Source organism: Vigna umbellata, chromosome 1 (assembly GCF_029865625.1).
Source record: "Vigna umbellata cultivar VRB3 chromosome 1, Vumbellata_1.0, whole genome shotgun sequence".
Taxonomy (NCBI): Eukaryota; Viridiplantae; Streptophyta; class Magnoliopsida; order Fabales; family Fabaceae; genus Vigna; species Vigna umbellata.
Window position 1 is genome coordinate 70,768,145 of NC_142165.1, and position 72,089 is coordinate 70,840,233.

A 72,089-nucleotide genomic window follows, 5' to 3' on the forward strand; every position below is an offset into this window, starting at 1 on the left:
CATGTCAACTCCTTTTTACCCCAAATTAGGGTTTGCCAGATTGGGGAAACTTGACCCTGTACTTGCGCCATGATTTTGCTCTTTTATTTTATGCCTCATGAGCCAAGAATGCGAGAAGGGAAGGGTTGCTCCTTGCAGGTGGCGAATGGAGTTTCTGCTGTGTTTTTGGATTTGCAGGTTTGCTCAAGGTGATGGCGCATCTAGATGACGGTGATGATGTGAGGGAGGATGTCGCGGCTTGCAAGGATTTTGCGTGTTGAAGGTGGCGTTGATGGAGGATGGCGTCGCTGCAGGGGAGCTAGTGAGATGAAGGTGCGACGACGGAGAGGCTTAGCGATTTAGGGTTCGTCGCAACACTCGCGATTTGGGATTTCGTTTGGTTGTGGTTCTCGATTGGTCGGAGCGAACTCAGTGTGCGTCTTCCTACACGGTGCGATTTGCGATTCGGGTTGCTCGTGTTTTCTGGATTTGTCTGAGTTTCAAGTGATTTTGGGAATGTCATGCGTGAGGAAGAAGAAAGGGCTCCACTGTTTGGATTCTTTGCAGTGAAGAATGGAGATGATTGCTTGATCTGTGGCTTGGGTGTTACGCGATTGGGGTGATGGTGCACGAGAAGCGAAACCGTGGTTGCTCTATCGGAGAAGATGAACGAAGTTCTCAAGCACAAGCAACGTGGCAGAAAGTAAAGAGGCAAGTTGGCATGAGACGTAGCCTCGCCATTTGCCACATCAAATAAAAGTTAACACCATTCAATTTTAAGGATTAATAGTAATAGTTTCAAAACTACGATGACTAAAAGGAATCAAAGTTTCGAATAGGGACTAAATCCAAAATCGTGTGATATTTAAGGGACAAAAAAACATATTTAATTCTTAAAAAAAAGAAAATATTATTTCAAAGTAAAAACAAAAAGTATTCTAATCAAATAAAATCTAAAAAAAATTACATAAAGAAACTTTTCTCAATTCCTAACACAGAAAATCAATGCTTATTATAAAAAGTATTAGGTGTAATATTAGATATCATAATATCATATCATTTTTATATAGTTTTATTTTTTTAATTGTATAGAAGTCAAATTTATTTATGAGGAATAAAAAAAAGTTTAACATAATAGTGTACGCAATCATTTTATAATCAAGCATGTTTGAAGTCAATATCGTGAAAATATTCAATAATAAGAATAACTATGGTTTCAATATATAAAGAATTTTGCATTCTAAAAAACAACAAAAATTATCAATATATTTATATGTATTATCTCTAAAATAGTCAGCACAAACATTAGAACTTCCACGTACTATTAATATTGTTCATAACCCATCCAAAATCTGGAAATTGTCAAAGAATTTATATATGAGAAATATTTTTTTCCCAATTGAGTAATATCAAAAGATTTTAAAATTAGAAGATCACGAAATATAATAGAAAAATTACTCTTCAACCTTACCTATCGTCTCATTGAAATTGTAGAATATAATTAATTTTAAATATATAAAGCTAGTCAAGTATAACGTTATGTCCTTCGATTTCTAAAGGATTTACTGAATATCACAATATGGAGGACTTAAGAGAGAAAAGTCTATGTGTAAGCAATAAATAGTTTACAGCCATTTGATCACAGACGGTTATGCATCATAACATAAATTTGTAAAAGGTCGAAACTATTGTCAAGAATATTTCAAAATTAATAAATAGTTTATACCCCTTTGCCAAATAAATTATTGTACTTTATTTAGTAAATGTATTTATTAAATACATGTCAATGCAAACAATTTTAACAAATATATATCTAATAAATTTAAATAATTAATATTATAATATAACACATAGATGTGTTATTATATATAGTACTTCTTCCACTAGGGATCGATTTGGATAGGATATTGGGTCAATAAGAAATTGGCGACGCCAATTAATTATTAATTGAACTGATAAGACATTCTTATAGTAATTAAATTAATGGCTTAACATATGTGGTCTGAAGTAAGACCAATATTTATTTATTTATATATGAAAAGATATATCTCGATACCTCTATACATTAGATATATCTATTATAGAACTAATAAATATTAATTTATATGATTGTAGAGTAAATGTAGGAAAAACTAGTGACATGAATAAATCACCACTCTTATTATATCTAAATCCAACCTTGGTTAAAAATGTAAAGTTTGACTTCATTTTTTACCTGTTATAATCTTTATTTAATAGGTTTTATTTGACCCATTTTAATGTCTGTACTGCTTTAGAAGCTTATTTAAAGGTTTAAATTTAAAAAGTGTATATCTTATTATTTTGTAACTAGCGAGTCCAACTTTTGGATGAAGCCGATATTCATCTTTGACAAAATCATTCAATTGAAATGTTTTAATTTCCTTAAGTTAAAAATAAAATAAAATCAATGGAGCAACTATATAAAATAATAAACTTCGAACTTTTTAAGAACATATGCTTAAAAGAACATATGCTTAATTAACACCCTAAAATAACATTGAAACAAATCAACAACAATAAAATTGAAAAGAATTTACCAAAAACACAACAAAAAAGCACACATAAAACTAAGAATTCAGTACAACCTTCTATTCTTGAAAGCAGTCTAGAAAAAGTGTAAAATAGCTATGTTAATCTCAATGTATTTTGCTCTATATAGTTGTAAAAGCTGTTTCAAAGATATAGATTTAGTCTCTTTTTATAGACTTTTACAAACATGGATTTAAAATAGGTATTAACACATTTATTTGATTAAATCAAGTTGCTAATCCATTATGCTAACTTAATCTTGAAAAATATTTATTATATTTCTCTAAAATAATTTATTATAAAAACATATAATCGATTACTTAGTTCCAAACCTCTCATGACAATTTAGTTAATTATAGAAAAGCTTAATAAATTAAAAAATGTTCAGAAATCTTCTTTATCCATATTTAGCTTTATATAAATCTTTTCTTTCAATTTCTTTTATTTTAGGCTATGTGTTGAACTAATAAATTATTGTGAGTATTTTGTGTAAAGTACATAAACAACAATCAAATAAAGCTAAACTCAATACATCTTCAACAATAACATCATAAAAAAACCAACATCTCTAGATAGTAAAAAAAAATATCCTTTTAACATCTTTTTGGTTAGTGAGATGAACATGAAAAGATTTATCTGAAAGAATATTTTGATTATTTGTTAGAAGAGATAAACATAAGTCTACTTAAATTTAATAACACAGAGTCTTTCAATCGTCAAACTTTGGAAAAAATAATAGCTAAAAGCGAAAGTTAATTTTTGTTGAAATTTTTAAGATATATTTAGGCTAATAGCCTCTGTCTCGAGCTATGGTCGGTTGTGTCAATTTGGTCCTTAGTTTTAAAAAAGTGTCTACTTAGTCCTAGCTTAGTAAATTTTCTGTCAACATTGTCTCTTTCCTTAAAAAATATTAACGGTGTTAATGGATTGATGATATGATAGTATGAATTGGTAACATGTCAATTTTAGGTTGTCTGCATGGTGACGTGGTAAGTAATGAAAGGTTGAGGTGGATTTTACAAATTGAGTTTTAGAATTTGGGGAAAAATTAAGTTAGGGCATATGGCATTTTGATTTCTGTGAGAGAAGAAAGAATCATTATCACATTTCTTCACGTTCATTGCGAACACACACTCCTCTGACGCTAATTGGGATTTGGTTGACTAAAGTTTGTTTGGGGATTTGGACATGCAATTGCAGAGATCGTGTTGGTGGGGTTTTTTGAAAAGCGGCATTTGAAAGTGCGTGTATGTAGCTTTTGTTGTGTTTCGTTGCTTTCCCTGTAGTGCCCCCATAACTTTTGCTTTGTTGTGGGTATGGTTTGTTTATTTATTGTCCCCATTAACTGTGATTTTCGTTTTCTTGTGGTATCCCAATGTCGTTGTGGTCCCCAATTAACTATGATTTTCCTTTGTTTATATTGTTTTTATGGTCTCAGTAGGAAGTTATTTTACTTGATTATGGTATGTTATTGGTGTGTTTATGTTGTCTTTATGGTCCCCATAGTACTATGTTGTCTTTAGGTCAGTTTTGTGGAAGCATAGATTAACTGTCAACAATTTTCATATTAGTTGAGATGGCCAACTCAGACATTGAAGTCGTATTTCACCATGGAGTAGATTTGAGAATAATGGGACATTCAGATACCATTATGGTCAAACCACAACTTTAAAAGTTGACCCAGATCGCTGGAGCTATTTTGAAATTTTGTTCATTCTTAAGGAGATGGGTTATAGAAATGTAAAGGAGTTGTGGTATTTATTGGGTCGTGGTCGTGTGTTAGAAGATTGTTTGGAAGTATTAACTGATGATAAAGGTGCTTGTCATCTGGTGAATATTACTATGTTGAATGGTGAAGCTCACCTTTATGTTATACACATGGTTTGTGAGCCTGAGTATGTTCATATGTTGGAATACTTTACTGAACCCGAAATTGAAAGAGAGTGTGCTGAAAAGCAAGTTGAGATAGAGGTTGGTGAACCACAAATTGAGTTACACCTAGAGGAAGAGGATGTTGTAGTGGTTGATGTAGAGTTTGAGGTAGTGGCTGAGGTAGAAGCTGAGGTAGAGGGTGATGGTTTTTTGGCATAGGGTCAGGCAGAGCCTCAGGCAGAGGTTGAGGCAAATGGGGAGGAAGACATTGATGTTGGTGTGAATGTAGAGCGACAAGTAGAGGCAGAGCTTGAAGCAGAGGTTGAGTCAGTGGATGATGCAGAGGCTGAGGTAGAGGCTGAAGTAGAGGCTAAGGTTGTGGGTGATGGTTTTGAGGCACACTGTCAGGAAGAGGATCAGCCTGAGGTTGAGGAAAATGGGAGGGAGACATGGATGTTGGTGTGAATTTAGAGGGGTAGGCTAATGTAGAGGGGCATATAGAGGTTGAGGTACAGGGTGATGGTGTGGAGGCACAGGGTCAAGCTGATGAGTATGATGTTAGAAGTTGGAATGAGTCCAAAGAGGATGGATTGACTGTCCATGGAGATGAAATGGAATTTGATATATTTGAAGCTTCTAACCAAGTCAAAATTGGTGGACCTAGGGGTTTATCTGAAAGTGATTGGGAATCTAACACTTTGACTAGTGTTGTGGGAAGTGATAACACAGATGATGATAGAGATGGGAATGGGGATTTTGGGATTTTTTTTCAATGCCCAAAAGTATGGAACAATATAAATGGGAAGTGGGCACCTACTTCCCTGAAAAAAAGGATTTTACAAAAGCAATAAGTACTTATGAAGGAGAAAATGGTAGGAAATTAAAAGTGTATAAAAATGACCAAAGAAGAGTTTATGTCAAATGTTCTGGGGCAAAAGGAAAATGTACATGGTATGCATATTGTGCATATAAGGCAGCTGAGAATACATAGCAACTAAGGAAAATTATAGATAAGCACACATGTAATAGAGAATTTAACATCCGTTTAATGACTTCAAAATGGTTGAGTGGGAGGTTAGAGAAAACCATAAAAGAGAATCCCAATATTAATTTGTATAACCTCCAAAACAAAGTTTCTAAGAAGTGGAACATTGGTCTTTCTCGGTCTACAACTTGTAGGGCAAAAGCAATGGCTTTTAAACAAATAGAAGGTGATTTTAAAGAACAATATAAAAGACTGTATGACTATGAAAATGAGTTGCTTCGGTCAAATCCTAGTTCAACTGTCAAACTTATTGTTGAACCTAATAAGGACACTCCAATATTCAAGAGACTATATGTTTGTTTGAAGGCCTGTAAGGACAACTTTGTTACATGTAGTCCTATTATAGGTTTGGATGAGTGTTTCTTAAAAGGAAAATATGGAGGTGAGTTGTTAACTACAGTTGCAAGAGATGGGAATGAGCAACTTAGCCCATTGCTGTTTTTTATCTTTGAAACCTTCATGTGCTTTATATTCATACCGTTTGAGATTAGTATATTCATATCGTTCGATATTTGTATATTCATACTATTCGGCCTTTAACTCCTTCCTCTTTTATTCCTCCTCTCATATACTTTTAACTTCCTAACATGTTCTTACTTTGATAGGCACTTGTACCAGCATTACAAGAACTTCTACCTGGTGTGGAGCAAAGGTTTTGTGTGCGCCACATTTATGCAAATTTTAGGAAGAAATTTCCTGGCCAAATTCTAAAACGTCTATTATGGAAGGCAGCATCATCAACACACCCTCAAGCATGGGAGACAATGATGAGAAAAATTAAAGATGTCAATCCAAATGCGTTTAAATACTTGATAGCCATTCCACCAAGGTATGTCAACCCATAACAGATATTTAAATCCAGTCATCATATTTAATTTTGTTTGCTATCCTAGCTGATATGTTTGACTTGTTATTTCTTTTACTAGATTTTGGTCACGGTCAAGGTTTACAGGTGTAGCTGTTTGTGACACCTTAGTCAATAATATGTCTAGAGCTTTTAACAGTGTCATATTAAATGCAAGGGGTAAGCCCATCATCACAATGATGGAAGATATTCGTATGTATCTCATGAAGAGATGGGCAACAAATAGATAGAAAATAAGTACATGTAAAGGTTGTCTTTGCCCAAAGATTAAAAAACGATTGAAAAAGGAATTACACGTGACTAAATATTGGATACCTAGGTATGTGCACATCACTACATCATAATATCAACTTGTTTATGTTTTAATTTATTTATTAACTTAAGTTGGTTATCATTGTAGTTGGCCAGGACTTAAAATTTTTGAGATCAGACACACTTCAATCATCGGTGAAAAGTTTGTGGTTGACATAGATAAAGTTGAATGCAGTTGCAAAAAATGGACTGTATCAAGAATCCCATGCTGCCATGCACTTGCCCACAAGCTACTCCAACAAACCAAAGTCAATCTCAATCAAGCTAGCTCACTCAATGCCAACTTCAACAAAGTTAGCCAACTACAACAGGAGTTTAGAAGTTATTCAGAACTCACTAAATGTTTAGCTCAACTCTATTACAGCCTAGTATTGGCTATTTTGTAAACTTTTATATGCAATTTGATTATAAGAGCAAGAATGGTTCAATATCTATTTTGTAAACTTTTGTGTCTAATTTGATTCCAGCCTAGTTTAGAAGAACTTCATTTTGAATCCTGGTCTTGAACTTTATATGTAATTTGATTACAGCCCATGAACAAGAATGTTGTACATTCAATGATTTGAATCTAAATTTGAATTTCAGTTTCTATTTTCAATGTGCATTTAAAGTCCACTATAAATGAGTTCTAATGATGATGAGTTCTTTAATGACTTGTAATGATGTATATTGAAGTCCACTTTCTGATTTTGCCTCTCAACCAGAGATCATCCACTTGACACTGATATTTAGCCTTATGGTTGTATTGAAGACCACTTTCTTATTTTATTGTCAACTTCTACCTGATGTATATTCATTGTGTATTTCAAGTTCAATCTAAACTTCAACGTGCTTATCTTCTATATTAATTGCTTATGCTTATGTTGTGATTTCAACCACAATTTTTATTCTCATTTTTACAACCCATAACAGATTTCTCCAGGCTATTAATCTTTCTTCTTTGCCTCGCAATAGTGCCATCAGCATAATCTACATTATCTTCATTACGCCATTTAAAGAAATTACATCCTTGAAGTTCTTCATTTCTTGTCCGCTGTTCAAATTATCCAACCATAAACAATTCATTAATCACCAAAATAATTTAACACAAAAATTTAAACTACAAACCATGTAATTAGGGCAGCCCCAAAAATATTTTCCCTCGTTCTTCATAATTTTTGCCACTCTTAACACAACAACCTCCCCATAATGGCATATTTGGCTTCTAATGAATCCTCTGGATGAAGCAACATGAGAGCTTCCCCATGAGCAAGACAAACAACATTGATTCAAAGACATTGTCAGTTCAACCCCAACCCAAAACGAGTCAATGACGACCACGAACCACCAACAACAACCACGAACCACCACCAACAACCACGAACCACTTTGCCAACCACGAACAATCACGCTGCTGCAACAGACAACACTCAAATCCAAACCCTAAACAAAAAAAAAAAAGAAGAAGACAAATAAGATCAACAACACTCACCATTGTATTGTGCTCGCAATGTAGGTGAAGAACTATGTTCTCTCGCACAAATCAAAATGCCCTCTGCCTCTGCCCTAACTCAAATTTTCCCCAATTTCAAACATCCAATCTTTACTATCCACCTCGAACTATAATTAGTTAACACGTCACCACGCTTTACACGTTACTAATATGTATTGTCACGTCATCAATCAATTAACTTCGTTTCTCTCTTTTTAACGAACGGGACGACGTTGACAAAAAATATACTAAGTCAGGACTAAGTTGTCACTTTTTTAAAATAAAGACCAAATTGACACAATCGAACAAAATTAGAGACAAATAAGACTATTAAATCATATATTTACTTCAAACTATAAGCCTTTTTTAGTCGGTTAAAATATATTTTAGTGACTACAATATAGTCTAATAAAAGTAGAATTTTTAATTTTATTATTAAAAAATATAACATTAACCTCGAGTAATAAAATTATCAGTTAACTTTTATTCCTATATGAATTTTGATATAGGTTATATATAGTCATGTAATATAACTTTTATATTTTTTACTTGTTTTTATATTTAAACTTAAATATGAATTTAACATGTTAATTTTTTTAATTAAGAGAATTATATTAATTTATTCTTAAAGATTAAAACATATAAAATTTGATAGATAAATTCTAATTTTAAACTATAAACATATTTAATTTTAGTTCCTTAATTATTTGCATTTTTGTTTCTTAATCTCTGAGATAATTCTCTATATTATGGTTCACTTTCAAGTTAACATATTTATTAAATATTTGATAAAATGAAATAATAAAAATTACAAGAATTATATAATAATAAATAATCCAATTTATAATATTAAATTGAAAAGAACAAAACGAGATAAGTATAGAGAGAGGAAAAGATGTGGTAGTAAGAACATAGTAATTTTTTGTTTAGCAGGGGGACAAGGTCTGCTAATTCAAGTACTTTTAATCATAAGAACGAAACAAAAATTCTCCTGTTGTGGGCTATGGATTCTGTGCATTCAAAATTAATGTAGTGGCAAGTTCGATCTATATCTAACGGTTTATATTAATCCACATGGGACAGAACGAGGTGCTCGAATGAAACGTGACTCAACCAGAGCCATTGAGGAAGATCTACGATATACATTAGTAGAGAATGTACACGACTCCATCATTGATTTACACACCGAATCGAATTCCTTTTCGTTCTATCTTTGTCACTCTTCCATCGTCACTCCCACCTAACCCTGCATCTAACTACTTTTTTTTTTCTTCTAAAATCTAACCCAATTTTCAAATAATTTCATTTTTGGTTTCTTGCCTCATTCTTTCGATCCAAATGGCTCTATCGCGAGTTGCTTCGCCATCGCCATTGAATCTGCTGAAACCCCTTTCCTCTTATTTGTCGCTACGACGACGTTCGCTGTCCTCGTTGTCCACGGAACCTCTCACCGTGGACACTTCGCTTCCCTTCACCGCCCATCGCTGCGAAGAGCCTTCACGCGCCGTCGAGACCTCGGCGGCGGAGCTCTTCTCGTTCTTCCGTAACATGGCGCTGATGAGGCGAATGGAGATCGCGGCGGATTCCCTCTATAAGGCCAAGCTGATCCGCGGCTTCTGCCATCTCTACGATGGGCAGGAGGCCGTTGCGGTGGGGATGGAGGCCGCGATCACGCGCAAGGACTGCATCATCACTGCTTACCGTGACCACTGCACCTTCCTGAGCCGCGGCGGAACCCTGATCGAGGTCTTCGCCGAGCTCATGGGCCGCCGCGACGGTTGCTCTAAGGGGAAAGGTGGTTCCATGCACTTTTACAGGAAAGAGGGTGGCTTCTACGGTGGGCATGGCATTGTAGGGGCTCAGGTTCCGCTTGGTTGTGGATTGGCTTTTGCTCAGAAGTATTCTAAGGATGAGACTGTTACGTTTTCTTTGTACGGTGATGGTGCTGCCAATCAGGGGCAGTTGTTCGAGGCGCTTAACATTGCTGCGCTTTGGGATCTTCCTTCTATTTTTGTCTGCGAGAATAACCATTGTGAGTTTGACCTTGTTTGATTAGTGACTTGAAACGTGAGGTGGTTTTAGACTTGTTTGGATTCTTTTTTTAATAAGCTTTGCTCATAAGTTAAAATTTGCCGAAATTCTCTGGCAAGTTCTCCAAAAGTTTATTTGAGCTTACACATAAGTTAATTTTAACTTGGGAGAAGCTTAGTAGTGCTTATTAATAAATTATCGGAACGAGGCCTTCTTTTATTTGGGTTGAGGATTAATTTAGTTTGATTTGTGGGACAGATGGAATGGGGACTGCTGAGTGGAGAGCTGCTAAGAGTCCTGCTTATTACAAGCGTGGGGATTATGCTCCTGGATTGAAGGTTAGAGAGATTTATGGCTTTATTTTGTTTAAGGAAATGCGTTGTGAGTATTGAATGGCTCACTGTTCGCACATTGCAGTGAAGCCTGATTAGTGTTGACTTCTCCTGTGTTGTGTTGTTTCTGCACCCTCAATTTTTATATATTGTCCTTTTTGGCTATTTTTTTTCATTTCCAGACTTCCTCTTTGTTCACATAGTTGAATGTCTGTCTGGGCAACGACTCTTGTTATTGATTATTTGATTTCGAGTTAGATTGATGGACATTGGCAGGTTGGGGTAGAGGAGAAACAGAGTCGAAGGTTGAGATAGAGTGATAGATTTAGAGTTTTGTAGTGAATGGACTGGGAAGGAGAAGTGGAATGAAGAGGTTGTGGCTTGGGGGAACAATAGGAATTGTGCAGGAGATAAAATGGGTGTAGAAGAGGTAGGTCGGAAAAGGGAAGAAAAAAAAGGTTCTTGGTAACGAAATTGAGTTTCATTAAAGGCATTGTCTTTAGAGATGAATATTGTACCTTCTGAGAGGCGGCGTAGCCTAAAATTATGCATTAGTGGGAGTGAAAGTTATGTTTTTGGGATCGTTGGGGTGAAGTAAAGGAATACAGGTGCAACCAAAAACTTTTAGGAAGTGATATCAGGTGGTTGTTTGAACAAGGAAGTACAAGGGACAACAAAATCGAGGGATGTTGTAGGCAGGCAATTAATTAAATAAACAACAGTGAGAAAAGCATTGCTTGAAAATTTTAAATGAAGCGAGGCATGACTCAAGAGGGTGAGACCCGCTGAACTGTTGGCTTACGTCTTCTAAGTTAGTTAGGTACTTAGTAAATGCTTTGTATTCCTCATCCCAGTCAGTTTGAAGAGACTTCATAGGGGGAGTCCCAAATACTAATTCTGCCATGGTTTTGAAGTGTTTGAGCACTTAAAGAGCCCCATACTTACTTTTCAAGAGATAAAGCACAAAATGACATAAAAAAGTCATATAATAAAGATAGTTTTGTGTGGAAGGCATGACATAGACCCCACATATCACTGTAAACAAGTTCTAAAGGATATTGATAAATAATGGGGGAAAGGGGAGCATAAATACAGTGACATTTCCCCAAACAACAAGCAAAACATAACACATGACTGACTTTATTTGAAGGTAAATTACAGTGTGGCAGTACAAGTTTCAAAACATTGCTATTGGGTTGTCGTAAATGCTACAGGTGTTTGGAACTAGTATAAAGAAAAATACTAGACTTATTAGAATGAATTTGTGCTTGAGAGGAGCTTGAAACCTTAGGAGGCAGAGAACTGTTAGGCCCATTAAAATGGCTTAAGTTAATGGAGTGGATTCATTGATCAATTTTTTTGTGAAATTCCTGTAACCTTAGCTTGTGCTAATATAAGTGATTCCATTTCTTTAATTGGAAGAGGCTCAAATTTCCTATGGATACAACGAATTTTCGAACTATAATACTGTGGAAGTCCTTTAAGGGTGGCGTCAAAATGTTCTTGATGAGAAACTATATCACACCTACTGAAGCAAGAGAATCAATGAGTGATTTGATTCCGTGCAAGATTTTTGAAACCAAGCATCTTCAAGAACCATCTTGAGGAGTAAAGTTTGCAGTTGTTGTGCTTGGATTCTCAGAGAATTGTGAAAAGAAACATCGGAGTTTATTTTATGAAATTAATTACTACATTGTGCTGTTACGGAAACAGTATTTATACGGGATAACCAGTAAGTAACTCTAGCTAACTAGTGACATCTGTCACATTACAACGGCTGTAATTTACATGTAACTGAGTCCAGCTAAATAGTGACAGTTGCCGAATTACAATAGCTGAGTACACTCACACTGTCAAGCCTAGAGGGACAAAGGTGACTTTGTGATCTGAAATTACTTCAACATATGACATTGAATGCAACCGTGTTTAAATTTGGTTGAAGTGTGTTCAGACTGAAGAATACCTCGACATCTCTTAAAAGAACATGTATAAATAGCGAGAGCGAAAATTAATGTCGCTGGCTACAGAGAAACTGTAATAACTTGTACTCTAGCTACATTTTATTTTTCTTCTTAATGCATTTCTACTATCAGTCATAGTCCTCATTGTTCATCATGGGGTGATAGTATGCTATATTTTATTTTTAAACACAAGGTGTGTAGAGCTTGAAGAGGCTCGTGTTCAAGAACAATTGGATTGAACTTGGGTATATTACTGTAAGAAGGGTTATGAAGATTAGTTTAACCTTGTATCATTGTCATCTTGGTAAAAAATACTTGTTTGAGTATCAAGGACTGGAAACTGCCCAAGGTTATTTGGTGAATGAATATAAAAGATTATGTTAATATTTCTGATCCCTTATCTTTTATGCATATTCTGTAAGCAAAGGTGGAATTTGATTGTGAAAAGATCCTTTACCAAAAAACTAAGGTTTAATTAAAAAAAAATTATAGTCTTAATTCATTAGACAATATCCATTTGTCTATTGCCAACAACTTTTTTTAGCTGCATGAAGCTGTGTTTAAAAGGAAATTCATATAAAAGCTTTTGATCTGCCTAAAAACATAACACAGCGCGATTCAACCTCTTTTTTCATGTTTGTATCTCTATCCTTTTCAATTATAAATGCTTTTATTTAGAGCATGTATGTGTGTATAGTGTAAATAAATTATTTGTGTTTTATATAAAACTATTGTTAAGAAATGGACTTTAAGCCTAACTAAATCCTACAAAACCAGCTTGTAAGGTGAGGTTTGCACCTACTTATATACCCTAAATTGACCTTAGTCGATGTGGGACTTCTAACAACTATGATATAGCAGCCCTTCCATTGTCTGCCCTACTTTTGTGGCAATTTTTGTTGCTGGTTAGTGGTAGCTCAAGATTGGCGGGTTGCAATCCTTGATTGATAACTATATATGCACATAGTTGAATATACACTGTAGTCTTTTCGTGAACACATTTTTTTTTATCATTTTGGAAGTATATTTGTGCAGGTAGATGGCATGGATGTTCTTGCTGTGAAACAAGCTTGTAAATTTGCCAAGGAGTTTGCTTTGAAGAAGGGCCCCATTGTGAGTAAATTTACTTTTAATTTGTACTTATATTTCTTAATTTATGTTTAGCTTGATTCTTTTATTCTCTTATATTATAATAATTGTTTCTCTTCTTAATTATTTTGCCCAGATTCTTGAAATGGACACATACAGATACCATGGCCACTCCATGTCTGATCCTGGTAGCACATACCGCACACGTGATGAAATTTCTGGTGTGAGACAGGTATATATTACTATGACCATGATTATATGTCTTATTATTTTAATTGTATTGAGGATTTTACTCTATCTCTTTTATTTACTCATGTCATTTGATTATAGGAGCGTGATCCAATTGAAAGAGTAAGAAAGCTGCTATTGGTTCATGAGATTTCTACTGAAAAGGAGCTAAAGGTGATTGAGTGAAGTTTGTACTCAAGCTCCACACGTCAATTTTAAAATGTGATGTGTTTGTTTTGTTTTAAATACTCCTGTAGTCTTGCTTTCATCTTAATATTTGTGGTCAATTTTATCTTGGCGTTGTGGTATTTTACTTTTCAAGTCCATGAAACAGTTTTCTTGTGGTGCCGTAGGTCATCTAGGAATGTGTAAATTTTATGTTAATATAATAGATTTCCAATTGTTATTTTTATGAAATTGTGCAATTCTATTTTTTCATAATATTGTAGCTATATTAAAATAGTTGTTCTCTCAGGTTAATTATCATGTACTCGGTAGACTTTAATTATGATATTTACTGTTTACTTGAGCTTTATTCTGCCAGAAAGTTATTTTATGCCATGTGTTGAATGATGATATGACCTGTTTGTCTATAGTGGATTATGTGTCATGATTTTCTTTAAAGTTGGAATAAGTGTCACAAATTTTCTGCCCATTGGGAACGGCTTCTAGTTTATCACGCAAGTGTCTCGTATACTAATGTTAGACAAGCAATAGTATTAGGAATGCAGGGAAAGAGGGAACTTTATGGCCAAGTAGTTTAAAGTCCCAATTCAAACAGCAGGACATAGAGAGAACAGTCATGTTTGACAATTGTCTACTAGAAAGGGTAGGAATATGGTAATGCTCAAAACAAGGAGGATAAGCTGTATCAGGTAGTTAGGTTTGTGAAAGTGATATGTCGCGAGTAAAACTCAAATCACGATACAGCAGAGAGGCTGGTATTCAAATTGATTTTTCTTTTATTCTCTTTCTGCTGGAAAGTTGTTTGATGGAGTAGATCTTTTTGATTTGGGGCAGGTGGGGATACACTCCATACGATATCTTCCATTCTAGTAAATACTACACCTATCATTACCTTTTCAATCCTCTTTCCTTGACATTGAGCGAGGGTTTGGGGCCATAAGACAGGGGAGAAGAAAACCCCTTGAACAACCTGTAACCATTTTCCTTTTTATTGTGTTTTGATTTAGAGGAATCAAAGTTCCTATTATCATATTAATGTTGATGGAACATTAGAATTTCACGCTAAATTATTATCCACATCTTTCAGGACATTGAAAAGGAAGCAAGAAAAGAAGTTGACGAAGTCATTGCCAAAGCAAAGGTGTTGTTTATTCTTCTCTTACTAATTTTGGTATCCCACATATTTCCATCTTTTGCCGTGCTATGTGATTTACAGTCTCTCAGAGTTATATTCTTTTCTGATTTCCAGGAAAGTCAAATGCCCGAGCCATCTGATTTATTTAAGAACGTATATGTTAAAGGTTTAGGTGTTGAGGTAGTGAAAATTTCATCTTTACTCATTCTTTTGTCTAGCTTTCTTTATTCTGTTGTTATCAAATGTTACATGAATTTGGGTATAACCAATCAAAAGATACATGAAAGATGCAATAGTCTTTTTCTTAAAATTGGGGAAACTATTACTCCTTCCGATTCAAAATAATTGTTGTTTAAGGCTTTGTACAAGGATTAAGAAACTCATGTAGTATTCTCAATTTCAAGGATATAATAAGCTCACTTAATTCGCTTCTTCATTCCATTAATAATCTCTTATTCTTCTTAATGGAGATACCAAAAAGTTACGGATATAGTTGAAGAGAAAAAATAGTTAGTACGTAGTTTCGTAGAAGTCTCATAATTTAAAACCAATTAAAACCTGTCAAATGTCATTTTTGAAACGGAGAGAGTACTTTAAATAAGAGTTTTGATATTTGAAATCGTGATGGGAAGATTAATTTAGCATGGATGGGTTGATTTTATTTATAAGCTGCTCAATTCTCGAAGTGAAAACAGATCCAATTTTTTAAATTACGTGAAAATTAGATGCATATGCTGTTTGGTTCTAGTAAATATTTTTAGTTACTTGGTGGATGATGTGTTTTATTCAAGTCTGATTGGTGATCTTCTGAATTTCAGGCTTGGGGCGCTGATAGGAAAGAACTTAAAGCTACCTTGCCCTGATGGAAAACCTTTCCTTTGAATTTATATTCCCTAATTTCAGAGCTGTCAAAATAATGAAGACTAAAAGGTTCAGACGATCATCCTTGCCTGTTTGCTGAGCTTTCCCCAACCCCAAATTGTATATCAAACTGTGGCGGAAATTAATGTTTGCAGTGTAATATTATTGGAGGTTCTAACAATCATAGCGTTATCAATTGATTAATCATGCAAATAGTGTCCTGCAAATTTTGAGGATTTCGTTGTATAAAACTTATATAATTGGTGGCAAAATTGTGCCATTATTTTATAATTAAGTATTCACAAGATTGTGTTCTATTTAAATCATTTTCTGGCTATTAAAAGTTAGTGTTTCTTGGACAGTCAAAAGAGTGATCTGACTGAAGTGTTGACATAGGTTCATAATTTTCTTTTACTGGTATTTAACTTCCTACTTCTATGTCAATCACGCTTGTTTAGAACTTTGCTACTTTTCTGTCCTCTCTAGCTGTTTAGAGTTTGATAGTTCAAAATGCCATTAGTTATCACTTTATCTCCACTGGTTCGGATAAGGATATATTTGTTTGAGAGAGAGTATAATAATATGAAAGATACTCACTTTATGAGATATTGTTGAAGTCTCATAATTATAAATCTATTCACTTAAATAAATCTATTCACTTAATATTTTGAGTTAAAGATGATATTATAGTTTCTTACGAGTTTGCAAGTGATATCTAAATATCTCTCTTTGAAACAAGTTATCAAGTATTGGAATCCCACAAAAGGTGCTTGACCAAGTAAAGTTAGTAACTTAACTCTCCTAACAAGAGAAGGAGAGGAGAAATCACAATTGAAGGAAGTGATTAATGACTTCAAAACTCAATATCGTAATATGCTTGACTGGTAAGTCAAATTTGATAAACTAATAGTCAGTGGAACAAATATGATAACAATGATTTGTTTCATATTACATGTATCAGTATTAAAATTTAGCTATTGAAAAGTTGTTAATTGCACAAACTCAAATGTTTACAAATAGAATGTTTATATTACACGCCTCATTGAAAATTCGAGCATCACCTCCTACATGCTTTCAAACTACCTTTGAAGACCAAGTCGACTTGTGAAATTTTAATAAAGTGATTCCATTTCAAGCAAAACACCTCTCTAATTTGCAAAAGTATTTCCCCATTCATGAAAAACATTTTGTTCAATTTCATTATGATTAATATGCTTGTTTTTGTATTAATGCATTAAAATTCTTTATCTATAAAATCTTCTCTTTAACTGGTTTTAATTTATTTAATTATTGTTTTAATCAATTAGAGAAGTAAATATAATATTTAAAACTTTACATGGTTTTAATCTATTGAAAATTCATTTTAATTGATGAAAATAGAGTAAATTGTAAATCTCTAAGATTTGAAACGATTACAACTTCTTCCTTTCAAACCCAACAAGAAAAAACAAAAACATTTTAACATATTAAAATATTTTTTAATCAATTAAAACACAATTCAAATTCCTCAATAACTTTTATATACTTTCTAACTTAATTAAATTCAAATAACATATTAAAGAGTTATTAACACATCATAAATCCAAAATACATCTTAAAAACAAAAATCAAATACTATCTTCATCTCTTTTGAAACTTCAATCAATTATGTGATTAGAAATATCAAACACTTCATCTTCAAAGTGATCAATAATTATTTAAAATAATAATAATAGTAAAAATAATAATAATAGTAATAATAGGGTTATATATTGTTTTCCTAAGATATAACGCAATTTTGGATTTCGTTACTGTTTCGGTGGGGTTTGTGACACCGAGACATTAATCTTCGACTTGTGTGCTCTGCTTGTACGTTTAGTTTAGATCGATCGGTTGTCACTTTGGGCAGGAGGAGAAGGTACCTACAAAAGACACTCCGACGCTAAGTTAGGAGCGGTTTAATGAACTAATATATATTTTATCATCATAGATCAAGGTGTTTTTACCTAGCCATTAACCCTATATTTATAGGGCTTATAGCAATGAAGCTCATTAATTCATAGTTGATATGACAATAAATCCAATAATACTTGCTAATATACCTGCTATTAATTGGTCATTAATGATATTTATCTTTCTTGATTAGTATTTGTTTGACAGCCGGTCAGTTGCCTATTTTGGTTCCGGATTCTCCTTAACCCATCGATCACTTAATTCTTATAATCTTATTCTTTCTTTGTAAACATATGAAATTTACAATGAATAAATAAGTTTTTTTTATAGTTATAACTAAGATCGAAAATATGCATTAATGATGGTAAGTCACTCATGATCATATGCAAATCACTTTAAAATTATTTTTTATTATAAAACTTATTATTAATATAATATATAATATGTAGTATATATATATATATATATATATATATATATATATATATATATTATTTAAACATGACAACTTGTCAGATCTAACAAATTTTTTTTCTTTAAAGCCCAAAGTTTGTGTTTTTAGCTGACATATTTAATAAGCTCGTAAGACCAGGCTAGGCCCCTTTGAGGAGAAAAGTTGCGGTCCCTAACTTTCGTACTTACAAACTGCCTAAAGACATTGAAATATTACAAAATTTGCTCTCTTTTGATATTTTAAAACGGTGTTTTTTTTTTTATAATTATCTACCAACTTTTTCTTTTAATCTATTGCAAATGTATTCATTGATTTACTTCTTATTTGGGCTATCTACACTTAAATTCATCCGTTACTATCGAGTATAAAATATAGATTAAATTAAATCTATTCATTTAACGATCCATAAATTATTTCTCAATCTCAATCCATTCTTCTATTAATGTAGATCAAATTGATCTAACCAAATTTTTCGTATTTACATTTAAAAAAAATTTAAACTTCTTTTACAAAAAAATTATTTTGAAGTTTTGTTTTAAAAATAGAATTTTAAAGTTTATTTTTAAGGATGGATTAATATTAATAGGTGAAAAATACTATATAAGAGAACTCCCACAAATACACACGTGTGTGTGTGTATATATATAGAATCTAATTATAATTTATAGATGAATGGATTTTATTTTCTATTGTCTTTCTATCCAAAATTGCTTACAACAAAAAAAATTATATAGTTATCGTATCCGGTTATCAATTTATTGTAGTGGAGCTTGTTGGTTCTTTTTTTATCACAAGCATATATGCATACACAACGCATCACCCTTGTACATCATTTCTTTAGTAAGAACACGATTTGAAGCTTGCTTGAAGAGATTGAAAATTAATTGTTTTGGGTCGGATAGAGAAATTCCTATAAAGAAATTGAATGAAAAAATTCACACACCTCGAAAAGGTTTCTCATTTTAGATACCCTTTTAGATTAGATTAGAAGGCAAAGATAGGTAGTTTACGGGTTCTGATCTTAAATACCTGTTGAGGTAACATTGTAGATGGTGAGAATATTAATTAAAGTTGACATGGTTGTGTGAGTGGGGCTATTGATAGAATAGCTTATGTGCATAGGATGCGGGGGAGACAAAGCAAGTGCCATTGGAAAATGTTATCTAATCAACTTCAAGTTAGAGAGTGAGCCACTGAAAACGACTTCTCCCTCAACTCAAGTCCAACGTAGCTTACTCCTTTGCATTGTATGGATTGGCCCCATTTCTGCAACCACACTCTGAGGTGTAAGATTGAGGTAGACTTCATTTTACTGTGCAAAAACTTATCTTACACCTTCTTTTACTGCTTTCTAAATTCTTAGAAACTGATTTTTGACATACAATACAGGAGTTATTGAAAAGATTTTCAAATAGATAAAGTGAAGCAAATGGGTCCACATGTGGGGAAGTGAGGTTGATAATTAATGCAGCTCGTAGAGAAACCTGTCACATGACACATGTATGATGTATGTAACCTTCACACACTTCCTAGCACACTGTGCACCTTTATTCACGTGGGCCTTCTTTCCTTGCCTTCAATTTCATGTAATGGTTATTGGTTCATCCAATCTCATTATCACCACCGCCGTCTTGGCTCTCTCTCCCACGGTTTCTGAACCCTTCTGTGCGACATGTGTAGGCTAGAGTCCATTGGTGTGGTTAGTTAGTTAATAACAGGAAAATGAAACTTTGTTTTATGTTTGGTGGAAGCTTATAAGTCATGCCAGCTAATCTCCTTTACTCCATTAAACTATTCTTTTGCTGAAAAGTCGTTTCTTTTCTTTTTGTGCTTTTCCTTCTAAATTATTTTATCAACTCCAACTCTGTCTGTTCCACTACACTTTGGCCTTCACTGGAAAGTAGTGGTACTTAAATGTCATTAAAAGTTAAGTGATCTTTGCAGGTATGATGCAGGTGGTGTGATCTACAACCCCTGGGATTAGCTCACTCTTGTTTGCTTGCTTGCTTTGTCTTTGATGATTGGGGTTATCATTTAGGACTTTGGAATTTGCACAACAGCACAAGTACAAAAAGCAGATAAATTATGCCTTTACTTTGGAAAGGTGAGGTGGAAACCGAAGTTAAGGAGAGAATCTGAGAATGAGTGCTCTCTCATTCTCACACCACATGCACATGTCCCTTCTATTCCTTTACTCATCATTTGCTGCAAATTTTTCTAAGTCTTCTTTTTGTCCCATTGTGACAATTTTTACTACTCTTGCCATTTCCATTGAGATCCCCCGAATAATTATTTTCCCCACTGCTGCTTCTTTGCAGGAAAGGGCTCTGTACCTTTGGGGGTTATATAGGGTTATGGCCGAGTAGTTGTTGTTGCACCAATTTTTGAAGGCAAGGTAAACCCATTTATCCTTTTGATTGTCTTAGACTAAAGATTGATTCTTTTTTCTTTTTTCTTTCAAATTTATGTAATTTGTTGATTTCTCAGTTTGTATCTGTCAAAATCCTGTGCTTTTGGTGTTATTGTGAAATTGTCCTTATGTTACCTAGTATTTATGAACGCAGTTTTTGTTTTTGGCTTTCGTTTGTCTTTCCTCTCCGTTGTGTAATTAGATGGGGGAGACGGCAGCTTCCAATCCTGCTTTGCAAGTGTCTGTTTCGTTCGGTAGATTTGAGAACGATTCCTTGTCTTGGGAGAAATGGTCTGCTTTCTCACCAAATAAGTACTTGGAAGAAGTTGAGAAGTGTGCCACACCTGGATCAGTTGCTCAGAAGAAAGCTTACTTTGAAGCTCATTACAAGAACGTTGCTGCACGGAAAGCCGAATTGCTTGCTCAAGAGAAGCAGACGGAGAAAGCTTCTGTTAAGACACAATATCAAAACGATGAAGATCTGAGTTGTAACAGTTGTGTGACCGATGCAGAATGTGATATTTCCAATGCTCAAGGTTCTAGTGAAGGGGTTAAGCAAGAAATCAATTCAGTCGGTGAGATTGTTAGGACTGATGTGAGTAATTTGGAGTATGCTGCAGTTTCAAGAGATTATCAAGGTTCATCAGTTGAGGGAGAAAAAGTGAATGATAAACTGGAGAGAAGATCAAGTGGTGGTTCCCTGATAGAGAAAAAACAGGAAGAAGTTGTCTGCGTTGAACAAGGAGGGAGTAAAGAAGAAAGTCCTAACATTGAAGCTGAAGGTTTGAAGGAAGTTTCACACAATGTAAACAATGAGCCAGTAAAGGCTTCAGAAATTGAAGCACAATATAAGACCTTGGATAATCCAAAGGCATCTAAGAAGGTATACATTAATTCATGTACTCAGCAAATTTAGGATCATTGGAAAAGTTGAGTGGTTAAATGATAGTTAGCACCATTTAAAATTTGGCTATTTGGTTGTCATTATTCTATTTTTCAACATCTAGTTTGGACAGGTTACTCCAGTGAGCAGAGAAAGTAATGCAACAAAGGGGAAGAAGAAATCCGTGCAACCTACGTCTAAGCCTAAGGCATCTCGAATTTCCACTCCTAGGAATCCAAAGCCATCATCAACTCCCACCAAAACATTTGCATCTGCATCTTCAACTAAAAAGGAAATTTCTCCATCAATATCTGGGAGGGAAACTGCTTCCACTGCAGAGAACAGAAAAGTTCCTAATAAAACTTTGCACATGTCCCTTAGCTTGGGTCCAAGCCAATCTGAACCTGCTCCGCGTACTACAGTGAGGAAATCTTTGATTATGGAGAGAATGGGGGATAAGGACATAGTCAAACGAGCATTCAAGACGTTTCAGAATAATTTCAATCAGCCCAAAACTTCTGGTGAAAACAAATCTTTGGTAAAAGAAAAGGTGTTTGGAAAAGCATGGATAACTGTTTATTGTTGATAAATGGTTATATGTACCAGTAGAAAATCACTTTCGTTTGAGAACATTTGCTTATATTTTTCTTGAGCAGGTTCCTTCAAAGGTGACAGAGCCAAGGAATCTGACATCTATATCTCTGCGAAAGGAATACGGGCAGTAAGTTTTGAATCTACATTATTAATTTGTTTCTTATTTTCATCTATTTCATTTCCTTCATGTAGTAACTTTGTGTTTAACCTCTTATGGTTGCATGCTGAAAAGCAATAATCTGAATAGAAACCAAAATTTGTTGGTTTTCTGTGGGGGAGTGTTAGTCATGGAAACAACATATAAATGTGAGTAAATGAGGAAAGTATAAGCAATCAATCATCATATGTATTCTATTACTGAAATAGGTCATGATTTTACAATATAAACTTTACTTATAACATGATTTGTCCCGTAAAATCTTGCTTACTTACAAATTAGACATATGGCAGTATTGTGTTATTCAACTGGAACTTCCTTTGACTGCCAGATTTTGTGCAATGCGCTTTTACTTGTTATTGTGTCAATCAATTTTCGGATTCAGACTTCTTTTGTTATCCTATGACTATAATATTGACTTACTAACTTATGCCCCATCATTTTAATACCAATTATAGAAGCATTCTGTTTTTCCAGGTTGTGGTATCCTTTTATCAAAGGCTTTTTTTTCTTACTAAAGCACGGTGCTATAAAATGGCCACTATGTGACCCTATATTAGAGAGTCTTACCATCCATTTGCAGGATGCTGATTCTATGACTCAAATATGTGACTTGGGTCACAAGGCAACTATTCAAGCCTTTAAGCCAGGGTTCCCAATCCCCCATCTTCCATATCATAATTTATAATGTTTGTTTGGGAAACTTCTTCATGAACACTTGTAGGAGATGAATATAAGAAGAAAGGAATGAAATTAAAATTTCCAGAAGCTAAATTTAATTTGAGTGAGTAAAAAAATCTTATTTTGAAGAAGCAAAATGAGGGATAACTTCTACAACTTAGCTTATGTATAAACTAATTTTAACTTTTGAAAAAAATTATTTCATATTCCCTTCTTGTTCTCTTGTAACATTGTTTATGGAGAAGTTCAACCAAATAGGTCTAATGTTGAAGTAAAATATGATATATTATAGTTTTTGGGTTGAAAAGGAGGAACCATCCTGATTGAGGTTCCACAAGGAAGGGGGTGTTGACTGCATTATTTGGTTTGAACCTATGCACTCTGCTTGCTTGTCCCATGACTCACTCAACTTTTGAAGTAAAACTTTGAGTCTTTAATAATATAGTGAAAATTCGGAACAGATTAAACATAGCTGGAGAATTGTTAGTGCGGAAGGGAGAAAGTTTGTTTATGATTGAGGGAACATGAAAATCATTATACATGGTCATTCTGTAAGACTAGATTGTCAGCCCTCATATTTCCTTCCTTCATTACGAGAATGTGCACCATAAAACTTATTTGATGAACGTATAAGGAGTTCAATTGCATGTAAGCTGATGCTTTTGAATGAAATAGGTCACCCAAGGTTGACAGTGCTGGTAAAAGAAGTGGGAATACTGCACGAACTGCTTTCGGCCTAAAAACTGATGTTAAAGCAGAGAAAGGAAAAGAGGTGTGCCCCGACTCTTGATGCATGTCTACACAATCCAGCACTTGTGATCAAGGGTTCTCACGAGATTTTGAAACTACTGTTTTGTTTTTACTGATCAAACTCTTTAATCTTTTGTATTTTATTCAGTTTCCAAGAAAAATAGAAGAAAAATTTTATACAAAAGAGGTAGAAAGAACGCATCATCAATCGAAATCAAAGGTACAATTTCCTTCTCTTGCCATTGCTTGAGTGTGTGTACGTGAATCTAAAGAATGGTGGGGCTATCATAAGTTCGGCTATTCTTAACAATGTTTACTTTTGACACAGGAGGAAAAGATAAAACATAATATCAAGGTCACTTCCTTGCCAGCTTTTCACCAGGGTCAGAAAGCATCCAAAAACCATTCACAGAAGGTTTGCTACTGTGCATTGTAAATTTATCATTACCAGTTCAGCAAATAGGGCGAAGACTTTATATAGCTGATCTTTTTCATGCATGAAAAGTAGTTTGTTAAACCTTATCTCAATTTTTTTTTCTTCATGCTTAATACTTAATATATAATTGAAGCCAGTTAAAACTTGCGTTGTCCAACTTAACAGTCTGGTGGTGATTGTAGGAATAAGAAAACAGCTGTATGATCTAGCCATCTTATTTTGCTCTAAAAAGGACAACCTATTTTCTGCCCAATGAGCATAGTGATTCAGCAGTTAGTGGAGGGTCACATAAGAGATAATGATGAAAGTTCATAAGGTCCACATTCCACATTTTGTCATCATTTAAAGGACTATATCACACTGTTTGCTAATTTCTTTTTCCTTTCCATCAATTCGTCCTACTATATAATGCCATTATGTTTTCTTAAACAGTAGTAGATAGTTTGTCTTTTCCCCGTAAGTGGTGTCAGCTACTTCAAGTAAACTATGCAACTGTTGCTACTGGAAAAAAACTAAAATTTAACTGAAAATCTAAGAGGCATGGAATATAAATTATTTTCAAATCTAAAACTGAATTTATTATGTTCTACATTATATGAGCTGTGAAGCATAGTACTTACTGCCTTTTCAACTTTGGGGATTTTGGCTAGGATTCTTATGGACCCCCCATAATTAAAATCATTATAAAAGATCATCAAAATATCATTACACTGTTATATGCATTAAATTATATATACAAATGTACCTACTACCACCAAAAGTGAGGGTAATAAAACATCATAAATAGTGGAAAGTAGGAAGATTTTCTTTCAAATTGTAGTTGACCAACCATGTCGTGTTAAATCTTTTCATCCAATACGTGGAAAGTCTCTGCTATATTAACTGCTACTTTTGTCTTGTGTGCTTATGCAGGAGGAAATTAAGATGGAGAAATGGAGGTAGCCTAAGAAGCATGACAAAAAGAGGTTGAAAACATTATGATATCTTAGTCTGGTCACACTATGATATCTTAGTTTAGTCTGCAACAGGAGAACAATTATCTAGTTATATAGGACTATAGGAGCTGATGAACAATGTAAGGAGTAGGAAAGAGCAAAGCATCAATTATTGGTAATAAATTTGGTGTGAGAAACAATGTTGTATAACTACAATGTCCAATGTGAGAATGAGAATGCATGAATTTTCTTATGACTGGTTGCATTGTTTCCAACTATTGGGGGATATTTATTTTTGGGTGGGATCAAGGGAAAAGCTCTTGGGACCCAATAAGGAATTGAAAATGGGGATACCTACTACACAAGCAATAACTCTTGAACAGTTGCATTGCACAAATTTTCGCAGTAGTTCCATCGGAGTTAAGCTTCAGGTGTCTTGTTCTTGATTGATTTTGGGTATGGCTAGAAAGGAAAAGTCAACAACGTTTACTAGATGGACATCATTGTTAAGGTTGTGTTCATTTGGAAGGATGAATTTGAGGAAGAAAGCAGATAGATTTAAAGAGATTTGATAGTAAATTGAATGTTGCTTTTTTTAGAAGATTTGAAAGTGAGTGGGGTAGATTTGAAATGAACGAAATCAAACACAAATTCAATTTATATTTCGATTGAACAAATTCATGTATGGAGTGAATTTACTGTGTGAATTCACTCCAACAACCATAACATAAATATTTATGTTAACAAGTATATTATTTTTTATTTTTCGAGTTCTTTTAATAATTTTATATTTTTTTTTGGGGGGGTTTTATTGTAATTCTTGCTCTTATTCTTCACGCGCCTTAACACAAGGAGATAAAGAAGTTAATATAAATTAAATGTAGTTTATAGAAAACTTTATTTTATTTTATTTTATTTGTTCTTTATTTTCTTAGAAATGCTATAGAGAAATTTATCTTAAATCACTTAAAATGCAGGTGTAGTTGTGAAGACTACCTAATCCGAATAAGGTAGAAAAATAGAAGGTTGTTGAAACGGTTGTCCATTGGAATTTATTTTATGAATTTGGGGGACATTGTCAAGCCAAATTTACTGTTTCGTGTAGAGGAGTAGTTAACAGCAAATCTTATTTGGTGATAGGTTGGCAGCAATCTGAGAATCAATCTCTTGCTGAATAAATTAAAACAACATTGTTTATGACATGAATTCCGTTGCCTTATCAGGTCAACTTTTGTTTTTCACCAAACTTGTTCTATGGTGACATGTGATTATGCCAAGTCAACTATGCATAATCATATAGTTGACTATATTAAATTTAGGAAAACTAAAATATTCTTGTGTAAAAGTTTTAAATAATTTTAGAAGAATTAATTAAATTTAGGAAAACTAAAATGTAATTTAACGTATATATATATTTCTTTTAAAAATTTAGAGAAAGAAATTTGGGAGAATCATGACCGCTTTGTCCTTATCAAACATATAATTTTGTTCAAATAAATTTCAGATAATTTTGATACTATTTTAACAATTTAAAAATTAATTTAATTTTACAAACATTGGCTATGCAGCCATATATTATGAGTTCACCTCATATGTAGTTGAGTTAAAATATCTAACACTAATAACTACTATTAACTTAGTCATTGAAATATTTACTAACAACGCTTATAACACTATACCAGTTATTAATTCTATGATCTTTTTGCATATGACAAAACTCTTTATCTGAAAAAATATGAATAAAATCCATATATCCAAAATTACAAATTACAATACTATATACAACAGAAAGAAGTAACCAAGTTCTGGTTGACGCTCAAGGAATCGAACAAATATGCACCAGAATTTAAGTTTGCTCAAGAATTGTTGACGCTTACATTTACACATTTAATGCTGGAAAATGTTAAAACGATGAAGAAGGTTTCGGATTATGAATTGTAAAACCATACCCTGCTTGCACAATATTTTTGAAGATTTTGTGGTTAGGAATTGTCTTTTGAGTTGTAGCCCATGGTAAACTCTAAAAACTTTGAATGATGATCACACAACAAAACTCCAATCTTTCAGAAATCTTATTTAGGGAACTTCAGTCCCCTCATCCAACAGCACAAGTTGAATAATTTTTGGAGCTATATGTTGTGGTATGTTTCAGCAATTTTACGATCACAACTGATTTGTTTAGGTTCCAGTGATGATGACTACCCAAAAATGGCCTTAGGAGGAAATCTTCTCTTCTGCATATCACGTGCAATCTCAATGCATACTTGATCAACCATTCCCAGAAAATCCTTCACTATGACAAACAAATGAAGATTGTCTTCTGCAGTTTCTTTTGAAGCTCCTCCTTGATAGTACTGTGTTGTTTTCTTGATGAGCTGCAATACACTTGTTTGCTTCTCCCTTAATAGTTTCAGCTCTTCCTCAGCATTTCTAAGAAAATGATCCATTTCTTTTACAAAATGTCCTTCTTCGTTATTTCCACACAAGGAAACCAGTTCTTGAACTTTGACTAACCGGGTTGAGAGGGCCGAGATTGAATTAACTAAATTGTTATAATCTATTTGTGCTGCTTTCTTAACATTGGATAACTCAGAACTGATCCCTCCCACAATTGGCAATCCTAGTGTCGTATATTCCCTTTCTATCAGTTCATTTGAAGCAACATTGTTCTCATAGTTTCCATTGCTACTGCTGCTGCTCCTACTGCTGCTACTTCTCAGGCTGCCATTGCGGTTAAGAGCAACCCTTTTTCCCTCAGAACGGACTACCTCTTCAACCACAAAGTGAAGTAATGTGGTTTTTCCATCGCTGCTCTTAACATCAGAGAGTTTTCTCAGAGAAGCCAAATTGAAAGCTTGTGCATTGCCCCTTGCAGTTCCTGCATTCATTCTGTTTCCTGCCTTTAGCACTGCTTCAAGAAGCTTCACAAAGAGTCCTTTGCTTTTAAGCTCCTTACAACCCAGTTCAATGATCTGCAGAGATTCCTTGGTTTCTTGAATCTCCGAGTCATAGTTCAACCTGAATAGCATGGCATTCAAGCGCTTAAAAGCTGAGGGAACAGCTTTGAGGAGATTATAAAGGAAAGATTCAGCTGCTGCAAGTCTTGCCGGGTCTCCTTTGTATTCAAGGATGAGAGATTGCTCTTCTTCTGTTAGGGAAACTCTAGCAAGCTTTTCAAGAGTATCTGGTTTGAGGCCCATACCATCAGTGAGTGCATCAACAATTTCACCTAGTGAGACTGCAAGAGATTTGAGAACAATAGCAATGTTCTGTGATTTTCTCGGGTCAAGAAGGAAAACTTTTGCAGATGAAGCTGAGGCATCGTTGCTTGGAATGGCTGAGTGACTTTTTCCTTTGGGAGATTTCCTGTTGGTGGCGACATAACCGAAGAGAGCTTCCATGAGATCTTGATCAACCCTGAAATGTTATGCTTGATGATCAGTAAAATCAAAGCCGGAATGAGCAAAATATACATTTCATTATTTCATTCAACAAAACATAACACATGACGATTACCTGAAAGAGCCACGATCAACTTTGTCCCAAACCATGGAGTGATCAGCATTATTAGTATTGACCTTATCCCAATGCAGAGGCTTCAGCTTCACTTGGTCATTGCTGGTTTCTGGGATGCCTTTTCCTGAAGAGTTTCCTTGCTTAATAGCTGGAATTTGAATGGGAGCAGGTGGTGCTTTTGATGAGGCTGGAGGAGGAGGTGGTGCTGGACTCCTTCGGGCTGGGACTGGGGGAGGGGGAGGTGCCGGCGCAGGATTATTTGCTTTCGGAACTGCTGAAACAGAAGTAGAGGATGAAGGTGTTGATGGTGAAACGGGAGGGGGTGGAGTTGAGGGTTGAGTTGGAGAGTCTGGTTTCTGAGCACCCTTGATAACAACCCCAGCTGATGAAGGAAGAGTGGAAGGAGTGGGAGCAGAGACAGAAACATAAGAAGCAGGAGGAGAAGGAAGTGGGGAAAATCTGTATGGCTCATCCTCTTCTGGAGATACATTCAAGTGGGAAGTTGAAGATTTCCCTCTAAGGAGAGGAACTTCTTGGATGGACTTGGACTTCTTGGCTTGATTTTCACCATCACCATCTTCTTTTTCTTTGTTTCTGGGACTACTCAAAACCTCCTTATATAGATCCTTGTCAGAGTTCTTCCCTTCAAGCTTTCTCCAATAAATCACATCCAAACCATCCTCATCCACAATCAAGCCCTTCACATTTCCATCAATTCTCTCAAACACATTTCCCTGAGGCACAACACGGTTATCTCCACCAGAAGCAGTGTTAGTTATCACCTCTCTCTTTCTCTTTCGGGCCCTCAAGAACCTCTGCACCAGAAAGAAAATTAAACCAGAAAAAACTAGGGTGCTGGCTGCAGTTGCAGCCACCGCCTTGGCTATCTTACCACTGGAAGAACCACGGCCAGGTGGTGTGTCAGCAGCTGGTGGTTGTTGTGTCTGTGGTGATGTCTCAGGATTTTGTGGTGCCGAAGTTTGATTTGGATAGAAAGTTTCGATGTTCTGAGGGGGAGAAGTGGTGGTTTGGCAATGACATGTTGGTATTGAGAAACTGTGAAGAAGAAATAAAAGAAAAAGAAGGGCGAGGAAGGGCGAGGATTGGAGCATGATATTGAAAGACATGAAGCGAGTGGAGGAAAGGAGGATTGTGAGAAGAAATATGATGTTGTGTTTTTTCTGTTCATTGATAAGTGGAAGTTGTGTTTTTGTCCTTCTTTGTCTTAAGAAAGTTGGTTTTGTTGGCTGACAGTTTCAAAACGGTGGAAGCGGTTAATTGTAGTTGAGGTTCCTGGAAGCGGCAGAAGGATGATTAGGTATTTTCACAGGGAAGAGTGGGTGTTGGTGTGTGTCATAAATGGACATGCAATGCAGCTGGGTGGAAAGGGAAAGGTTTACTTTGTCAAACATCAAGTGAAGACACGTATGAGGTGGTGCCATCTTGATTGAATGCGTTTGTTTTTTGGGATGAATTTGTCGTACAGTCTTAACAACCATTAAAGAAGTAACAAGTGCTATTAAACTATTAAACTATTAAACTATAGATGATTAGGGTTAAAATAAGCAGAAAGGGAACCAATTCCATTATGGAAGTTTTTTGGTGAAGGAATTAGTTGTGAATAAATAGTGTTTGGAGTATTTAATGGTGAGAATTGAGTAGAGTGGCTCATCGAATTGGCTTTTAGTTGGGGGAATGCAATTGCCCTAAGAAAAAGGCCTTTTCACCAATTCTTTTTGCTTTTGATTAAAACTTTACCTTGGATTCTGTTCTTTTCCTTCCTTGGACGGCCATCGTGATTATTATATCGCTCACATCTCTTTCTTAATCTATGCACATATCATTCACTGCTTTCCAAACCCTCTCTCACTTTCTTACTTTGCACTTCTAATTTATCCTTTCTTTTTTTTCCTTCATTCATATTCAGGTTAGAATTAGAAAAAATAATCACTATTTTATCTCATGTCTTATAAATATCTTTATTATTTATTGTTAGAATTTTTTTCAGTCTCAAAAGATAAAAGAAAAAAGAAACATATAAACTGTCTTAAGTTTTTATTTCTAAATAATATAATACTATAAAATATAATAGGAAAAAATATAAATTTAGATAAAAAAAGAAGTTTGGAAGGAGAAAGTATGAAAATTGGTGATATAAGGTTTCTTGAGGAACAAGTATGAAAATTGAAAGAAGATATGTATTGGTGTTGGTGTGGGCGTAGTAAAATGTTTTGTTTACATTAGAGACGGCGTCAAATGTGAATGGAAAAGCTGAGTGAGTGGGTAAAGGAGAAAGCCTCCCTCATTATCCATACATATTCATACCTTTGACTTTGGAAACCCTTTGACTTTGGAAACCCTTTGATCCAGCACTAATTAATTAAGATAATCCCACTACCATGTTTCCACATAAAACGACTTTGTCTAAACCTTTATGCCTTTCTCACTTACACATTTTCTTTATTTCATTCTTTTTTCTGCGCCTACTTTGCTTCGTAATTTAAATGAAGTTCAATTATGAAATTAGATGGGAGACTCTATTGTTACAGGTTGCCTCATTAGTAAACAATTAATATATGTATATATATTAAAAGCTTTTCTTCATTTCTTTTTTATTTTTTTCTTGTTTCTTCTTCTCTTAAGAAACCATAAATTTAGTCCTCATGTGCGAGTATATAAGAAAAATATTTATAGAAGGAGGAATGTATTTTAATAAATTAATATCATAGTGTCAGGTTAAGTATTAAGGTTCAGAAAGAAAATGTTGATTAATCACACCTATATACTTTTTCCATACCCAAAAATGAATTAACTATAGCGTGGTTAGACCGTTTCAGGAGAGTTTCTGCATGGAAGATATGTGTATGAAAATTGAAAAGGACATATATTAGATACACTAATAGGTTTAATTATATTTTTTGTTTTATTATTTATTTATTTATTTTGCTAATTTTTGTCTCACTATTAATATTTTTTTAATTAAGTGTCTCCGTTTTTAAAACCTTTCAATTTAATAATAGTAATAATAATAATAATAATAATAATAATAATAAAGTTTAAATTAATATTATGGATATTATACGGAGTTTTTGTAAAAAAAAAAAATCTAATTGAAATAGTGCAAGACTTGTTGACTTTAGTGTTATTTCCACAACTTTTTGAAATAACCATACATTTAGAGTCAAAATATATACATTTCGGTCATCTAACGAGTCTTGGAAGCTTTTTTCTTCAACTAAAAGACCTTACATCTTGGAAATTTGCATTTTTCATCGCTGTAATAAATCTAATATATTTCTTCTTAAAATTAAAATTAAAATTGTGAATCACATATCTGGGAGCTACTAAATTATGTTCTATTAAGATCACAAATAATCACACATGGGAGTTACACGTTAAAAAGGTTACGGTAGTTTTGGACCGAAAATTGTTTTGAAAATATTATTCTTATTTTGAATCAACCAAAATTTTGAGAATTAATTTAATAACCACAATAAATTTGAAAGAAAATTCGGATAGTTATTTCAAAAGTGCACCGCTAGTTTCAAACCAGAACTAGTGTAAAAGAGACTTTTGACAATAATTGAAAAAAAAAAATTTTCAAACACAGTTTAGTTTAAAAGAATTTTATATACTTCATTCATAAACCTGTAAGAATTTTAATTATATACTTGACTCCTGACTTGTAAGAGTGTATATGATAAGAAAAAAGAACAAATTTAGTAAATAAATAAGTTTGTCAGATAATATTATAAGATAAAACTCTAAATATATAAGTTAATACGATCACAAAACATAAATTCTTAAGACCATAAGATTTAAATAACTAAAAATGAAAAAATATTTTAAAGTTTCTGTCTTCAATTCTCTTATATTATGTCATTAATTAATTATGATCTTTATAACCGTGTAACTGTTCTTGAAATGATAAGTATGCATCATCAAAATTGTCATAAAAAACTGTATTATTAAGTAAAATAAATTTAGAGGTGAATTAGTTGAACTTAGTCTAGTTATGTCTTCTTAAACTAACTGTCTAAATAAGAAGCTGTATGTGTGAGAGAAGAAGCTATATTTGGCAAAGAAGAAGTGAGAGAGAACATGATCTGTACCAAAGAAGAAATGAAACATTGCCAGATAAGATGCGAAGCCATGTCAGAGAAGAATTGGAAATGCACCAAAAATGCGATATGGATTTCAGTTTCTGATTTCGATTTTCAAAACCTCAACGACAGCGTTTTTCGTCACTTTTAGCCCAAATACAAACTCCATTACTTATCTCCAACTCACAAGTGATTAGACGAGTTTACTCTGAGTTCGTTATTAAAAAATTAGTTTAGAAACGAGTCAACTCGTGAACAATAGAAAATGACCACCTTAAGTAACTGCTTACCGATTAATAACTTGCCTATTGAAATTGTACACCTTCAAGTATTTGCAAGAGTAAGTATTAATAACTTGCCTGTTCAAATTCTGCTCCTTCGACCAAGTAACTTCCATATTTACAAAATCATTACTTTTTAAAATAGCAAAACTTAAATGCTAGAAAACTTACATCAGTCTACTTGTATCATATAATTTTATTTTATTTTTAGTTGGTGAGAATTTTTCAACTTATAATATTTTATATATTTATGAATATTGTAAACTTTAAAAAAAACTAATAAAATAATATAATTTTTAACTTTAATATCAAGATATAATGAGTTTAAATATAATTTTAACTGGGTGTAAGATGGAATTTATCCTTCCTTATATATATATATATATATATATATATATATATATATATATTAATTTGCTCGTATTTCTAACATATATTTATAATATTTTTCGCATTTTATTTTGCTAATAATTGTTTTACTTCTTCAATGCTCCAAAGTTTATTTCAGAATACTTTATTTTTGTCTGGTATAATTTGGTAGGATGTTCTTTAGTTTATTTGAAAAAAAGAAAAAAGTCTTCCAACCTTTCAAACTTTATCATTTTGACTAGGTTTAATACCTCTTTTGGTCCCTCGAAAGGGGGCAAATGTTCAATTGGGTCCTACCTTTTTTTAGAAGTTCAATGTGGTCCCAAATTTTGTAAAAAGTGTGCAATCAAGTCCTTTTTGAAAACAGCGTTAATTTTTTAACGGAGCAGCTGACAGGGTGGACTGAAGTTTGCTACGTGGCTGTGTGAGGGTAATACGTGGTTTTCCTAATTCGAAAAATCCTAAATTTGAAAATTAGGAACCTAATTAAAATTAGAATTAAGAGGGAAAACTCCCAATCTGAAAGGATTATGAACCCTAAATTGGAAATCCCAATTTCTTTCTACCCTCTTCTTCTTATGTATGCTTCGTCACGCTCATGTGAGGGAAAGATATAGTTTTCCCTTCTCTTCTTCTCCTTCGGCGCTGCTCTGCAACCATATGGTAGCTTCCTTTCTCTCACGTTGGGACAACTTGCGACAGCTTTGGGGTGGTCCGCGACGGCGGAGCTTGTGAGCGACACAGCGGCAGAGGCGCGACCCTTGGGGTTTCGATGGTGGTTCGCGCGGTGGGTCTCGAGCGACAGGTTTGCGGAGATCAACGAAACTTCGCCGAGGTTGGCCGCTGGATCTCTGGGTTTTGGTTTTTGTTTTTGGTTCTGGTTTTCTGCAGGTGGAGGGCTGGCCTCGCGGTACTTTTCGAACACGATGAACACCCTTCAGAAGAAGTCATTCGTATCTCAAACACCAATTTCTCTCTAACTCAAACCCTAATTTCTTAACCTCAGTAATATTACCCTCTCACAGCCACGTATCACCCTCACACAGCCACGTATTACCCTCACACAGCCACGTAGCTAACTTCAGTCCACCTTGTCAGCTGCTCCTTAAAAAATCAACGCCGTTTCCAAAAAGGACTTGATTGCACACCTTTTACAAAATTTGGGACCACATTGAACTTCTAAAAAAAGGTAGGACCCTATTGAACATTTGCCCCTTTCGAGGGACCAAAAGAGGTATTAAACCTTTTGATACCATTTTAACATTTTCTTAACTCAAACATAATCTTTTAAGTTTTACTTTTTCAATCATAATAATTTCTTAAAATATGATAATTCAACTATATTAATTATTTAGACATCTGAAATGTATATATGTTTAAATATTATAATTAGTTCTCCTGATGGTAAATTAATAATTTTTCAAGTTAAAATAGAAAACGAATGTCTTCTTGAGTATAAAGGTAGGTAGAGAATCTTTTTCTAAAGAAGAAGCTTTTACTCCAAATGAATTCCTTTTGGTTTTTAAAAAGGGGTTGTTCAGTTAGATAATTGTGTATGTGAATGGAAAAAGGAGACATTCGCGTACATATTGATTTATATTCTAAGTTTTAGATTTGACTGTTGCTATCATTTATTAATATAGGTCCTCTCAGTTTTTCTTTTAAGCCCCTCAAGTTTGGAATGGCCAATTAGTGGCATTAAATTGTAGGTTTGGTCTAAGATAAAGACAGTCGACAGAGATAGATTTAGAGAAGAATATGAATGCATGGTTTAACTGAATTAAAGGGATCGAATCATAAATTTGACAATTAGTAAGAAAGCAACCTTTTCCAATTTGGATTTCATTGAACAAAAGTCTTACTAGGTACTTTATTTTGTCCATGTTCTTGATGCCGGAGTCAATGAATGAAGCACCTTGATGTTTCTGTATCTATTATGGTTTATTTTGTCAACTTTATTAGCTCAACCAAGCACATTAGTATTTCTTTGGAAATTTAACAATTTCTGAATTCTTACTATTAAATCAAAGCTACTTGAGTAACAACGTTTGTTCGTTTGATTTAGGTCTCCCGAGCTGGCTGCGCAAAAATCTGTCTAAAAACATGTTCTCTATCATAAGACGTATTATTATATGTTTAAGTTTAACCATTTTTCCCTCAAATGGATTAATCTTTTAGTTCTTTAAATTAAAATTACTTTTAAATGTCTTTTTGTAAAAAACGTTATAAGCTTATTGCGAACAAGTGACCTTCATAAGATTAATTTCTTATGAATAAATAGATCCTCCTAAATCAAGATGTGTTATGTAATTACTTCATTCATTGAAAATTTACATTGATATAATATTATCAAAATAAAAATGTATGATGATGTTGTACATATATTCTTTTGAAACTAGATATATTGTGTCAACACTCCAATTTCAAGAATTGTGGCGGTAAAAAACACTCCAACACTCAAGTTAGCCAAATACATCAAAAGGTAAGGTTTAATCCTTTACTACATCCCTATTTATGTACGAATGTCTCAATTGGGTTCTCGTTTTTTAAAGTGTATCAAAATGGTCCTTAATTTTGAAAATTGATATCAATTGAGTCCTTTCCGTTAAGTTGGCTGGACGACGTTAAAAAAATCGATGAGTGGGATGCTGAGATGACGAACGAACGTTCGTCCACCAGCGAACGAACGCTCGTCCACCAGCGAACGAACGCTCGGCGACCACTGAACGAACGGTCGTCCAGTGTGGAACGAACGGTCGTCCAGCGGTAAGAGGTCGACGAGCGTTCGTTCAGTGGTGGACGAGCGTTCGTTCACTGGTGGACGAGCGTTCGTTCGTCATCTTAGCATCTCACTCATCAATTTTTTTAACGCCGTCCAGTCAACTTAACGGAAAGGACTCAATTGATATGAATTTTCAAAATTAAGGACCATTTTGATACACTTTAAAAAACGAGGACCCAATTGAGACATTCGTACATAAATAGGGATGTAGTAAAGGATTAAACCCAAAAGGTAATAATGTTGTAATAATGGAATGTAACTAATTTACCTTGAGTACTATGCTATTTATACCATGTTTAATGGACTTTTTATCTGGGTGGGCATGACATATATAGCTAATCACCTTGATTAGTCTTTAAGTAACACTACAAAAAAGAAGGGCATTACCGAAGGCCAAAAGCCCTCGGAAAATGCCATAAGTCGTCGGAAAAGGGTATTTACAGACGGCTTATCGACGGCCAATGAGCCCTCGGTATATCCCTTGTCGCTAACAATTACCAAGGGCTTCTGACCTTCGGTAATTACCGAGGGCCAAAAGCCTTCGGTAATTTCCGAAGGACAGAAGCCTTCGGTAATTACCTAACGTGGGTATTTACCGAAGGGCAAAAGCCTTCGGTAAGTTGGAGGGAAATGTAAGTGATAATTGTATTTCTGGCGAAACCAACAACATAAACAGACCTGCATAACAGTTTTCAAGCACAAACAGACCTGCATAACAATTTTCAAGCACATATAGAGCTGCATAATGTGCATCTCAAAGATGCAATCATTGATCAATATCCATAGAACATACATTAATCCATAGAACATCCATTAATCCATAGAACATCCATTAATCCATAGAACATGTATTTATAGTTAAAAATAAAAGAATGTAAGATAATGATGTTCTAACATCCAAAATCACCCAGTTGATCTAACATCGAAATGTTCTAATATCCAAATGTTTCTATAACAAGTAATAAGAAAATGAAACTAATAATGTACATAGTTATCATCAGAATGATCTTCATCATCCTGCTCCTCTATTGATGGCTGGACTGCTGTGGGTTGGACTGATGAGGGTTGGACTGATGTGGGCTGCTGAGGGGCAGCGGGTGACGAGGAGGGTCGTGGCTGGGTCGGAGGGATATGTTGTACGTCCTGTGAAGTTTCAGGCAACACTCTCATTTGCCTATATGCAAGAGATGGTCAACAATGCATCATTTTTGCCACTGTCATTGTCGTAGAATAACATACATCCATTAACACAACAATCAATCTTCTTGACATCCAATCCCAACTTTGAAACACATTTTTTGGCTTGGTAATAATTCTTCGGCATGAAATTGTTTGGTGGTGTCAAATCTAACATCGATTTTGTATAGAAGTCCACTGCTTCAATGGGAACGTTCCAATTAGATTTGCCAGCCATGAGTCTAATGCACACTGACAATTTTGACTCAGATGAACCTTCAAATACAGGTAGATTTGCCTCTGTAAGTAAATTGTAAAACCTCTGCGTCGTTTCATTTGGAGGCTCTTCATCATGACTATCGTCTGCTTCTTCAGAATGGTGACGAAGAGCATTGTCGACCATCTCTTGCATATAGGCAAATTGATCTATCTCAGATGTATGTACAATAGTATTCGAACCTGATGCAAGCCGTTTTTCAACTGCAGTGGAGGTCGAAGGAATTTCTTCACCATGAAATGTCCAAACCGTGTAATTAGGCATGAACCCTTTTTGGTAAAGGTGAACTTTGACGACTTCATCTTTCAAAATCCTTGTACATTCGCACTTGATGCATGGACATCGAATCCCTCCATCAAGGGCATAATATTGATATCATCGGGTCGTCTCCACGAACTCTTCAACTCCGATGACAAAAGATTCCTTCAGACCTCGCCTTCTGATAACAGTTGAAAAACTGTTATTTTCATGATTAAAATTGACACTAAAAGCAACCTTTACACTTAGAAACTAGCTTGAAATCATGCTTTTCTTCATGTTTTTAGAAATAAGAGAGCTGGACAGGTTTATGCTTGATTTAAGTGTTTTTGTGCAGGTTTTAAGGTGAATTTGGTGAAAGAAGTGAAGAAGGAGAGAGATGAAATCAGAAAAGACAACAAAAAGTGCAAAAAGGAGAAGCCGAAGTCACCGCTCAGCGGCAGTTTACCGCTGAGCGGCACTCAGGAGCTTGCGGGAGGTCCGCTGAGGGGCAAAATGGCCGCTGAGGGGAGAAAACAAGTCACGCACTCACCGCTGAGCGGTAGTTTACTTCTGAGCGGCACTCTGGAAGTCACGTGAGGTCCGCTGAGGGGCAAAATGGCCGCTGAGGGGAGAAAACAAGTCACGTACTCACCGCTGAGCGGTATTTTACCGCTGAGCGGCACTTTAATGGGCTTGGACTTGACTTTTTGTAATTTACGAATGATATATAAGCTTTAGGGTTTCCTAGGGTTAGGCATCTTTGGCAGAAACGAAGCAAACACTCTCTCTTCCACCCCTTGGGGTAGATTGGGAGATGGTGACAGCTCTCCTCTTCTCTTTCACGGGTTTTTCTATCTCTTTCATTCTTTCATTATTGTTCATCTAGGTTCACCATGAATATGGTGAACTAAACCTTGTATGTTTGTTGGGGAATCAATGTAATCTTTTGAAGCTCTCATATATGGAATCTGTTTTTACATCTTTTATTTAAGATCTATGCTTTCTTTCATCATTAGTTAGGGTTTTTCCTCTTTGCTTAATGCTTGCATTGTTTAATTCATTCGATGCATGATTATTGGTTTTGTCGATACGGGCACGTACGGGGAAGTCTAGATCCGGGGAATTTCTCCCAATATGATATTGGTTGTCGTTAAGCTCCTGCACTTATGAACTGATCATTAGGAATGCTAGAAATTGTATGAACTCGTGATTAGGGAGAAGCCTTCTAGAAAGGTACTTTAGAGAGTGGCATTAACAATGATGATTTGAATGTTGAATTCCTAAAATATATGAGAGTGGATAAGATGAAATTGACCCCAACAAAATATTCATACATTAATATCATTGAAAGTGTTTATCTTTTGCTTTTTGCCATTGATCAAAACTTCATGCATACATGTTTATTTTCTGTCTTGCATATTAAACTCCAAATATTTTATCTGTAAGTCTTAGCTAATTAAGAAACCACATAACTAAACTAGGCCGTGATTCCTTTGGGAAGAACGATACTTGGTCTTACCAAGTTTATTACTTGAACGATTCGGTCATACTTGCCGATTGAAAAACAAGTTTGTGACATCATATTTTGGTGTTCATAAATTTGTCCATCAAGTTTTTGGCGCCGCTGCCGGGGACTCGTGGTTTAACTGGTTAATTTGTGTGATTATTGATTATCTTTGACTTTAATTTTGAATTTCTGTTTTTATTTATTTTCTGTTTTTATTTTATTTTATTTTATTTTATTTTTCTGTTTTTATTTTCCTGTTTTTATTTCATCTTCTTATCTCTGATTTTATATCTTCTTTTATATCTTTTTGTGCTAACAATTATTTTTAGGGTTTTGTGCCTAATGTCTGCAGAATGCAATTTGGTCAAGAGTTTAACTATAGGGGCACTCAATTCTACCAATGTAATCTCAACCAATGGTGGGAACCTCACTCAAGCATGGATCAAAGCCAATATTGGCAAGCTGCTGGACAATTTGAGAACCAACCACAACAACAATGGCAGCAACAACCCTTTCTATCAAGAAGTTTGGATAGGTTGGAGGACACCCTTCAACGATTTTTGAAAAATTCCGACTCTACTCAGAAAAGCATTGAAGAATCATATAAAAGAATGGAGATACAACTTCGTCACATTAGTCAGAGATTAAATGATGATGTTAATATTGAAGTTAACCTTAAAAAGGAAGGGCAAGTCATTATCACTGAAAGTGACAAGATTCTTGATGAAGAAAAATTAGAGGGAGATGAGGAAAGGGTAGAGAGAAAAGAGAAAGAAGAGTTGAGTGAGAAAGATAAAGATGAAGAAAAAGAAAAAGAAGTGGTTGAGAGAGAAGAGAGAAAGAAAATTTGTGTGAAAATAAAGAAGTTGAGGAGAAAAAGAGAAAGGAAGAAAAAAATAAAAGAAGAGAAAAAGAGAAAATTTAGGGAGAGAAAAAGGAAGAAAAAGAAGATGAGAGGAAAGAAGAAGAAATCACATGAAAAATCACATCCTCATCTAAAGAAGAATCATAGGAAGGAAAAGAAATTCAAGTGCTTTATGGAAATCTTCAAGAAATTGGAGATTAAAGTTCCTATGATTGAGACATTGCAACAGGTTCCTGGTTTGATCAAATTTCTGAAGAAGTTCAGTAGAAAGAAGAAAAAGAAGAAGGAACTTGAGCTTTACTGGGTCAAGCTAATGACATTAAAAGAGCGCTTGCTGGGAGGCAACCCAGTGAATTTAAAAACTTTTGATTTGGTTTTGTAATTTTTAATTTGTGAACATTATTTTTGTATTTATTTTGTTGGATATAGCATCTACTGAAGGATGCTAGGTGGTTAAGTATCTACTGAAGGATACAATGGCTGTAACACCTACTGATGGGTGTTGGTAAGAAAATTTTGCACCTACTGAAGGGTGTTGGTGGATTTTGGGTCAGGCTCGTGACGTTAAACAAGCGCTACCTGGGAGGCAACCCAGTTGATTGAATATTTTTGTTGATTTGTTTTAGTTAGGGTTTGCATAAGCATTTTTGAACATTGAATTGCAAGGAGCCAGTGAGGGGCATGTCTAGGAGGCACGTAGGTTAAGAAAAGAAGGAGAAGAACACATCACGAAAGTGCCGCTGAGCGGTACTTTACCGCTGAGCGGTACTCTCGCAGAATAGGGTTTTAGTTCCCCTTAGCGGGACCCGAGCCCATTAGGGTATTTTTAAACCCTAAGCTGCGTATTCTCTCACATTTTCATATTTTTCTCTGCACAAACACTCCCACATACCTTCTCCAAGGTTTTCCACATCTTTTTACTCTTCCCTCTTAAGAAAATTTCTCTTCCACTCACTTTTTCACTAGTGTGCCATCAAAGTTTGGGGTTGGAAGAGAGCATTCTAGCTTGGAAGCATTCTCATTGCATCTAGTATCTCCACCCAAGTAAGTAAAATGCATTTTGTTCATTCTAGGGTTTTTGATTTTAAATATGATTGTCAAAGCATGAAGATTTAGGGGTTTTGATTTCTTGGCATGATTTGATGATATATTTGATGTTTGAACCGATTAAACTGCATGATTATGAACTGGAAAACTGAAAATTGCATTTGGGTGGAGTTAGGAAAGCTTTAAAATAGGTTTTTCAAAAATCTGCAGAGTTACCGCTGAGGGGTAAACTGCCGCTGAGCGGCACTCTGCCAGATTTGATTTTTCTGGTTTTGTGTGATCTGGAATGTGGTACTGGTGGCGCTGAGGGGGAATTCTGGCCCTCAGCGGTGGTTTAGCTTCAAAAGGAGTTGTGTTCTGTGTTTTACTAATGATTAACATCATGTTCTGTGGTTTTGTTTGTGTTTTGAATGTAGGAATGACATCCTCATCAGGAAAAAGATTGAAAACCATGGCAACCAAGAGAAAGGAAAAGGAACCAGAGCAACCCCAATCTAGCAGGTTCCTCTCTAGAAAACATGAGAAGCACTTTAGGGTGGTTCAGGACAGGAGACTTCTGATGGAGAGAAAGGTTGGAATGATACCTAACTTTGCTCCTCAGTTTGGAGAGCAAGTGTTAGGGAATGATTGGGGAAAGCTAGCCACTTATCCTGCACCTGCCAACATAGCTGTGGTAAAGGAATTTTACACCAATGCAAAGAAGATTGGTGATTATCCAGCTGAGAATTATTTGGGCTATGTCAGAGGCCATGCTATCAGGTATGATCCTGATTCTATCAATAACTTCCTGGATACTGAGTGGGCTGGTGAGCAGTGCCAGTTTGCTCTTTGCATGGAGGAAGGTGCTGATTATGAGGATGTGGAGAGAGTATTGTGTATACCCGGAGGACACTTCCAAAGGAATAGATCTGGCTCAGTGGTTAACATTAGGAGGACGGATTTGACTCCTCTTGCAAAGTATTGGATGGCGTTTTCTCATGCCAACATTCAGCCATGTTCACATGTGTCAGATATTACTCTCAGTAGGGCACTATTCATCTACTGTGCTATCAGAAGCTTAAATGTCAATATTGGGCAGGTGATAGCTGATGAAATAAGTATGTGCGCCAACACCTCAAACAACAAAGCACCATTAGGACATCCTTCTTTGATTACTCACCTTTGCAAGCTAGTTGGGGTGGATATATCAGTTCCACCATTTGAGAGGCCAAGAAAGGCTATTGATGAGGCCTATTATAGACAGTACTGTGGAGGTGAGGAGGTAGCCCAGCCAGTCCCACCACGCTGTGCTCGTAGAGAGAGAGGGCCAGCACAGAGCCAGACATCTGCTGAGACACATGAAGCAGAGCCATTCCAGATGAGGGACATGTATATGTCTCTTATAGGGGCTCAGTTGCAGTCCATTCACAGAGGGCAGGTGGCCACTGCTGAGATGATTATGGGGATGTATGATACACCTCCAGCCCACAGGTGGACTATGGATGAATTCCATAATGTGGTAGCATGGCCAGAGGAGCCAGTGCATGGAGGAGGAGCTGAAGCAGCTGAAGCTTCAGCTAGAGATATGGAAGAAGATGAAGCTGATGAGGATGATGCATTTGAAGATGATGAAGATGAGGAGGAAGAGGAAGATACAGAGGACAGCTCAGATTGATGAGGAGCTGAGATAGCATTTACTGATGAATGCTATCATGTGCTTATGTTTTGTGGTTTAAGTTTTCTGAACTTATTTGTTTCTGTTTTTAGATTAGGGTTTGATGTACTTTATTTGAAACCTGGTTTGTTATGATGGTTTGCTATTAACTGTGATTTTGTGATAAGTAATTCTGAATGATGCTTATGATTGATTGATGTTGAGATGATGTGCACATTAAAATACTTATACAGGTGATTCACAAGCTTTGTGAACAAATGCAGGATATCATGATTGTGATTGTGAAATTAAGCAGGATGTGTATGTCGAATGTGAATGAGCTTATATGTGAGATTTTGAGCTTCAGAGTTGTTATTGTTGAATGCTATTACTTTGAAAGCATGAATGGTTTTGCCCAGGTTTTCTATGATTGAATCAATTGCTTGTTTTGCATCATGTGATCAAGGCCATTTGTTGAAAACCTTTTTTATTGGCCAAATTCATAAAATTAGCCCACTAAAAGAGAACACTGTGTGTTCCATCCTTTGAACCCTTAGCCTTGAATACACACTGAAAACCCTTGATTGAAAATCTTTACCTTGAGTTAAGTAGAAGATCTTGTGTGGTATTGTTAAATGTTCAAGTTTGGGGTTGTTGGGAAAATATGAAAAAGCATTGAGCTAAGAGCTAAAAAGTAAGAATATGCAAAGAAAAAGAAAAGAAAAGAAAAAGAAGCAAAGCTCAATGCAAAGGCAAAAAGAGAGTTGGGTATGAATAAGATGATTGTGTTGTTATGATTCTATTAACTCAAGGATTTTGTAATCCAGAAAAACCAATTTTCTTGTGAGCCCAGCCACATTATAAGCCATTGAAAAGTCCTTGTGATGATGCATGCTTGTGAATGTTTTTGATTGTGGTAAAATGAAAGGCAAAGTTAATTCATGTGACATTGTAATAGTAGAGTGAATGAGTGATTACCTCTTATACACTTGTGTGTGAGTGAAACACTTTACCTAGTGAGGAGATATTCCATTAACACATGAACATCCATGCTTAATTGATTGATCATTCATGAAGAATAGCATTTGTTGGAATTTAAATGACTTTGTGAACAACTAAAGCATGTGCACATCTTGATTGAAATATTGGTCATAAGTTTAATTGAAGTTTGTACTTATCTTGAAAGAAGACTTTTTGAATGAGGTGAACTATCATATGAATTGGTTGAAGATAGAGTTACATCTTGTTTGCTTGAGGACAAGAAAAGTTCTAAGTTTGGGGTTGTGATAACAGTTGAAAAACTGTTATTTTCATGATTAAAATTGACACTAAAAGCAACCTTTACACTTAGAAACTAGCTTGAAATCATGCTTTTCTTCATGTTTTTAGAAATAAGAGAGCTGGACAGGTTTATGCTTGATTTCAGTGTTTTTGTGCAGGTTTTAAGGTGAATTTGGTGAAAGAAGTGAAGAAGGAGAGAGATGAAATCAGAAAAGACAACAAAAAGTGCAAAAAGGAGAAGCCGAAGTCACCGCTCAGCGGCAGTTTACCGCTGAGCGGCACTCAGGAGCTTGCGGGAGGTCCGCTGAGGGGCAAAATGGCCGCTGAGGGGAGAAAACAAGTCACGCACTCACCGCTGAGCGGTAGTTTACTTCTGAGCGGCACTCTAGAAGTCACGTGAGGTCCGCTGAGGGGCAAAATGGCCGCTGAGGGGAGAAAACAAGTCACGTACTCACCGCTGAGCGGTATTTTACCGCTGAGCGGCACTTTAATGGGCTTGGACTTGACTTTTTGTAATTTACGAATGATATATAAGCTTTAGGGTTTCCTAGGGTTAGGCATCTTTGGCAGAAACGAAGCAAACACTCTCTCTTCCACCCCTTGGGGTAGATTGGGAGATGGTGACAGCTCTCCTCTTCTCTTTCACGGGTTTTTCTATCTCTTTCATTCTTTCATTATTGTTCATCTAGGTTCACCATGAATATGGTGAACTAAACCTTGTATGTTTGTTGGGGAATCAATGTAATCTTTTGAAGCTCTCATATATGGAATCTGTTTTTACATCTTTTATTTAAGATCTATGCTTTCTTTCATCATTAGTTAGGGTTTTTCCTCTTTGCTTAATGCTTGCATTGTTTAATTCATTCGATGCATGATTATTGGTTTTGTCGATACGGGCACGTACGGGGAAGTCTAGATCCGGGGAATTTCTCCCAATATGATATTGGTTGTCGTTAAGCTCCTGCACTTATGAACTGATCATTAGGAATGCTAGGAATTGTATGAACTCGTGATTAGGGAGAAGCCTTCTAGAAAGGTACTTTAGAGAGTGGCATTAACAATGATGATTTGAATGTTGAATTCCTAAAATATGAGAGTGGATAAGGTGAAATTGACCCCAACAAAATATTCATACATTAATATCATTGAAAGTGTTTATCTTTTGCTTTTTGCCATTGATCAAAACTTCATGCATACATGTTTATTTTCTGTATTGCATATTAAACTCCAAATATTTTATCTGTAAGTCTTAGCTAATTAAGAAACCACATAACTAAACTAGGCCGTGAGTCCTTTGGGAAGAACGATACTTGGTCTTACCAAGTTTATTACTTGAACGATTCGGTCATACTTGCCGATTGAAAAACAAGTTTGTAACAACGGTCGTATATCCATCCATGATGGTTGGAAAAATGGGCCATGTTCTGTGACAAGCCAAATAAATAAAAACTTAGCCAAAACAACAACACTCCATGTGACATAAGTAATAAACCTATTACTACTCAAGTCGAACATGGAAGGCAATTTGAACACTATTGTCATAGGCATTCAATAAGGGCATGCAAAGACAAGTCCTCAGTATTGAAATGCCTTAGACATACTAAGGGGCTGTGTATTAAAGTTGGAGGAGACAACTTATTACTACTGAAGTTCTCTTGTCTAGAGTACTTCCAAATATTTTGTAGGTTCTAAGTGTTTAGTGTATTTTTACCCTTCTCATTGCTTTGAGAATGTGTGTAGTACCATAGGTTTTTAAATGAGTACTTAACTTAATCAAGTTATAGCCTAATAAATGAAAGAAAATGTAAATGAACATACCATATAGACATCAACATAATTAAGGCAATCAAATATCTACAAAAGCATGGATATATACTATAATTTGTGGTTTATGGAATTCTTTGCTTTTTAATAGTTTACTAGGTCCATTTCACTACTCTAGACATGTTAGGATGTTCACATTAGTTAAAATAAGGTGACATTAGGTCTAATTTTAGGTTTAAGTAACCAAATTTTGAGATTTATGTTGTTTTTGTACTGTGAGTTTCTAATTAGCTACGTTTTACCATTCTAAACTTGTTAGGACAGCTTCTTATAAGTTTATTAGGCTAGTTTAGTGCAGTTTGCAAATTCTAACCATTATAGTGCATTTTTAGTAGTCATTTTGAAGAAGAAAAAGTTGTATTGGGTGTCTATTTTCGTGCAGCAGGGATTTTGTGGTATTTCGCAATTTTAACAAGTCCTAATTGTTGTTTTAAACTTCTTACAACATTCAAATTGAAGCCAGATTCATCTATGTGCAATTTGCATATTCAAACCTCATTTTTTAGTGAAATTGGGAACTAAAAGGGTGAATCTGCTATACAGTTTCGTTTTGAACCCAATTAGAGTTCAAACAAGTTTAAATTGTGAATTCAAGTTGCTGAAAGTATTATCAAAGAGTCAGAATCACTTATGCACGAATTCACTTTTAGAACCACCAATCCTGGATCAATTTTTTGGTGTAGAGTTGAAAAAATTTAAGTGCTGTTTTCATGAAGTTGGTATAAAATTCCATTTTGCTTGGAGCAAAACATGTTTTAGTTTTTCTTGCTTTCTTCATCTGTTGAAGAACCTTTCTTAGAATCAATTTGAGTGCCTACTTCTATTCTACACCTATTTCTATTAGTTTTAAGCTTGTTGGCATGTTAAAATTGTCCAATTCAAGTCAGATTTTGGTGTTGTCCTTGTACATTTCTGGTCCAGTTTTTGATCTGCTTTGGTGCTAATTTATGTGTACAATAGTGGTGTTCTCAAGACTTTGAGGTGCAGTCCAGTTTTAAAAACATTTTCCAACTAAGGTGGCATCTTAGGAAGTGGATAAGGAGCAGAATTTGTCAATTCAAAGGGGCTGTCCAGCAAGGAAAAATGATGAAATTGGCAACTCCGATGGCCAAATTTTGAGTTGTAAATTGTTTCTGTAGTTAGTTTTGTTCATTAAATTTCATTCCATTAATTTAATAATCTAGAATTGAATTTGGGCAAACAAAATAATCAAACAATAGCTAGAAAGGGATTCAAAGGCCTTTCTTCACATGTTTGGGGTGAAGGATAAATCCAACATAGTGGTAGTTGAAGACCCTATTAGTCAAGAGAAGAGGTTGTTACAGAGAAGGAAGAATGCTAAGATGGAGAAAGCTGCAAAATCAATCTCAGAAATCAGCTTGGAAGTAGATAGGCTTGTAGGGAAAAAATAGTGTTGTGGTTGCTAATGATTAGTGATTGGATTTGGTTAGGTATCAACATTTGAGTGAATTATCAACAAAGGTGGAAGATTTGCACAAACAGATGTGCTTAATCTGATTGAGTTATTGCTGAATCAATTGCTTAAACTAGAAAGTATAATGGTTGGAGAGGTAAAAGGAATAAGGACACTAAACTTGATGATGTTAATTTTGCAGCAAGACTGCCAAGAATGGAAGCCATTGCGCAGGGCCTTTGGGGCAATGTTTGACTATAGCAACCCTCCAAGTGGTGAAATCTAGTTGAGATTCTAGGTCAGTGGCAGTGTAGGGATTTATTGGGTTCAGTCGAGGAATGCTATCTCTAGTGATTGGACGGTCGGAGCAACATATGACACCATGGTGCATCTTAATTAGGAACAAAAAAACCACTTCAAGATTCTAGGAACAGATTCGCAACCATAAGGCTCTAGTATTCAATTTGTTTCTGTTTAGTTACTGTCATCAATACGAATGTTTGTGTGTACTGCAGTATGTGTCTCTATTCTTGGGGACTAAAATAATGGGAATTCATGTACTTTTCCATCTTAGATAACATGAATTTGGATAAAATAAATGTATCATCTCCTTTTTCCTTTTTTGGTATCTCATATATGATCTTTAATGTATCATCACTTTCCAGACCAAATCAATGCACTGGAACAAGTACCAGTTTAAATTGACAGACACAGCTGAAAGATTCTAAGAATCTTGTTCATGTGAGTATTACTTTCAACTTACAAGAAAATGAATTGTTTCATAGTGAGCAACATGTTTAATTTAGTATCTTGTTTTCCTAACCAAAATGAATTGTGTTAAGTCAACAGGGTTGATTCTTTTATTTTTAGATAATAATTTTGGTTGTATGTAAACATAAAGAGAACTCTTTTTTCTTTACTGACTTCTTTAATCTATATAGTGTATAACTATATCATGATTTTATATATAAATTAGGCATGTCTTATGATTTGGATTATGTATAACTATATTGTCTTACTCAATTCAAAGGGGTTGTCCAGCAAGCAAAAATGTCAAAATTGGCAACTCCTATAGTCAATTTTTCAGTTCTAGGTTCTTTTCGTAGTTTGAGTTTCTAATTAGTTGGGTTCTAGGTTCTAAGTCTAAAAACTCTTACGTATTTGACAATCAAATTCAAACAATTCAAAACAAAGTTTGACAAAACTCAATGTATACAGTATCATAAACTCCATTCAACATAACTTAACATTGAAAGTGGACATTCACAACATTTTATAACAACATCAAATTCATGAAACAAGAATGAAAATAACATATCACATATAATCATGCAATTTCAGTTTAGGTGACCATACCTTCGCCTTTGTTATCCTTTCCTGATCAAGTCTTCTTTCTAGACTCTCTTCCTCCCCTTCTGGCCACAATTCCTTTAAAAACTCACCTAAGACATCAAATAGAAGTGTATTTAAGGTTATTCATTAGATTTTGTTCCATTAATTTAATAACCATAGAAACAGTTTAAGGATTACCTAATAGTATCCAAAAAGGAATAACAATAACCAACTAAAACATCACCAAACAAATTTATCATACTGCACCAGAATTCAACAAACCAAATTCTTTGAATTTTGACAACTTTTGGCCAAAGAAATTAATCAAACAGTAGGTTCAAAAAACTTATGCACTAGACAAAGTCCCTAGTTGGGTGGTTTGATACTAAAAAACGTATGGAAGAGATTTAAACACACAGCTCAATGTTCAAGCAACTTTGTTTGATGATTTTATTTGTGTTTAAACTCTAAAATGAGTTATAAACAGCTTCCAGCTCAAAATCACTACTCCACTTCCATTTTAACTCAAAAAGTGATGGTTTAGAAAGAAAATCTTCATATAAACCAAATTATGACCCAATGAGGTGCATAAGACTTTACTTTTAATTCTTTCTTCCTTTTTTAAACTTTTCTAAAGTGTGAAAAAGTTCAAATGGGAAGATTGAAGAGTGCTACTAACAGGTCAGAAGTATGAAGAGAGTGAGGTGTTGGGTTAACTTCAACAACACTTTTAAACCATTGAATCAATATCAAACTTAATTTATAATAAACACTTTTAAATAATTATAAATAACATAAGCTCTACAACCATACAATTCAAATAATTAATGACAATTAAAAATCAAAATCAATTATCAGTTAGCCAAAGAATGTGTTGAAACAGATTTCTTTGGTGAAGAGAGAGTAATTGAAGCTCTTCTTCCTCTGCTCCAACTCTTCACTTCACTAAGGATTGTCACATTCTTTCTTTGAGAATGAAGAAAGCATCAATTAATCTCTTCCAAAGCAATGAAACCAGACAAGTTGTTATCACTTCTCTTCCTCTGGTTGCATAGATTTTTACTTATGAATACATATGTCTAGTTTCACTAAATCCAAATAAGAAAATAAAGTCCTGTAGACTAGTTGCCTTTCAATATATATATATTGAAATGTATATATTTGTATATATTTGTATTGTATTATTTAAAAATATCTCATCAGCTCCTAAACCCTATACTTCTAGTAATACTGAAAAAGAAAGAGGCCAGTCAAGCTAATTAGATGTTACAGTAACAAGGGAAATTACATGAATATCTGAGGTCAAAATTGCAGCGTCTTGGACAAAAAAAAATTAGGAAATTACACTTAAATGAATGGATTTTAATACCCCACCAGTATGTGTCCATCTATCACTCTGATAATCCTCAAAAATTACACTATCAATGTATTTCAATCAAATTTTTGCTATTCTGGTCCTAGAGGCAACAACAATATGTTGAATCGCCCATGTGAAGATGGGGCTGCTGCTTGACGCAAAGGTGATCAAAATTCGTTTATCATAACTAAGTGGGGCATCATCATAAGAGTGAATATTTCTCATGTACGGTGCTGCTACATGATGATAAGTGCAACTAGCTGTAGCAAAATAGGAAAATATAGAAATTGTTGTCCCATTCTCAGACTCGTGTTCTTGTTTGATCAGGCCATCTTAAATCATTTTTCTTGTTGAACTATATTGATGAAATCTTGCTCAGGTTGTTTGATTTAAATAAACATATGCTTAGCCCATTTCCTATTCAATAAAGTTCTTTTCTTTAAGATATATACATATATACTATGTGAGAATAAAACGTGAAAAAGGTTAGTGTTCAAAAACTTTCTCATTCAAATTAAATTTTATTTTACTAATTCAGTCATCAAACATAGAGAGGGAAATATTCTCAAGGTAAGAAACTGTGATAGAAAAGTTGAGTCTAGCTATTGTTCTTCAGCTAGTGAAGGTTGAGTTTCTGAAAAAGATAGCCAATACTGAGAGATTGACTTGAGAGCAATGGGGTGTTTGTGTTAGCATTCGAGCTTTGTCTTGGACAATTGGTGTGCTGGTGAAGTGTAACCCACTTGTTCACAAGAAAAATTAGTACAAACCACTAAGTTATAATCTTCACCTACTCAATCTTCACCGGTTGCTTTTATTTTCCCTAAACTATGGCTAAGGTTATTTGAACCTTGTCACTGGCAGGCCAATGCCTTGCCCCTCATTTCAATTACAAAATAAAAAACTTTCTCGAACAAACAACATCACACAGTGTTGCCACAAGAACATCAAACAGATTGAAGAATAATTAAACTCAGAACGAATTTTTAAACGCACAACTTACCTCAACCAAGATAGCCCTAGACGATGCCAACCTTTGTACAGCACGACAGAGACAGAAGCCCACAGTGGTCCCTCCAATGAAGTCCATCGACCAAGTTCCTTTAACTTCAGAGCACACTGTGGTGAGGTCGCCAGAACACCGTCGTCAAGTCGCAACACCAACCACCACCCTCGACCAGCCCCCTCAGAACAATTAATTTCGTCAATCACCACCCTCCTTACCGTCTATCCTAACCTCGACACACCAATTGCAGCAACAAAGGGGTTAAACTACAGTTCTGAAGTGAGAGAGAAAAATTTGGGGGAGAGGTTCTGCGGAAACAAAAATTGGGAGAATAGAGAGGGAAATCCCAAATTTTCATTTCATTAGGTCGATCAACATACCGACGGCCTATCAAGCCTTCGGTAAACTTAAAAAGCCTTTGGTAATCAACCACTTACATGACCGTCGGTACATCCTTTGGTAAGCCAACTTTACCGAAGGCCCAGAGGCCGTCGGTATTATTCCTTCGGAAAATAACACTTTTCCTGTAGTGTAATCAAACTATTTAATCATACATTAATCTCAATGTTAAGTCAACTAAATGTTTTACAAATGTCGATTCTGATTGGCCGCCATGTATTCGGCCAAGCTGCCTTAATGTTGGAGTAACATGAGGGTCGAGTAGAACTAAGCATGAGTAGCCAAGACGTATTCAGACATGTGAGGAAATATTTCCAGGTTTGTCGATACGTAGGCGACCAAGCTTTTTTGTGGTCATACCATAAGGACTGAGTTTACTAGATGTCCTCGAAAACATATCGTACAATATAATTTAAGAGATATGACATGAAATACTATGATGAAGAATATATTATTAACTGGATACTTAAATAACTTTAAATGCAAGATTTATATTCACAATGCGATGGAGTCATAAATTTGATTATACTAATCTTTTCTCTCAAAAGTAAAAATTCATATATATTCATACCTTACAGTTCTATCCATTACGAAAATATGATGTGAACTTTTAATTAATTTAATCAAACTATTTAAGTGTAAGAATTAAAAAGAAAGTGAAAGTACAAGAGCGTCAAAGCGAAATCGTGAGAGCCAGATAGCGAGGATAAGAGAGTAAGAGCAAGATAACGGGAGCACACGCAATTGTGAATACACACAAGAGGAGAACATGTGCATTATTCATAAGGATGAAAAAAATACTCGTATTCATGGGAATTTACAGATAAAATTCGTAGTGGATAAAATTTGTGGCGGATAATTAGAATTTGCGGGTATTTATTACTCGCAAGTAACAAGTATTTTAATACCCACTTATAAATGGTTGGGTGTAGGGATGACAACGGGTCGGGTCGGGCACGGATAGTAACTACCCGCAACCCGACCCGCATGCAAAAAACTGTACCATCAACCCGACCCGTTACCCACTGAATATCCGCATAAAAATAATCTGTGGATTTTTATCAAACCGCGAATATCCGTTGGATACCCGTTTTCAACCCACAAATATTTAAAAAATATATTTTTGTGAATTTTTAAATAAGGTTTAAATTAAATTACAAGTTAAAGAGAACAATTTAGTATATTTGTTACATATTAAAAAGATACAATATAAATTTTAAACAAGTTAAAGAAAACAAATACTAAACAACTTTTTGAAAAAAAAAATATGAGGAAGAAACACCCAGTAACTGAAGTCTCAATTTAGTCACAGGATTAACCCATAAATACCTATCAATGTATGAAACAGAGAGATAAAGAATTTCCAAGAGAACGCAAACAGGAACCCTAAACCCAAATTCCGAAAACGAACGCAATCACAGAAATCTCCAAACCGCGATAACCATCAGGGTCTTCAAAAATTCAATCTGCATCAATGAACTAAAATCCAAAAAAACTCAAAACACTCATTCGAATCATAACCCCAAAATCGCGTCACCAATCAATAGGGAAGAAATCAAGAAACGAACTCCCAAAACGCGAATCAAAATGTACAAAAGAAACCCCAAAATCAGAAAACAAATAAAACCCTAATTTCAAATCCCAAATTGGAACAAAACCCCAATAAGAACCAAAAGAGAAAGAGAGAGAGGAAGAGGGAATGGAGCCTACTCCTTACGCGAGCTGAAGCAGAAGGAAGAAGAAAAGAGTCCTCCGTTAAGAGAGAATTTTCTAATGGGATTCTATGTATATGTTTGATATCTCTATTAGGGTTAGCTAATGTAATCCCTTTTTTTCTTTTCTTCTTTTAAAAAAAAGGTAATTGAAAGGAATCCTGTGAGAACTTGGAAAATGGGTTAAAAGAGTGTTTAAGTGTATTATCCTAATGGGACTAGATTTTGTTTATTTTTTTAGTATAAAGGGATTTTAAAATGTATTCTGGCCATTAGCATAAACACCCAACCTCTTTCTAAAACTCAATTCCTCTTTTCTCTGCCTTCTCTCTTCCAGTCCTCTTCACTGAGCCACTAGATTTCTGATTAGGTGACGCCCAAACGTCCGCAACGTAGAGGGCTTCGCAACGGACTAATTTGTTTTGAGTTCTAGGCTGGTAAGTCCTTGCATGCAACTTCCTCTCTGTTCTTGAACTGGGACATGCATTCTTGCTGGTTGCATGTGCCTTGTGCTTTTTCCTTTTTCCTTTTCTACTCAATCCTAGCTCTAAGAGTTGTTTTCTACCATCAATGTGGTGGTTTGTAGGGTTTGGTCGGGTCCTTGCTGTGTGAGGTACCGTTAGGGCATTCCAGTGAGCTGTGCGGTTTAACTCCAAGGTAAGAAGATCTAGAAATACATCTTTGCATTGTTTGTATGAGGCATATGTATGCTATATTCTGACTTGGTATGCTGTTTAGAGTGATATTTTACTTTCTTGGGTATGACGCGTTATATGAACCTAACTGTATAATCTGTGATGCTGGAATTAATGATTGTGTAGTTGTTTGCATGAAGTGGATATCTGAAATTGGGTATGTTTGATATATGTATTATGTTGAATGGGTGATCAAGTGGAAGGTAAGGTAAGTATGCACTGTTTTGAGTAAATTGGTGGTGGTTTAGGTCAATTTAAGGGAAGTGAGGTGGTGGATTTGGGAAGTAGGGGTTCTGGGGCACATTTGGGTTGTTGGGACATCTTAGGCAAGTCAATTGTGACTTGTTAGGATCATAAAATTGGCCTAAAACCTGTTAGAAATGGTAAAATCGAAATTGGGTCCTTAAGTTGTAGGAATTGATGTTTTAAAAGATAAAACTTGATCTTAATCACTTTAGATCAGTAATAGGGAGAGTTAGGATCATCTAGGCAAGTTTAATTAAGCTTAATACTCGAATTGGGGGTGTTAGAAGTTGATAAAAGGGCCTAGAATTGGTTAAGGGTGTGTGAGTTGCATAATTATGTAGAACTTGCGTTCTGCAGATTATGCAGTCTTGCTATGCAAATTGTCTCGCATAACGAGACCTTGTAGAGGGTGCTCACTGTCTGGGTCATTCGCTATGCGAGCTGGTGCGTTGTGCGAATGACCAGAGGGTGTTGCTCTCTGTTTGTGGATTCACCTAGCGAATCCTGTCGCTATGCGACTGATGGTTGTCTGGAACCACTTCCCTTTTTATATTCGAAGCGAGATGGGCGCAAAGCGAGAAGGTTTGGGGGTGTGCTCTCTGTTTGAGCTTTCGCATAACGACCTTGGTGTGCTATGCGAGAGACCTGAGGTCTGTAATGTAACACCCCAAATAATTTAAAGGGTATTACTGGTGTAAAGACTAAATTAATTTGATATCTGATATAAACAATCAAACTTTATTTCAATTCTTCCAAAGTACAATTCCAAACTTACAAACTTTAAACAATATAGTCTTCACCACTTAACATAAATTCGAAATTAAACTTATAAGTCTTACACAACATATTTTTCCAATGCAAATTTATTCTTTTTACAAAATTCCCTGAAAGTTTTTCCCCGCATCTCTCTCATCATCTCTAAGCTTTTTCAACCGCATCTGCAACATTATCTGCTCACAGATAACATGATTTATATGATCATAGCACAAACAAATAAGGGTAAGTCAACCATATCATACAATCATTAAACTTACTTATAATATAAATGTTTCAATCATGTATTTCTGCAATTTATAAATACCATTATCCCGATGTCATTAATTCATTTTTTTTCTTAACTTCTTCAAAATCATCTTTCTCATTTTCATAAACCTTACAAGTATACCATGCTTACTCACGAAGCCTTATGGTCAGACCGCTCTCTGCCTGTTTCCTTAAGCCTTACCTGTATACTATGTCTTACTTTCTGAAGCCTTATAGTCATACCTCTCTCTGCCTGCTTCCTTAAGCCTTACCTGTATACTATGTCTTACTTTACTTTCTGAAGCCTTATGGTCAGACCTCTCTCTGCCTGCTTCTATAAAACTTACGAATCATATGTTTATGTCAAAGCCTTATGGTCAGACCACTTTCTGCCTGCTTTCATAAAACTTACGAATCATATGTTTAAGTCAAAGCCTTATGGTCAGACCACTTTCTGCCTGCTTTCATAAAACTTACGAATCATATGTTTATGTCAAAGCCTTATGGTCAAACCACTTTCTGCCTGCTTTGATAAACCTCGGGTGTTACTATGCTCATATCAAGCTCTCATGGTATAAACCGAGCATACTACTCCCAGTAGTAAACATCATTTCATAAGTAATGATTTCCTATATCCACTCCAACATTTCATAAAATCAACAATTCATACCTCTTATCCCCCTAACTCAATCATGTTCGTTCTTTAATCATAAATTGACAATAAACCCGTTTTGGTGTTAATGAATTAAACATATTGCCAGATATCATACTTCATATTATAAACTAATTTTTCCCATAACGAGTATAACTCAACATATTTTCACCAATCAAAGGTCATAGATCAGCCAAAATAGATCAACATATCTTAGGAACTACATATTAAAGTTTGGACTCAATGTAACGGTAACTGAAATATATATGAAGTTTTTACCATGATAACTTAAGAAGAAAAATATAGTGTTCATCATACTTTTCAAAATTTCGAATTTTATTTCTCAACACATAGACCTCTAATTATAAATCCGAACGGTCAAATTATAGTAATATATCTTAGGAATCATATATCAAATTTTCAGGTTGATCCAACGGTCAAATAGAATAGAATCTATATTTTACCGAGAGTACTCAGTAACACAATAACAGGGGTAATTAATTTACTCAAACATGCAGAACTTATTTCTCCAAGTACAGACTCTTAATTAATGATCCGAACGGTCAAAGTGAAGAAATAGGTCCTAGGATTCATATATTAAAATTTTAGCTAAATCCAACGGTAAAAACAATTAAAAGGAATGTTTTACCACAGTAACTCGAAAAAAAGAAAAATTATAATCATGAAAACTAAATTTACACAAGTAAATAGATAACTACCATTACCAAAATTTTAACATGTTCATAACTCATATTCGTGATCATAATATGTATAAATATCATATGTAAGAAAGGATTAGCTCCCCTATCATCAAAATAATCTTAATATAAAAAATTCAGGGGAAACGAGAAGTTGAATCTGGCAGAGCCGGTTAGACAACTTCCCATCCTTCTAGAAAGATGCAATAAAAAAAATAGATAAAATAATAAAATTTCTGGGGAAACAAGAAGTTGAATCTGGCAGAGACGGTTAGACAACTTCTCATCCTTCCAAAAATACAATATAAATAAATAAGAAATAAAAGGTCTGGGGAAATAAGAAGTTGAATTTGACAGAACCGGTTAGACAACTTTTCGTCCTTCCAAAAATACAATATAAAGAGATAAGAAACAATAAAAGGTTTGGGGAAACAAGAAGTTGAATCTGGCAGAGCCGGTTAGACAACTTCTCATCCTTCCAAAATTTCAAAAGAAATAACTAAATGTTCTAAGTAATAATAACGTACAATTAGCATAACAGAATCAACATCACGTTTTACAACCATCAAACTTGGGTCTCATCACATAAGCATGTTCTCATTCAAAATTCAAGACCATCCAAAAACAAAATACTCCATATTCAAGATTTAGGATTTGACAAAAGCAAAGTATTGTATACTCAAGATTCAAGAGTGGCTTCTCTTACCTCTATTACAGACTTAATCTCCTCGTTCCCCGAAAACTTCCAGAATGTCCCCTTTGCAACTAGAAATTCTTCCAACTCTCTTCTCTAAAAAATTTTCTAAGTTTTTGGTGTAAATTTTCAGCCTTCCCCCCTTGGCTATTATAGCAAAAAAAATTTACTATTCATTTTTACTATTCATTTTGACTATTCATTTTTCTATTCATTTTACTATTACAAAAATAATTTTTTATTCACAATTTGATGAATTTTGATCTCTTATGACTCAAGACAACGTGGAATACTTATCCCTTCCATAAATTTTTTTTTATTTACTATTCACTTTTTACTATTCACATTTTGCTATTCACTTTTTACTATTCACATTTTACTATTCACTTTTTAATCTAGTATCTGAATTACAAATATTTTCAAGGGTCTTACATGTAACCTCAGCGAGCTAATTCGCTATGCGAATTAGGGTGCGTTGTGCGAGACCATCCTGTCTCGCCTTGCGAGTAGGATACGCTCTACGAATCCTCTAAGTCCAGAGTTCTCTTTTGCTCTTGTTTTGGTTGAACTAAGTGTGTGGAATGATTGGAATGCATAGTATGATGGTGATCATGTCATTACAATTGAAAGTATATGAATGTATGAGACATGTTTGGTGGTGGAATGTAACAAAGTGTGGTTATTGGACGTAATTCCATGCTCCTCAAGGAGAGGGTTCATGGTGGTGCCCTTGGTGTGTTTTAGAATGCTTTGCATGGTAGCTCAGTATTGGGGTTATTCTGACGCTCCAATGGTCTTTCATTCTCAAGTAGAGAGGAGTGAACCATGTGGTGAGGAGTAGCAGGAGGTCCTAGTCTTGGGTGCTTTCAGTATGGCCCAAGGTGAGTGATAACGGACTAACCTCGTGAGTGTGGTAGGGTGAAACCCATTGGCAACGGCTTTGCAAAGCAGTAGAAGCCACCACGAGTGCATAACCCGCCATAGCTTGGTAATCATTCTAAGTCCGGACGAGTCAAGTTTAAAGTGCAACCAATCATGTTTATATAGTCTAGTATATCTGTCTTTATTTGCATATTGTATGTGATTATTATAACATGATTTTTGTATATCTAACTCATCATTGCTTTTGTGTTGTGTTTTGCTTGTGTGCGCTTTTCTTTTGCAATGATCATCCACTTGGATGTGAGCAGAGGTGGATGAGATGCCTCTGGAGCAGGCTTTGGAAGGAGATGACGCTGCCGCTTAGTCTAGTTAGGATTCCTAGTTGTTCCTGTTTATTTTGAAATATTGTAATGCGTTTAAAGTTTTAAATTAGGACTTCTTTTGAGATGACTGTAACATTAATGCTTTATTTACAGTATTATTCTAACTGTTCTCTTATATTAAAAATGTGGACTGTTATATTATATATTTCTATATAATCTGAGATGTTAGAAATCCTAAGTCGTTATTAAAATTCCCCCTTTTTAAGAGTAATAAACAAATTTTAATTTAAAAAATATTAATTAAATTTATTATTTTTTTTTGGGTAACGGATATCCGCGGGTTGGATAGTATAATATCCGCATCCGACCCGTTTAGAAGCGGGTATTAAAATACCTGCTATCCATTACCCCGCAGGTAATAAATATACGCGGATAGTAACTATCTATCGCGGGTTTTATCCGCGGATATCCGCGGACGCGAATTTTTTTGCCATCCGTAATTGGATGCAAGTATCATAGTACCCGTACTCGCATGTATCCATTATCCACAAAAATTAAAATTAAAATTTAATTTTTATTTTATTAAGTTAAATTTAATTAAACTTAAAATTATTTTTATTTTATTAGGTTAAATTTAATTGAAATAAAATTTAATTTATATTTAATTTAATTTATATTATATTTTTTATTTTTGTAATTTTATTTAAATTTTATTTTAAAATTTATAAAATATTTTTTCTTAAATATCCGCGATATCTACGAATATTTCTGGATTTTAAAATATCTGTGGGTATTTTTAAAACATGTATCTGACGAGTATAAAGTGAGTAGAAGATAAATTATTTTGTTATAGGTTAGGTAGCTGGTAGTCGTGTATGATTTGACCCGTTGTAATTTTAAAAAATAAAAAATATTATAAAAATTTTTGTTACTGGTTTTTATTCATTAAAAAAAATATTTATAGGATTTTTATTCACGTAAATAAATACATAGTATTATTGTTAAGGCAACAAAATCCGCAGGTATTAATATTGATTTTCTGCAAATAATCCTTTACAAAAAAAAATTGCAAGTATTTTCCTGAAAAAATTACTTCTAAAAAAAAATTCATGGATACTTTTTACAAAAAATATTTCATAACAAAAATTGCAAGTATTTTTCATGGAAACTGTTTTGCAGGAAATTTTGCAGGTAATCAATGTTTTTCTAGTAGTGTAATATTATAAAAATAAAAATATATAATGATGTTGTACATATAATTCAAAAGGTATAACATATGAACAACATAAAAAAGAATATATATACTAATTGGATGGTTAAATAACGTCAAGTGTAATCTATAAACAGAGTTGAGGCATCATAATGAATAGCAACTCTGAAAACACCTTTTTATGGAACATTGGTTTGGTTTGCTTAAGTCAATTAAGAGTGAAGTCAACTATAGCATATGTGAATGGATAGATTTGGCATCTTATAAAAGTGTTGACCATCAAAATTCAAAAATCATTGCATGCTTCCTTCAAATTTCTTAACAACTACTCCGACGTTCTCAACCAGACTCTCTACACAACTACTACCACAATTTAGACAGTTGCTTGGTGAAATAGAGGGGACGAAAAGTTAATGTTCTATTATTTCTAGAGTAGAAATTGATAAAAATTAAAAGAGAAAAATAATTTGAAAATTGTGTGATTTGATTAATTTAATGGAAAATAAGAAAAATAATATAGAAATAGGTAATATATATATATTACTTCGTTTTAAACTAATTTTTTATTTCAAACCAAATTAATTAGTTTTCTTCTTCTCTTTACCCAACATAATTAAGATTTATCTATTAGTAATTTTTTCTGTAATGATCTAATTAAAAGATAATTAGTGATGGGTATGGATTGAATTTTTAAAGATTCAATCTAGGCCCATTAAGGTCAAGATAATTGGATCAGAGTTTGGATCCAAATTTATTTTTGTTGCAAAACTAGTTTGAATTCTTTTGAAATTCAAATCCAAATATTTGGATCAAGTTTTAAATCCAAATCAATTTCTAAATCCATATTTTTTAATGAAATTATTTTTTATAAATTTAATTTTAAATCTATATTTTTCAAAATAAAATAACTATTTCATCAAATATATAAATATATAAAAATTTAAATAATATATAAAATATTAAAAAAAATAATAACGTTAAAGATTAAAGGTAATGTATTATATAAATTTTTAACATTAAAAAGAAACTAAAACCATATAAATTTCCACATAATATTCAGAAAAATGAAACTCAGAAAAAACATTAATTCATTTGCATTTAAGCTTCATTTATTTTGAAAAACCTCTGGTGAATACATCCAAATCTAAAAATCCCTGATATCAAAATCCCACCACATAGTATGTTTCCACTAGAAGTGATCATGGATTAGATTTTAAGAAATCCAATCCAAATCCAGTCAGATCGAAATATTTGGAATAGATTTTGAATCCAAATTCATTAACTAATATGAATTTTTATAAATTTAAATCCAAATATTTGGATCAAGTTTTCAATTGAAATCTAAATATTTGAATCAAGTTTTAAATTTAAATTTTTAGATCCATATTCTTTAATAAAAGTAATTTTTTTTAAATCTAATTTTAAATTTAAATATATATTTTCTAAAACTAAAGTTATTATTTAATATTAAGAAAAATAACTTAAAGTATTGATAATATATTTAATATTAAAAGTATTGCTAATATTTTTAATATTAAAAGTATTGCACTACATAAATTATTTAGAATATATTTAAAGAGTGTTTTCCATAATTACTTTTAGTAAAGAAAATAACAAAAAATAAATTTTCTTTTTATAAATAAATTATAATTAGTTTATGTTAGAGATGATGTACTCGTATACGAGGAGAGTTTCTACATTGCCACCGTAAGTTATTTATTAGTATAAACAATGTTTGAACCTTGAGATTTTTTATCTATATGATTTTATTTCCTTAAACTAAATTCAAATTATAAATAATTTACATATCAGTTAACATTTTTTACCGTGGTTATGTAAACTTACTTTATATTTTTTATAACAACTCAAAGAAAATAAATTATTTTTATTTTCTTAAATTCCTACAATTTAAGTATTATTTAAATATGGTCGTATGAATAAAAGAAGTATACTCAATCACACAATAAATTGTAATTTAGTTATATCATAACAGTTAAAATTTTCAAAATACATCAACTTACACTACTAAAAAATAGAGTTTTGAAATCGCCTATTATGCCTCGATTTTTGAAGACCCGAGACGTATAAAAACGCGGTGGTAGAAATGTAATTTTGGAAACACTATATGCCTCGGTTCTTTTAAACCCGTTTTTGAAAAGAGTATACTGCACCAGTTCTTTTAAACCCGTTTTTGAAAAGAGTATACTGCACCGGTTGGAAATTAACCGAGGCCTATATTTGCCTCGATTACTGGGTTTGAGGGTTAAAGTTCAAAACTTTATTCACGCAAAACCTCTCTTCCCTCAAAACCTCTCAGACTCTCGCTCATATCTCGCGCTCTCGCTCTCATCTTTGCCTCCCTCCCTCCGATTTCTCCTCTCCACCAAACCCCATCATCAGCGCCGCAAGCACCGCCGTTCAACCACGCCGCCGGCCACCACGCGCAAACCCGCAAGCACCGTCGTTCAACCACGCCGACTGCATCGCCTCTCGAGTGAAGAGCAAGCGGTGGAAGATCCAGATCCAGATCCAGATCCAGATCCAGATCCCGTGCCAGTGGTGGAGTCGCTTGCCGTCGCTCGCCGCTTGCCGCTCGCCGCTTGCCGTCGCTCGCCGCTTGCCGTCGCTCGTCGCTTGCCGTTGAGAGCCGCTTGCCGTTGACGATTTTCAGAAACTGGGAAATGGGGTTTGAGGCTGGGTTTCAAAAGTATGAATCCTTGGTTTCTTTGATTTTTTTTCCATTTGTTATATGGTCTGTAATGTATCTGAACTATTATTTTCTGATTTTCTGATGTATCTGAACTTTGATGCTTTCATATGATTTTCGGATTTTATTTTCTGATTTTGTTTCCATTTGTTATATGCTCTGTGATGAACAACATGAATTCTTTCATCCTAGTGGCTTTTGTTATATGCTCTGTAATGTATCTGAACTTTGATCTTTGTAATGAATTTTGATGCTCTGTGATGAATCCCACCAGGTTCAGCAGTATTTTGAATTTTTTTTATTGAATTTTCTGATATACGGTCTCGGTTCAAAGGAGGACCGAGGCGAAAATCGATCTCTTTTTGACTCGTTCGCAACCGAGGCATTAAACTTATCCTTTTTACCTCGTCTCTATATGCCTCGGTTGCAGAACCGGTGCCTATAAACGAAATTAACCGGTGCCATTTCCGTTTCCTGTACTAGTGTTACTAAAATTTCAAAACACAAAAAAAAAACCTAGATAATTACACCACATCATATAATCACGTACATATTTCTAAAGAGATTCCAAAACAAAGTCCTCAATTTATTAGCGAGCATCGTTACTCTTGTATTCTCATTTGTTAATATTATAAAATGATCATTACAAAAGAGATACAACAACCAACAAATACAAAAACGTAAGTTAATGATAATTTCAACATTCATATACAATTATTATATAAAAATCAATTAAAATCAACTTACCAAATCATCATCTCATCAATCAAATAAAATTTTCAATCAGTCACAGAGATATGACTATACTTAATTATTTGGATTTATGTATCCACTCAAAGTTTTGAAGCTTTGCTTTATCATGTAAATTAAATTCTCAATTTTATCATTCATGTAGTAGTACCTAGTTCTAACCTCTCATGACAAAGTGAGTTCTATAATACTTAATTATATATTACATTTTATTTAGCCTTGTAATGCTCTTCTTGAATTAATCACATTTCACCACATATTTCTCCTTAAAGGTATTATATATGAAACACATAGACTTGCCAAATGAGCACGTTCACATAGCGAGTGAACCCTAGAGGTTTACTTGTCTAGTGGGTGAATGACTCACCTACGAGTCCAACACTAAAACCAAATTCATATCAATTCACCCAACGAAGCAGATTCACTCGGTGAGTTTTCAAACACTCATCTTAAACAAAATTATGCAATTCTAGGTTCAGATCACAATTTACATATACATGCCAAAATTAAAATGAAAATCAACATGCAATTTGTTATAATCAACTTCCCTTACCTTAATTCATAATTTAAGCTCCCAAACACCTTTTTGCAATCCCCTCCTACAGACAACCTAACTACATACACAAGAAGATCAAATTAATGATCTAAGGGCATGGTTGGACTCACTAATACACAAAAAGTTCATGGGAGTAGAGAAAACCGACATTCAACCCATAATAATTCAAGAAATTGGGAAAACATAGATTGAACTCCTATAAATAGGGATAAAAAGAACCTACTTTATTCTTGATTTTGATTGGTGAGATTTGTAGAGTTCTCCACAGTGATTTTAACAGTAGGCTCTGATCGAAGAATAGATGAAATTGTAGTAAGATATCAAGGAGAGAAGATAGAAATTTTAAAGTCACAATCTCATATCACATCTCAAACAACTTAAAATAAATAAACACAATATTTAAAACAATTTAACTTTACCCAATTATACATATAAAGGATCAAGTTTTGCTTAGTGCCTCCATTTTCTTACCTAGTAAGTCACTTTAATTGATAGGCTCCCTTAGCGACTACATAACTCATCCAAAAAAAAAAAGGAGTTAAGAGCTCCCTAAAATTGAACTTCCATTTGGTTCCTAGTGACACAAACATCTTGCCCAATGCTCTAAGCACGCCTAACGACATCTAGTTTGTGCTTAACGGTCCAAACCCCTATAGCTCATTAGAAATAATTCTTCTATGGCATCCAATAACTTTCCTTCTCGCTTACATACTTGGGGACTGGGAGCCAAAATTGTTGAGCTTGCCCATCACATCTAGGGCCAACCTAACAAAATGTAAGAGTGGTGTTTAGTGGAAGAATTATTTCCATTAGCACCCATTTTTGAGGTCTCGTCTAGTAGGACTACAAAATTCAAAATCTAAAATGTGTGTATCATAGAGGTTTATTGGATCTATATGATTTATTTTACCCTTTTCTTTTTCTAAAAAAGATCTAATTCAATTTAAAGTCTACTCAAATAGTATCAATTGATTAATACACCATACTTACATTAAGACTTTTACATAATCCCATTTCTATCAAAATAGTTCATATCTCATCATAAAAATTACTTCACAAACAAGATAGAACCTAAAGCCACAAAATTTACTAAAACATTACACCTTCACTAAAACATCATACCTTTAAAACACTAGTAAAAAATGTAGATTTTGACGCTCCATATACGCTTCGGTTATACAAAAACCGAAGCGTACAAGGTTATATACCTCAGTCCCCATTCAACCCGTGGTGGAACAACCCTATTGCCTCGGTTCAGACAAAATCGAGGCCTATACAACCTTGCTGCTCAGTCTGAGAAGTCTGAAAAGGCACTGAGAAGTCTGACCACAAGCTACTGCCTCGGTTCGCCCAAAAACCGAGGCTTAAACGCCTTCCTATTGCCTCGGTTAGGACTAGACCGAAGCCTATAAGCCTTTGCTGCTCACCTGCAAAGACCTGAAAAGTCTGAACCATAACCTATTGCCTCGGTTAGTTAGGAAACCAGTGCCTAAATCGTAGCCTATTGCCTCGGTCTATAGGCGAACCGATGCCTAAACCACCTGCCCCAACTACTTCTCCTACGCCTGTCCAACTGCTACTACGCCTGTCCAACTGCTGCTGCTACGCCTGTCCAACCTAGGGCATCGGTTAAACACTGAACCGAGGTCGATTCTCCACACGTTCTACACCATTGATGCTTTTAACCGATGATGTATGGTGATATTACCTCGGGTGTGTGAGTAACCGAGGTAGTAGCTCAACTTCATATTTTCAAATCGCGCAGAACCTCTATTTTCGTCGACAGCTTCTTCTTCTTCCTCGTACACTGTTTTTTCTTCATTTTTGTCCACCAGTGCCTCTCCTTGACTCGCCGCGCCACATCTTTGCTATCAATTTTCTCGCCGGCCTCAGTCCTTATAGTGCCACTACTCGTCGTCGTTTTTGGGCGCGCCTCCTCCCTTCGCCGTCACGCCATTGGTGCCTCGCCGGTGCTACCTCCGCCACTGCTGCTGCCAGTGCTCGCGCATTCAGTCCTGCTCGTCCTCGTTGTTGGTCGCGCCTCCTCCCTTCACCGTCGCACCACCGTTGGCCTACCGGTGCTTCCTCCGCCACTGGTGCTTCCTCCGCCACTGGTGCCTTTGCCGGTACTAACTCCAACGCTGTTTTAATCTTGCTGTCTGCTTTGAGGTTGGTTCATTGTGTTTTTGCTGATAATAATTGGTGGAGGCTGAAAGAGAAACAAATTGTATGAATTGGTTGTTTTGATTTTTTTAATTTTGGTATGCGGTGTATTGGCTGTTTGTTGTTGGCAGTGTATTGACTGTTTATTGGTTGAATATATTACATGTTGCATATGTAATTATTTGTTTGCTTGAATATATATTTTTGTTGTGAATTAGCCTTAGTTTCCCGTTTGAGATTCAATACAAAAATTATTTACTATCTCCAGATTTTTTGAACAAACATACTTTTTACAAATGAAAATAGAGGAGATGGTAATAATAATTTACAAGTATTGAATCTTGAATTGTTCGGTTGGACAGTTTAAGAAAAGTAATAACTTTTTCATAGTTTATTATAACATATCAATTTTAATATACATGTCTTAAATTTCACGAAAATTTGTCGTTGTGTTTTGTATTGATCTTCGGGTGCATATTTGATTGTGATTTATAATCACTTTCATTTCGTGCAACCTGAAGACCAATGCGAAATGCTGGCAAAATTTCGTGAAATATGAGATATGTTGTTTAAAATTGATATGTTTAATAAACTAAAAAAAGTGAATCTTCTTGAATGGGATAGGGTCACACCTTGAATACAAACACGATCAAAGTGATCATTCAAGATTATTGAAATTGTGTAAATAATTTCAGTAAACATGCGTACGGATAGAGGGTGGATTAATTTACCACGCATCAGCACTAAGTACGAGAGAGGGGTAGAAGAATTTATAGAGTTTGCGCAACGTAATGCGAGTACAAGTGGTGATAATGAAGTGAAGTTCAGATGTCCCTGTGTGAACTGTTTGAATGGGAGGAAGTTGAACGCAAGTGATATTAGGGAACATCTTACCTGTGATGGTTTCATACGAAGTTATACAACATGGATATGGCATGGCGAATTAACAGACTTTCCAACTGTCTCTCCAACTGAAAATGTTTATGATTCCACAATGGATATGGAAGATCAAGTAGAAGAAGACAACTTAGAGGACATGATCCGCGATGTTGGTGCAGAAGCTTTTGCCCAAGCGCATGTGTATGAAACGATGTCCACTGATGTGGAGACTCCTTTGTATGCGAGTTCAACTAAGTTCACACGGTTGTCAGCGGTGTTAAGGCTCATGAATTTAAAGGAGAGCAATGGATGGAGTGATAAGAGTTTTACAGAATTTTTGTCGTTGTTGAATAAAATGCTGCCAGATGGAAATACGTTACCCAATCGTAATTATGATGCAAAAAAAATTCTTTGTCCGATGGATATGGAATATAAACGGATACATGCATGTCCGAATGATTGCATATTATATAGGAATGAGAATGAAGTTTTGATAAAGTGTCCAAAATGTGGGTTATCACGATACAAGTCAAAAAATAACGGTGAAGATGGTGGTCACACAGAAAAGAATGGTTCTGCTTTGAAAGTAGTTTGATACCTTCCACTAGTTGCCAGACTTAAGTGTTTATTCGCGAATCCTAAAGACGCTAAAAACCTAAGATGGCATGCAGATGAGAGAACAACTGATGGGCTGCTTCGTCATCCAGCTGATTCAAATCAATGGAAAATTATTGATCAAGAATTCCCCCAATTTGGTGAAGAATGTAGAAATCTTAGGTTTGGCTTAGCTACTGTTTGAATGAATCCATCTGGTAATTTAAGTACCAATCATAGTTGTTGGCCCGTTATACTGATAATTTACAACTTATCTCCTGGATTGTGCATGAAAAGAAAGTACATGATGTTGTCAATGTTGATATCTAGTCCAAAGCAACCCTGAAATGACATCGATGTTTATCTAAGGCCACTAGTTGAAGACTTGAAGTTGTTGTGGGTTGATGGGGTTGAAATATTTGATGCCTTTGCTTCAGAAACTTTCATGATGCATGTCATGTTATTTTGCACTATTAATGACTTCCGAGCTTACGGTAATTTGTCGAGGTACAGTGTGAAGGGTCATAAAGCATGTCCTATATGTGAAGAAAACACAATAGCTCAACAATTAAAACACGGAAGGAAGACAGTGTATATGCGTCATCGGCGATTTTTACAATCTAATCATCCATATCGAAGGTTAAAGAAAGCATTCAATGGAGAACAAGAGAAAGACAATGCACCCAGTCCACTTACTGGACTTGAAGTTGCTGAGAAAGTTAATAGAGTACATCATATATTTGGGAAAACGTCGAAGAAGTCTTCTGTAATGACCCCTTGGAAGAAGAAATCAATATTCTTCGATCTTCCATATTGGTCAAAGTTAGATGTTAGACATTGCATAGATGTCATGCATGTTGAGAAAAATGTCTGTGATAGCTTGATTGGTACACTACTAAACATCCAGGGAAAAACACAAGATGGAGTGAATGCGCGTTTGGATTTGGTTGACATGAAGATCCGAGAAGAGTTGGCACCAAGAGAGATTGGTAAACGTACTTATTTGCCCCCTGCATGTTACACAATGTCCAAACAAGAGAAGATAAGTTTTTGTCTTTGTTTAAAGAGTATCAAGGTATCACAAGGATACTCTTCAAATATCAAGAGCTTAGTGTCAATGCAGGACTTAAAGCTTGTTGAACTGAAGTCTCACGATTGCCACGTCTTAATGCAACAGTTGTTACCAGTGGCAATTCGTGGAATTTTGCCCAAAAAGGTTAGGCTGACCATAACTCGATTGTACTCATTTTTCTCGTCAATTTGTAGTAAAGTCATCGATCTTACAAAGTTAGATGAACTTCAAAGCGAAATTATCATCATCTCTTGTCAACTAGAAATGTTTTTCCCTCCATCCTTTTTTGACATCATGGTGCATTTACTTGTTCATTTGGTCAGAGAAATAAAGTTGTGCGGACCAGTATACTTAAGATGGATGTACCCTATTGAGCGTTATATGAAGATTTTGAAAGGGTACGTCAAAAATCAATATCGTCCAGAAGGTTCGATGATTGAAAGATATATTGCTGAAGAAAGTATTGAGTTTTGCTTTGAGTATATGACTAAAGCAAATCCGATAGGAGTCCCTCGGACATCATGGTTGAGTAGATATTCTATAAGTAAAAGCATCCGAGGTGTGAATGTGGTGACGAAAAGTCGTGAAGAATTGATGCAAGCACATCTGTACATATTAAACAACACAGATGAAGTGATCCCATTTTTGGAAGCACACAAAGCCGTTGTAAAGGACAACTATCCACAACAATCAGAGAAATGGAAATTGATGGAGCATAACAAAACATTCTTGTCCTGGTTCAAATCTAAAGTTTCGAAAGAATCACGGTCCTCTAAGACTTTGTTGTGGTTAGCAAATGGCTTGAAGTTTGATGTTGTATGTTGTGTAGGCTACGAAATTAATAATTGCACATTCTATACAAAGACTTTGGATGATAAAAGCACAGTACAAAATAGTGGCATCAGTCTAGAAGCTGAGTCGCTACAGTTTTCCACATCCAAAGATCAAAATCCTATAGTTGGATCCATGAGATACTATGGTAGAATTGAAGAGATATTTGAAGTTGATTACACTAAGTTTTCCCTTGCACTCTTCAAATGTAAGTGGGTAGATAATAAGAGTGGTGTCAAAATAGATGAATCTGGTATGACGCTTGTTGATTTTCGAAAGGTTGGTTATAGAGACGAACCGTTCATCATGGCATATCAAGCAAGTCAGGTTTTTATGTCAAAGATCCTGCGTCTGACCATTGGTATGTTGTTCTCCAAGGAAAAAGGAAAATTGAAGATAAAGAAGAGAATCTAAGTAATCTTCATATCACTGACAACCATCCATTTAAAACAACAATAAATTTGGATGACGACCCTCTAATTGATTATATACAAGCAATACGAGAAGATCACAATGAGGGAATATATATATGACCAATCCATATAATTATGTATGAATTTCATGTTTGTGTAAATATTTATGGCTTTTGTTAAATAATATATGTTATTTTATAAGTGCTTTATTTATATTTCATCTTATTTATTGTGACAAATATATGGCTGAGTCACCTCATTCGTCAGGCGATGAAGTCCCCACCACTTCTAGACGGACGAGAGGAGCAACGAGGTTACGACAACTTATACTTAGAAGAAATGCAGGTGAGAGGACACCTGTCATTATTGACGTGGTCACTGGAGTTGCATCTGGCCCAAATGCAGATGTATTTAGGTCTTACCTTGGAGTACTAGCACGTGATCGTATCTCTATACTTACTCCATCCTTTGACCATGTTTCTGAGGCTGATCGGAATCTCATATGGCAAGATCTATTGGTAAGTTAAGCAATATTGCTCCAAATTCTATATTCATTATATTGATAAATCTGTATTGATATAAGGTTATTACTTTCTTTGTTGCAGATAACATTTGATATGCCAAACGTCGAGAGCTTAAGGAATAAGTGTTTATCTGCAATTGCATAAAGATTTCGAGGGTTTAAGACAAAATTGACGTCTAGATATATATTTGGACCAAAAAGTAATGAAAATCCATGTTCCAAATATTCAGCAATTGATGAAGAAACATGGCGTCAGTTTATAGAGCTTCGTTCATCCGAGGCGTGGCAGGTAAGTGCAGTAAAATCATTCAATTCATCATTCATAATTCTCTACCATGACAATTGTTTCGTTTTGTCATAGGAAAAAAGGTCAAAAGCACAGGGAATAAGCGCTCAGAATAAAAATTCACACCTACTGTCTCGTGGTGGATATAGGAAGCTTGAAGAAAAAATAATGAAGTAGAAGTCAGATAGTAGACTTCCACTTTCTGAGGGTGGTGACCCTCCTCCTCCTCCTTCACCACCATCTCGGCACGACAAGTGGAAGTTAGCCCGTATAAGACCATCGGGCTCCTAAACTTCCGAGTCTGCCAGAGAAATATCTGAAAGAATTGTAAGATGTCATTTCTTATATTTTTACATTAATTTTGTTATATATATTACATAGATCTTTCAAATGATATTGAACTTTTGTTATGTGACAGGACTCCTTGGTTGAGCAGAGCTCCCAAGGTCAATTCACACAAGAAGGTCGTCAAGATATTCTTGCCACAACTATTGGACGACCTAAGCACCCAGGACGGGTGCGTGGTGCTGGGACTGGCATAGGCATACGACAGTTTTTTGGGTCTTCCTCGCGTTCATATTCATACGAAAAGATGAAAGAGGACATAAGAAAAGAGATGACGCAGGAGATCACAAAGAAGGTTCGCGCAGAGTTGTATGATGAAGTTGCTTAAATGGTTGCGCGCCAGTTCCAGCAGCATTATGAGGATTATGGCAATCGTCCTCCGCCATCTCCTGTAGCGGAACATGTTGTGCCCCCTATAGGTAAACTTATTTATTTTTGGTTACTAATTTACTTTTTGCATAACCTAACATTTAATTTGACAGGTAGAAGCGGTAAAAGAAGTTGTTTAGCTGCCGGTGCCCCAGGGGACGACATGGATGAAACTCGTCCATGTCAGTTATATATTCTTTCTGATACTGGGACCATGCTAGTGGCTCGTGGTACAGTTTATGAGACAGCCACTGTAGTGCATGGTGTACAACTTTCAGAAGATGAGTTCAAGGTCACGGTGGATGAAGTTGTCATAGCGGATGTCGTTCTTCCTGTGCCTACAGATGAGTTCTTCACTATGGAAGAAGCATTTAAGTCCTTTGTCGCCTGGCCTAGACATTTGGTTGGTGATGTATCTAATCCCCCGGTAAACACTCGTACTATATACTTCTCAATTTTAATATTTACTTCTAATTGACATTATAACATAACCATTTTTGCATTTAACAGCAGATAGGTCAAGAGGGAAGTCCTACACCGAAGAAGACTCATTTATTTGAGGATGACCCTCTTGGTGCGTTAGACGAGCTTGCTAAGATAATTTCAGATGTGCCGATGAATGTACACTAGGATTCTATTACATTTGGAAGAGAAGCTCAGATCCCATTGTAATTGCATCATCAAGATGTTAGGGAGCTTGCGTCGGGTAGAGAAGAAATTAATATTATTTTAGGTATATTATGAAAACTTTTTTATATAATTCTATTTTATCAACTTACTTATATAATATTATTTCTTTATTTTAGGTATATGTTTGATGTTAGTAACAAGAAGGGGTTCAACGATGTATATGGGTTCATTGACCCCTCTATGACTCATGAAAGAAATAAATTTGATGATATCCAAAC

General features: G+C 34.8%; 4 protein-coding genes and 1 pseudogene across 9 annotated transcripts in view; 4 read left to right on the top strand and 1 right to left on the bottom strand.

The window, feature by feature from the left end:
• LOC124837117 (paired amphipathic helix protein Sin3-like 4) overlaps positions 1-839 on the top strand; it is a 13,984-nt gene extending 13,145 nt beyond the window's left edge. Inside the window, exon 27 of the transcript XR_015783514.1 lies at positions 30-839. The gene's annotated coding sequence lies outside the window, so the exon portion shown is untranslated. The remainder of the gene's footprint in view (positions 1-29) is intronic.
• Positions 840-9,323: 8,484 nt separating this feature from the next.
• LOC124837116 (pyruvate dehydrogenase E1 component subunit alpha, mitochondrial-like) lies at positions 9,324-16,234 on the top strand. The gene is made up of 8 exons (XM_047312402.2): positions 9,324-10,126; positions 10,384-10,463; positions 13,454-13,531; positions 13,644-13,739; positions 13,838-13,909; positions 15,009-15,062; positions 15,171-15,236; positions 15,875-16,234. Exons 1-8 carry the CDS (start codon positions 9,433-9,435, stop codon positions 15,917-15,919), a joined length of 1,185 nt encoding a protein of 394 aa, XP_047168358.2. The 5' UTR covers positions 9,324-9,432; the 3' UTR covers positions 15,920-16,234.
• A 3,619-nt stretch (positions 16,235-19,853) lies between these two features.
• Positions 19,854-25,402, top strand: LOC124837119 (uncharacterized). 6 transcript variants are annotated; one of them, XM_088104132.1, is made up of 10 exons: positions 19,854-20,002; positions 20,248-20,407; positions 20,622-20,698; positions 20,916-21,596; positions 21,721-22,146; positions 22,253-22,317; positions 23,704-23,800; positions 23,927-23,998; positions 24,107-24,193; positions 25,127-25,402. In XM_088104132.1, exons 4-10 carry the CDS (start codon positions 20,916-20,918, stop codon positions 25,154-25,156), a joined length of 1,458 nt encoding a protein of 485 aa, XP_087960258.1. In that variant the 5' UTR covers positions 19,854-20,002; positions 20,248-20,407; positions 20,622-20,698; the 3' UTR covers positions 25,157-25,402. The 6 variants fall into 6 exon arrangements, 5 of the variants coding, with proteins under 5 accessions (XP_087960258.1, XP_087960260.1, XP_047168364.1 ...); XR_015783516.1 differs by adding an exon at positions 24,397-24,530 and having other exon boundaries at positions 19,877-20,407; XM_088104134.1 differs by having other exon boundaries at positions 19,880-20,407; positions 21,721-22,134.
• Positions 25,403-26,902: 1,500 nt separating this feature from the next.
• Positions 26,903-29,995, bottom strand: LOC124837122 (formin-like protein 4). Its single transcript, XM_047312414.2, has 2 exons — positions 28,666-29,995; positions 26,903-28,566 (listed from the first exon to the last, which is right to left on the bottom strand). Exons 1-2 carry the CDS (start codon positions 29,790-29,792, stop codon positions 27,348-27,350), a joined length of 2,346 nt encoding a protein of 781 aa, XP_047168370.1. The 5' UTR covers positions 29,793-29,995; the 3' UTR covers positions 26,903-27,347.
• Positions 29,996-66,569: 36,574 nt separating this feature from the next.
• Positions 66,570-69,778, top strand: LOC148206194 (uncharacterized; annotated as a pseudogene).
• The last annotated feature ends 2,311 nt before the right edge of the window (positions 69,779-72,089 follow it).

Coding starts and splice junctions, on each gene's coding strand:
- LOC124837116 (XM_047312402.2), top strand. CDS start 9,433: ATGGCTCTATCGCGAGTTGCTTCGCCATCGCCATTGAATCTGCTGAAA. Junction 10,127..10,383: donor TGTCTGCGAGAATAACCATT/GTGAGTTTGACC, acceptor TTTGTGGGACAG/ATGGAATGGGGACTGCTGAG. Junction 13,910..15,008: donor CTACTGAAAAGGAGCTAAAG/GTGATTGAGTGA, acceptor CACATCTTTCAG/GACATTGAAAAGGAAGCAAG.
- LOC124837119 (XM_088104132.1), top strand. CDS start 20,916: ATGGGGGAGACGGCAGCTTCCAATCCTGCTTTGCAAGTGTCTGTTTCG. Junction 22,318..23,703: donor CTGCGAAAGGAATACGGGCA/GTAAGTTTTGAA, acceptor TGAATGAAATAG/GTCACCCAAGGTTGACAGTG. Junction 24,194..25,126: donor CCAAAAACCATTCACAGAAG/GTTTGCTACTGT, acceptor GTGCTTATGCAG/GAGGAAATTAAGATGGAGAA.
- LOC124837122 (XM_047312414.2), bottom strand. CDS start 29,792: ATGTCTTTCAATATCATGCTCCAATCCTCGCCCTTCCTCGCCCTTCTT. Junction 28,567..28,665: donor GTTGATCGTGGCTCTTTCAG/GTAATCGTCATG, acceptor ATAACATTTCAG/GGTTGATCAAGATCTCATGG.